The sequence below is a fragment of the Frieseomelitta varia genome, unplaced genomic scaffold (genome assembly GCF_011392965.1).
Source record: "Frieseomelitta varia isolate USP_RPSP 00005682 unplaced genomic scaffold, Fvar_1.2 scaffold_737, whole genome shotgun sequence".
Taxonomy (NCBI): Eukaryota; Metazoa; Arthropoda; class Insecta; order Hymenoptera; family Apidae; genus Frieseomelitta; species Frieseomelitta varia.
In genome coordinates this window covers 184,409-256,497 of record NW_025110520.1, presented here as the reverse complement: position 1 = coordinate 256,497, position 72,089 = coordinate 184,409, and the positions used below count along the sequence as shown (strand labels likewise).

General features: G+C 39.2%; 2 protein-coding genes across 5 annotated transcripts; one reads left to right on the top strand and one right to left on the bottom strand.

Annotated features, from left to right (window-relative positions):
* The first annotated feature begins 14,200 nt into the window (after window positions 1-14,200).
* Window positions 14,201-67,069, top strand: LOC122535566 (neo-calmodulin-like). Of its 4 annotated transcripts, XR_006308202.1 has the most exons (9): window positions 14,201-15,273; window positions 23,745-23,786; window positions 45,602-45,847; window positions 55,704-55,737; window positions 59,310-59,411; window positions 62,876-63,011; window positions 63,089-63,237; window positions 63,795-64,284; window positions 66,456-67,069. XR_006308202.1 is itself a non-coding variant. In XM_043667225.1 (8 exons), exons 1-8 carry the CDS (start codon window positions 15,187-15,189, stop codon window positions 63,824-63,826), a joined length of 828 nt encoding a protein of 275 aa, XP_043523160.1. In that variant the 5' UTR covers window positions 14,201-15,186; the 3' UTR covers window positions 63,827-66,324. The 4 variants fall into 4 exon arrangements, 3 of the variants coding, with proteins under 3 accessions (XP_043523160.1, XP_043523161.1, XP_043523162.1); XM_043667225.1 differs by lacking the exon at window positions 66,456-67,069 and having other exon boundaries at window positions 63,795-66,324; XM_043667226.1 differs by lacking the exons at window positions 23,745-23,786; window positions 66,456-67,069 and having other exon boundaries at window positions 63,795-66,324.
* On the bottom strand, window positions 31,367-39,928 carry LOC122535568 (troponin C-like). The gene is made up of 5 exons (XM_043667228.1): window positions 39,834-39,928; window positions 38,738-38,756; window positions 37,717-37,860; window positions 32,815-33,063; window positions 31,367-31,693 (listed from the first exon to the last, which is right to left on the bottom strand). Exons 1-5 carry the CDS (start codon window positions 39,834-39,836, stop codon window positions 31,665-31,667), a joined length of 444 nt encoding a protein of 147 aa, XP_043523163.1. The 5' UTR covers window positions 39,837-39,928; the 3' UTR covers window positions 31,367-31,664.
* Window positions 67,070-72,089: the final 5,020 nt, after the last annotated feature.

Genomic DNA, 72,089 nt, shown 5'->3' with positions numbered 1-72,089 from the left:
GGTGTGTAAAACGTTTTGAAATTTTAATGGCACCCAAATATCATATACGTATACTTGGATACATAGAAAATGTGTGTATTATTAATTAGCGTGATATTTATTCTTGATATTAACAAATATACACAAAATGCGATTAGAAAAATATTTTAAGCATTTAAACGATACTTGATGGACTTCATTTCTGATGTTCAAGACCATCGTTTATACTAGACACTTCTAATATTACAGTGAACATTTCCAAATGTTTTATCTGATCACGTACGATATACAAAATACATAACATTCGTCGATAATTATTGTTCGAATATTTCTATATACCAACCACTCTATATCTGCAGATCTGTCAGGATATTTTCTTCTTCAACTGCTTTATGCTATACTTTGAAAATGCTATGTCTCTGCATTGGTCAACTCTGTTCGTCCTTTTTCTAGTTACCAAACGATGTCGTAAAAATCGAGAAAATTAACAAAAATTCACTTGTAAATTTCTTGCACTCCTTCGTGACTCCTAACGCAGACAATCGTCCAAACTCTTTCCCTCCACGCTGGTAATTGGACGCGCCGAGTCTGCAATAGAATCGTCGACGTTTCGCCAGACTCTCGCTGCTTCCGTATTGCAATCCTTTCCATTACGTTCCAGTCGATTACAGGCTCTCTTTCTGCAACAAGAATGACCATACAGTTCCACTTGGCCGTCGTTCAACTGCCTCTCCCATTCGACGAACAATTTCTCTGCGAAGCATTGCTACACTCTACCTTACGGACGAGCCTATCGTTAATCGGCGCAATTATTTCGATTATTTTACCGAACGGGCCGATCCACCAGTCGCGGCGGTGTTTTTCATCGCGACAGACACTGCGAAATTACTTGGCCTGACAGTTCCAGCCTTACCTGGCGAGCCACTCGGTCGCGCGGATCCCTTCTCATTACTGTAATTACTCTCCAACGCTCGTTCAATTTCTAATCTGTTGCTCTCTCGCTTCATACGTCCGCGTTGGACGATTCAAGTATTTAAGTCTTTAGTTTTTCTTGCTTTAAAATTTCCTTGCGTAATCTCTGACGATGACGATGGAAATAACAATAAGGTGTGTCTGCGTTTTTTTTTTTTTTTTTTAAGAAGCTTAAATTAATCATGAAAATAAATTGAAAAAATTTGGAGCTTTATTAATGCACGTATGCGGTGAAGAACGTAAGTGTTGATACTCATGGTAGATAAATTGTTGTCGATGTTTTGTAAATTATTGTAACTTCGTGAAAAAGAAAAATTTATATAGCTGTTTTAATCTCATTTTTATCTCTATTTCGGCAATGTTGAGTTTGTTCATTTCAAAAATGGTTTTACATGTACAGGGTGGTAAGTGAATGATTGTTTTATTCTCGAAAATTGTTCAAATTCAAACGTCTTTAGAAACGTTGATAAATTTTTCTAGTAAGTGGATCAACAACGATCTTAAAAAGAGTGAGATTTTCTCTTTTTAACGCGAAACGATTTTTTTAAGGGGGTATTTTTTATTGAACATTAGCGTCAGATAATGAAATATAAGAATTTCTTAAATTTTCGTCGTTTAATACTTAAAGTTCTATAAAATAGTGGGAAAAAAACCGCAGAGAAAGTTTTAGGAAGTCATCGTAAAGGGGAAACTTTAGTCTTTAAAATGGCGGTGAATCTAGTCATGAGAAAAATTTTTCGACATTTTCAGACACACCGAAATGTTAGACAGTCTCGAATTTCCTCGTCGTTTAACTCCAAACGGCGAAAGAAAAAATCGTACTGCAAGATTCAAGGGATCGTTGCAAAGGAAGAGACCTAAATCTTCAAGACCGCGTTGGATCTAATTACAAAAGATACTTCTCAACATTTGAATTTTTACAATTTTCAAAACAAAACGTATCCTTACTTTCCCACCCGCTGTTGCGCGTTATAATAAAAAAAAAATCTTTGAAAAATCAAAAGTCGCGCTAATTTAAATTAAAGAAAAATCACATGTGACGTTTCATTTTAAACACATGTAACTTCACTTCGCGCAGTTTTGAAAATACTGCTCTAGTGTACCCTAAATGTTCCCTGCTACACGCCTAACACTCGGGCCGACGCGATTGTGTTAAAATGTCGAATCGTCGAACGATCTTCTCGGGAGTCCACCCTCGCAGACGAGCGAAAGAGAAACAGAAGCTCGCGTTCTGATACGCCGGGACGTTCGTAGGTAAATAGTGAGCGATGGAAACATTTTGCGAAGTGCCCTGCCCTTCTGCAGTTCGATATCGTAAGTAGGACGTGAACCTGGATGGTAGCGTGCGCGTGCGTAAGCGTGCGCACGCACACATCCACATACATACACACACACACACACACACACCGATACACGTGCACGATTTCGTGCACGTAAACTCCCGGTTGGATAAATACTGCGAAGCGGATGATGGCTTGCGAGATTCCTCCTGGCCGACACCGGTTTGACACCGGCGGAGACGTTGCCCCAAATTCGAACCGTCGCTCTTTCGTTCCTGAACACGTTCCAAGCTTTTCGTCTAAGGACGCGATCTGTCTCTATAAGCATTTGGGTGCAGGAGGTTATTTCACGATCTGTTTCATAAGTATCAAAGGAGGTTATTCTAGTGTCAATTGTTGTGGGTTATTTTTATAGAAACGCGTTAAACTGGAGAAAGCAAATTTTATAAATTGGGAATTATTTGATTAGAAAATGATAATGTTACGAGAGGCAAGTTTGTCACTAAAACTGTTGGTAAATTACGATGATATTGATTTACCCATGTCGTTGCATTATTTATGCAAATTCATATTTTCGAGAACGAAGTTGAGAAAAGAATGGAACCTCGATGGGAAATTGTTTTACGTACCAAATATTACCAAGCATTATATTTTACATGTTTTGTATATTCTCTTATATTGCCAGCGTTAACGTGCAATTTTTCACTCGAAAATTTCCAACAGATTCATAAAAATTCGCAGTCTAATCTCGTTACTGATAATGGCGCTCGTAAAGGAAGAGTAATACTTTCCTAAGTAATAATCGTTACCAAGATACGAATTTTATACATAAAATATCCAAACATGTAGTATATTTATATAGATACTTTTGGATTTATTTTTATATATATATCGTTAGTGCTCGTAGAAATTTTAAAACGCGTAAAATCCGCGTCCCATGTGATTAGTAGTAGTGTCGATCTAATCGCCGACAGGCGGATCAGGCTGACAGTGCGTAAGGAGCCATAAATGCCTCCTTCCATCGTTGCGTGATCGATACGTTCGCCTGCTTGGACCATATCATTTTATACTTCGATAGCGGCTCGATTGTTTTGATTTACGATCGTTCGAACCTGGTTCTCCACTGGGACGCGCTCGAAAAACATCCTCCCCCAATAGCGCTATCCTTTAAACGCCGCTTCCGAGGTTGCGTGACGCCAAGACTCGACCAGAGAATTGCAGTCGTTGTTCCATCGTTGCTCGACCGATTACAAAATATATATACTGGAGGCGAGGTTGATTTATGGGATCGCGAGGAGCGAAACTCGTGCTCGCGACACTGGATCGTCGCCAGACACGACGCCAATCCCACCGGACGCAGAATTTCCGTGTTACGTATCAGCGTAACCATGTAAACGAAATTCTCGTTCACCTTGGAGGAGATGAACAGCGTTTGTTCGACGAGGAGAAGCCTCGATCGAGCCAGCGCCCTTGACGTCACGTCGAACATGTTCCTTCCTACGAACGTTTCTCAAGGTTGCGATCGGAAAATTGCTATCCACGGAGAAAGCAATTCCCTTCCGAGTGTATCGAGAAGTAAGACAGTGTGTACCTGTTGCCATTGGTAATAAGCTTGCCCGCGAACGAAATTTCTGTTAGCCGTTCTCACGCCGGAACAAGAAAGAAAGGAAAGACGTCGAGCTATCAAAGTTATGTTTAAACTATCTTCGAACTCTCTCTCTCTCTCTCTATCTCTATCTCTAAACTAATCGTGACACTCGATGTTCTTTGAAGATTATTAATGGAGCAGCTATTTGCTCCAGTTTAGTTTCTGAGGGTTGGTAATCGTCGTGCAACGAGTGTCGCTTCGAAACGTTAACTGTCTGCGAAATGAAACTTAACTTGAAAAATATGTGGATGTGCAGATATGTGATTAGTGAAAATTGAGATAATATGAAGGATCTTCTTTGTACTAGAATTTTACCAAGACTGATTTTCATGAACCCTACTATCGTGGATTATTTCTAATCTTTTCCTTTGCCGTAACAAATTCTCTAATCAGTTTGGTTCGTCCATAAATTCTTGTTCGACAATCCCTATATAATGACAACTAGACTGCGGATTCTTTTTGCATTCACAGAAACGTTTGAAGTGCAAAAGTGCAAAAGTATGACACTTTTTACCGTGTCTGGTGAAGTAAAATTCCCATTTAGCTTCCATTTCTTTACTCGCATTACGCAGAAATTAAAACAAAAAGTCCCGGTAGTCTGCTGGCAACTTTCGAGACGCCTAGTTTCCCGTTTCTCGTCGCCGACAGTGCGTGACAGGCCTAATCCCCTCGATTCTCAATTCTCATATTCTCACGGCGATTCGGCGCGACTGCTAGTTTCACAATCGTGGCTGTCGCGGCACCGTATGTGAAAAGTTCTCCCCGGGAAAAAGGGATTTAGCGTGCACGTACTGGGAAGTGCCCGGGGGGAGGGGTTAGCTCACAAAAAAGAAAAAAGAAAAAAAGAAAATGCCAGGCGAGACGCGAAAAAGCGACGGAATTCTTGCCTCCGCCGTTCCCTGCCATTCAGAGCGAGATTACCAGATTTTTCTTTTTTCCCTTTCTTTTCTGTTCTTTTTTCTTTTCCTCATTTTTATCAGAAGGACGTTCTTTTTCACGGCCGACCGGTTAGCGCGGCTTCTAGCCGGATGCTGCTTTAGCCGGATCCCGTCGAGTGGAAAAACATGACGTCAGATGGGGGAATTCCGCGCGTGAAATTCTGCCCGTTTTTTTGGCTTACCGCCGCCGGCTTCATAATTGGCACCGTTAATTTAACCGGGAGAGTGGCCGATGGCTTTGGAATGGTGTTTCAGAAGGTTCGGGAGTATGCTCGTTAAAATAAGTACGTTGATTTTACAAATTTTTATTGCTCCTTCTTTGAGCAGGATATTTTAATGATAAATTACTGTTGATAAATAATTAAGTATTTATACCTTACACGAATTGTAACGAACGCCTATGTTCTTATATTATAATGACACGAATCACTAATTATCAAGCACCAATGCGTATCGTGTTGATTATGCTTGATCCAACTACTTGCTGCTGCAAGTACATAAAACACGCAATGATGCCTTTCATGCTGTTACAAAGTTGCAATTCAAAACTTTCAGATCTTGTTGCTTCTTCTGATCCCAAAATTTGGCATCGAATCTCTTGGATCATCCTCTAAATAATCTCGTAAAATGTCGTTTCGCGAAAGACACGCTAGACCATGAAACGAGAATATATTGGACGAGAGAAACAAAGCGTGGATTTTACAACAACAAAACTAGTTACACTTAAATCTCGAATCACCGTGTAGATAATCCCGTAAGCTGTCGTTTTGTGAAAGACAAGCTGGATCAAGAAACAAGAATATATTGGATGAGAGAAATGAAGGATGAATTTCGCACCAAGTCTGGTTTATCTAAAATTGTAAAAGAGGAAACGAAGACCAATTTCGTCACAATTTAATTAATTCTTTTGTTTGTTTAATTCTTTTTACTTGACCTGATATTGAAGTACATGTTGGATCAAGAAACAAGAATATATTGGATGACAGAAAAGAAGAATAGACTTTGCACGGAGTCTGGTTTATTTGAAACTATAAATGAAAAAGACTGATTTCGTCATAATTTAAACTCACGTTTGTTTAATTCTTTTTACTTGGCCTGATATTGGATCAAGACACGAGAATATTGTAGTTACGCTTGAAATCTCTTTATTAAAAAGAGTGCTTCTTCTGGTTTATTTGTCATCGAGTCTCTGGAACCAACGTGTAGATAATGTCACATGTGGGAGGCACGTTAGATCTAGAAACAAGTATATATTAGATGAAGGAAACGAAGAGCTGTTCGTACAACACCGTGACTAATTTATTTAAACCCACGTTCATTCTCAAATCTTCTTGGAAACCAGGAAACGAAGAAATTCCATTCACGTTTGGAACCTAATTCAATTCTTCCTGCTTGACCCGCGCTGGATCGAGCAAAAGCAAAGCGAACGTGTGATAAATTTTGCAATGCCAAAATTAGTTACACTCGGAGCCACACATTTGTTAAAGTCATTCTGCTTCAGTCAGTCCTAAAATTGAACAGTGTCTCTCTAGAGCCTAGTATCAGCGAAACTTGCCGAGTGAAAGAACCTTTAATAGATGTCCAGTTACATTTATAAAAAAAAAAAAGAAAGAAAGAGAAATAAAGGAGCAGCAAAATTAATCGTTAGAGGTTTCTTGAAACCACTCGAACTCTTTGCTTCAGTCGTAAAATTTGGCAGCGAATCGCTCGAACCGCCCCGTAGATAAATCATGTAAGAGATGCCGTTTCGCGGGGATCAAGAAGCAGAAGGGATACATGCAAGACGAAGGAAACGAAGAGCAGAAGGGAAGATGAAACGCGGTAGGTGCTGGATTGAAGAGGGTGCAGGATAAAGGAGGATGCAGAGCCGAGGATGGAAAACAGAGGTCGGAGGACGTAGGGGGTGGCGGTGGGCGCAGCATGGGAGTGATCAATACTACCTCCACACCAACTTCCCGCGGGAGTAACAAAGATGGGCCAGGATGTACCAGGAGGGTACGATTTTCGGGGAAGGATTCTCTTCGACGGGCTCCGTTTCCCACGGAAGTCGACTCTCAACCGCGAGAAGTTAATGAATAAACGTCGAGAAAGTTGTTAACCGGTGTACATAATTCCAGCAGCGTTTCCGTGGAGGACACGGCATCCTCGGCTCTCGATAATCATCCCTGCGTTTAGACGCTTTAATGAGCTCCAACTACGTGCTTCAACATCGATGCCTCGAAGCTCTCCACAAATATTTCCCCCGCTGCGTTATGCACAGTCTTCTGGTGTCTGCGTATTTTGGGAATATTGAAAATCTGCAAAAGATTCACGATACGCGAGAAATTTAATGTTAAATTCGGTTATTCAGCTCGTCTTTTGCGTTTCTTGGTACGTAGATACAACGTGCGAAAAGTTATGCAAGTTACGCGGAGTAGAGTATATTTATTATAAAATGATATTTGATTTAGAGATTAACAAATTTCTACGTAGTTACATTTATGAAACACGTAGTGCGCAAAAGTGTGCAAAGTATCTAACGACGTTCATGTTTGCTAATTTTTATTTCAAAAGGACTCTAGCGATACTCGTCCTATCGTTGTTCGATAAATTCAGCGTCAAGTAACCAAAGATACTCCAAAGACGTCTCTCAAGTGCAAGGGACTATCCAATTTATTCCACATGCATTCGAAACTCGAAACTCGAGGGCGAAGTACCGAGAATTCCGTCCGGGTCGGTAATTTCTAGGAAGCGTGAATTTGACGAAACGTTGAGCCACCTCTCTCGGGTGTTCGTTTCCACCGAAAAATCTACTCCGAAGCTGGAGAACTCGGTCGGTCGAGCAACGAAGCCAAGGATCCCGGTCGTTGGCGAGGAAATTTGAACGAGACTCTACGCCAAGCACCAGCCAGTGGCGAAAGTTGAACACTCCTGTCCTGTAATTTGACTCCTAGCTGGCGGTAGCAGGTCGCGGATCGAAGTCAGGGACACACGAGGTGGCCACGTCGGGCCACGCAGAAAGCTAGCGAATGATAGAGCCAAGAGCGATGAGGAAGAAGGGCAGAGGGTGGACGCCGATATAGAACCGGGCGATCCGTTCGCTCGTGCGTGACTTGGGGCTGTTAACCTAAACAACGTGCCACGCCATCGATAGCCCACTGACTCCATTTCTCTGCATACCGGACTACGTACGCTACGTGTGGACACACACACACACACACACACACACACACACACACGCCTCGTTGTTACGTCGGGCCAGACACACGGACGCCCCGGCAAACAAACCATGATACACCCATCTCGAACACCGACCAGTTCGACTTCTATTTTTATGACGATGGCTGTTTGCAGCGAAAGAAGGATAATGGATGGAGGACGATGTTCGAGTGTATAAATGCAGAATGGGAAGGTAACGTTCCCAGCCGCGCGTTTATCCGATGCCACACCCTTCCGATCTCGGTCACCATTCGCGTCTCTCACCCTGGGTAGACCACCGGGTTTCTCTTTTCCACTGGGTGATCCTCTTACTGGTCGGTTTTGAAGCGCTGGGACAGGATGATGTATTGGGAGAGTGAAAGTACACGCGGAGTTGATTGAGAGTAGGATATATGTATATATTTGGAGATTATAGGACGGTGGCGATAAGTCACGTTTTTCTTCTCTTTCTTTCCTCTGCTTTCGACTTTTTACAGTGAATTTAATCCACTTTTGATATTATGTAATATCACTCGTCAGCTCGTGACAAATTATTACGATGGCATCGTTCATCGTTGATCATCGTTGTTGAGTTTTTTGCTTGTGTGTAGATTTTATATTGTATTTTTAATTGATTTTTAGGTTTTCTTGAATATTTAAAATAGCGTGCATAGATTTTTATACGGTTACGGGGAATGCGAGAATACACAGAACGCACGTAACAAGCGAAAATATAATAGTCGGTGATATCTTGAATGCTTTATGAATCTTATGTTAATTTATTTATGTTTTTCAGTATCGTGTTTCAAGCATTTATGTACAGAATGACACAAACTTCTATTTAAATTTAGTTTCTTTATTTTCACAGCATCTTCGTACCAATTTATCGAAGGGATCACCGTTCGAGCATTGAATTTTTTACTTTCTTCTCGAATTACATCCCTCGGCTGTCGGTCTTATTTAACGCGGTTCTCAGTCCCGAACGTATGCGCACGACACTGACAGACGTTAATCCAGTTTCCCGTGGCTTCCCGTTCGATTGACGTTGCATCGGTAACTCGTTTAATCGAGTTTTAAGCTTCCGCCGGGGGGTGAGGCTGGACGCACAGGTCTGAAACGAGCAAATCGTGACACGAGTAGCAGCTAATTGTAAATTCGGTATGTATGTACCGTTCCAACGAGATAACAACACGGGAATACGTTCTCATTAGAAGCACATTGAGGCGGTCCGTGTACGTTCCGTTTCATCCCACAGGACAAACTGTCGAAACTCTTCGAACGATGAATCAAAAGTTTCACCCCTGTCGGTGAAAAGATCGCATATTGTCGTGTTTCCACCGCGAAAACAGCGTTAAATTATCCATGAAAGCATGCGAATATTTAATAACACGTTAACGTGTGTTTGACATTTTAATAATCTCGTCTCTAACGAGACGAGACTGTCGCGATTTCGTTTATAATTTTTTAAAATTCATCTTAAAATTGATATATAAGTTGTTCAACATTCGCCGGACATGTTTCATATCACGATCGAATTTTTAATGTTTGAAACCAATTCTAAAACGTGCACGAACGTTAAATTTTAAAATGCAAACTTAGAATGTATTTATTTGGCAGAGTTATACGACGAAAGTGCTCGAGAATTAACAAGTAATTACCTTCTATGAACATAACATGTGCGTGCAAGAAACATTTTGAAATTAACACGCATAATTAATACGTAGTTTAATGTATAATTGATACGTGATTAATAATCTTCGTGATGTATCTCAACTATAAAATTCACAAATCGACTGCGTTATACATGCAGTTCCAATTGATCTCACGCTTGGTAATCGTTACAATTAATAATTCGATTTAATTGATTTTCCTTGTTGTTGTCGATGTTTTATTGTATTTTGTTAAACCTCGTCGGATCCACTTGACAAAATTCATATTTAGCTACCAAATTCACTCTTCCTAATTCGAATACTTTCGTCGGCCTTCGCTCTATATCCTTGTTTCACTCGCCGCAAAACTAGGCCAAGACGTTAGATTAATCTCTCTCCTTGGGCGTGTCCGTCCCTTTAAAACCAACCGAGTTTTTCGTCCGTCTGAAAACGGGACTGCTCCTCCTCGAGAGATCCGCATAATCTTCCAACCTTGCTGCAGCCCGACCCTCCGCGCACCCCCGAACTCCCAGAGTTCGTTATCGACGATTCGATTTCGCGGCTGATCGCTCGCATTTATCGTCGATCGGTGGAATTTTTCTGCGGACGTCATCCGGCAGATAGCCGACTCTCCGGCTTAGAAGCAAAAATCGGCAATGGATCGGAAGGGAAATAGACGTCGCCGAATGAGATACATTCGTCCAATTCGTCTGCACGCGCGAGGCGAGAGGCGAGACGAAATCCGATATTTTAATTTCGAGAGGGAAATAATTCTCCCGGTCCGGGTCGATACACGCATCCGATTAAAATCGAAGTTCGCCTCACCCGAGAAAGAGAGAGAGAGAAAGAGAGAGAGAGACCGTTAGCCCTTGGACAACCAGAAATTGCAATTTTTCACTGAAACTGATCCTCGAGAAATCTCATTGGAGTTTCAATGGGCCGCTCTTATCGGCGTTATTACTCCGTCGTTCGAAAACTATCGTTTACCTCGCTTTGAAATCGAATCTCTTCCTCGTCCATTTCGACAAGCCTCGCCGAAAGAGAAACGACGGGGGAAGATTTGGCAGTGAAACAACACGCAGGTGAACTAACGGGAGAATATCGTCGAATGTTTCTTCTCTTATTTTTTTTTTTTGGAAGTGTTCGTTCAACCTTCTGTTTAACGTTGTGCAACTTGCAAGTTGTATAGGGCAGCTCACGAAAATGTTCGAACGTGTTAAAATATGTATTTTGGCATTTTATTAACATTGCAACGAGACGCGATCGTTATGATTACACTTGGTAACAAATTTGGGATTAATTTGGAAATATTTGCACTTGGTAGAAAATTAATATATAATATGAATTACATCGAAGCTTGGTAATATAATGAACAATAGAATTGGTGATATAAGTTCTTTAGAATTTAAATAATTCTGTTCATTGGATTTGCCTCGAATTTGGCCATGTTCGTAAAATTTCAAAATTCATAAATTCGTAAAGTTTCCGACTGCATTACACCGGCGATTTCATCGATAAAACGCTGCTGTAAATATTGGATCTATAAAGTTCCTCTCTGGAAAAATTATGAATTTTTCGGCCGTTTCGGGCGATATTCAATCGCCGCGATACCACCGAAGTTTTATTTCTACAAAAAAAAAAACCGGAGCTTTCTTCTTTATGGAGCAAGCTTTGTACATTATCGATAGCGACGCGTCATTCAGAACAGAAATCCGATCAGATACGATTCGCGGAAACACGTTTCGCGCGTGTCTGATTTTAGATTACAATGGTCCAATCGATAGTGGACATAATTTATTTAACCGTTACACGTGAACCGAGTAACCGTGACTACGAATTAAACGTACATTGTGTCCGAGATCTCGTCAAAAACTCGTCGAGGTTGTTTCGTCCACGTAGAGAATTCGGTAAATCCACCGGTGTGTTCACACACACGTGGACTCGATTAAGTAGATGAAGACGTGCGTGTGCGGCCATGCCTTGAAAGGGCCAACGCGTGGATAGCATTTCTGTCGTATGAAATTTTTTCAACGCGTTGCACTATCGTTATAATCGTAAAAGACTACTCTCAGCTCTCCGGTTCGTTATCTGAACGCCGTTCGACTCTGTTGCTCGTCATTAACCGACATATCATCGCGTAATATCTTCCGGAGAATGTGCATTGCTTCGCGGTGATACAGAATCTCGTTATCCAACGCGGTGGAGAAGGTTGAACGAAGAGGTTTTTGTAAAAATAAGTCTATAGTTTAATTTATGCAACGACAGAATGATAAGAGTGTTAGTCACTGCTATGTAAGAAGTAAGTTTTATAAATATAGTGTGCGTGTTGCACGGAATATTTATTAGGTAAATGTCGAGTGTATTCTGATACATATATACACACACGCATATATAAATGAAATTTCCTCTAATGTGGAAAGGGATCTGTGCCCTGATTTATGGTTGAGTGAAAATTAAGCGGGCAGTCTTCACCGTGGTCCCACAATTTCATGATTTAATTAGAGACAGCTCTGTGGTATAATCGCAGCCACATTTTCAGTAATTGTGCAGTGTAACGAATATTTTGTTGAATTATATTGGAACGTGTTAACCTTTGGATAGCGGTGACGGGATTATTTATATAAATAATCAATTGACGCGATTCATCATTTTACCTTGCATTAATTTAATTAGTTTCAGTTCACTTTGTGAGAAGACTGCGGATTTTACTGTCGTTTATAAATTAGATTGCTGTATTGTTCCTGGTCAGGCCGATGGTTCCATAATCCTTTCTTCTTATTAGAAAATATGGGAAATTTAATTATTTAGGAATTATTCAGAGAATTATTCGTATCGTTCGTTGGTCAGTATGTGAAACATCGCCTCACAATCCAATTTTCTTATCACTGGTACAAACTGTTGTTAATTAGAATGGACTTTTATTACGAACATCCTCCGGTAATTATACTGTTTATTGCTTATTGTGGAATATTGTAGACAATTCTACTTCTTGTCTCTACTAATCTCTACTCTCTACTAATCTGATCTTCTTTCTAGAAAGCATAGGAAACTCGTTCGAAACTTAAAACCGTATATACTTAAAATTCTACGTCCATAGCTAGAGAACTTAATTATTCAAAGGACTGAACTATTGCTACTCTGCTATTGTCGCGGAGATTGAATTATTCGGCACTCTCACAAAGAGCGGCATCACGGTTTGAATGGAGTCTTTTCGAGGAAAATGCTCGAAAGCACGCGCAAGATTTACGCAAGTAGCCGAAGCTACGTTTTTCCACTGGGAATTCTCATGCTTCTTTCGCGTAAAACCCGCGAGAGCACACGGTGTGAAAAGGTTTCGTTCGAGCTCTCCTCGATTTTCTTTCTTCTCCTTTTTTCTTATTTTTCTTTTTTTTTTTATACTTTTACGTCTCCCTGCGAAATCTATCGAGGCGTTAGCCGAGCGAATTTAATTAGAAAAGTTTCACTGTCCAAGGCGGTCACAAACACGGCTCTATTCTACTTTCTCTCGTTTCTCGTCATCTTTAACGAGGCTCGTCTGCTCCTCTTCAAAACTCGGCTCGCCGTTTTTTCCTTGTTCGCCGCGCACCTCCATCCCCGTAGAAACGAACAGTCAAACAGAGTGGAAGGACCATTGTTGCACGCGATGGGATTTAAAAAAAGGACTTTACAGAATTTTATTAATCTACTACAATCCAAATTTTCAGTGTATTGAGAAAGTTCTCTGCACTTTCAAATTGAAAATCGAAAGAGAAAGACGTGATAATCTTGGATTTCACGTGAATGGAGTTTTAAAATCCAATACCTTGCGTTAATTAATTATACATTGTTAATATTCTCTTTTAATTAAGTTTGATTATTTAAGGGTTTTCTTGGCGAGATATTCATAATTATTCCTTGTTTAAAAGCTCATATTTTTCGACTGAGACTTCTCTTTCTGAGATTTCTCTTTTTAGCTACGTTAGACAACCATTTTATTCATTAAATTTCATTATATTTTATTCGTATCAACGTATGGCGTTAAACAAACACGAAAATCAACATAATTCTACTTTTTCAAGTATTATATAATCAAAAATTTTAGCGTAAATCACACGATACGATCGTTTAGTCGCTTTGAGAGCTAATCAAATTAAATAAAAAACGAATCTACTCCTAGAATGGATAATTAATTTTAACGAGTGAATTTAATTTTAATTTCCTTCGCTATTTATACAAATTTTCATCAATTTTCTTCACTATTTGTACAAATAAAGCTTCCACAAGCTTGTATCCCTGTCGTCTGGTCTTCGAGGCCAACGTCCACTGGCAACAAATCCAAGAGAAAGTCAACTCGCTTTCAGTAGTAATTCGCAGTTATTTCGGACGGATTGTAGCGCGGAAATAACCCGCTGAAACGACGCTCACGCTCAGCTTCGTGTTCAATTATTAAAACGACCAACCGGTTTGTTTCGTTCCCTCCATTTACCGAAAAGCACACCGGTTTTCGACGATCGATCGCGACACGACGTACCTCCCGTTTTCTCTCCGCGAAACGAACCTACGTTTCTTCATTCTAGATCCATGGCCATAATTATAGCAACTAATGACAGATCGATCGAGCCATGAGGACGCGTCAGTTGCGGCTCGTGTCGCCTGGAATGTAGTCGTTTAGAAGGCCAACGACTATACGCGCACGAAGAAAGAAAGAAACACGGAAGGGAGAAAGAGAAAGAAAGAGAGAGAGAAAGAGAAAAGGACAGAGGAACGTTGGTGCATACTTATCGAAAGAACGTCGTGAACCGAGAAGAATCCACCGGAAATAACGGTGACGTGGCGACAGGCAAATGTCCTCGTCGAGCTTCCGCGAGAGCCCGTCGACGAGCTACTCACGAGAAGCGGCAGGAAACAGAGATACCGACGGCGACGCCAGACGTCGCTCCACCGCAGTGTCAATTTCACGATAAAACTGGAGAAACCGGGAGACCCAAACTAGTCAATCCGCGATTTACTCGATTTATCCCCCCTTCCCTTTTTGGCTGTGTTTATCCTTAACAAACAAAAAAAAAAATATATATATATATATATACATACATCGTAATCGATAGTGTTCAGATCGTACGATCCCTCGTAAATATCTACGCCTTCTCGGAATGTCCGGTCGCGTGTGAATCGAATTCTCCTCGCAAGGAGAAAGAGTCAACGACGAGGGAGACCGGAGAGGAGACGACGTCAATATTAGTTGTATAGTCTAGTGATACAAAAGAAAAGAGAAAGGAAGAGTCGTCTTAGATATATTACCGCACGTAGTGCAAACGTAGCGAGTTCGAAGTTCGTACGATTTCGCGTCGTAATCGCAAATCCAACGATAATCCGTGTGATCGACGAAAAAGAAAGCAATAATTTAAAAAGGAAATCAATATTCGTAAGTAACGCGATTAACGCGATCGGTTTTTGCCTGGTGTGTTCCGCTGGTGTGTTTCGCCGCGTGTGCATCGACCGAGCACGCGTCACGTGTCTCGTTATATCGAAGCTGCTGAAGGAACGAGGGACAGTGCATCGGCAGAATGGCGTTCGCTGCGGCGAGAATGATCCTGAAGGACAAGCGACGGAAGGCCAGCAAGGAAGATTTCGCGCCAAGAAACAGGAGCAAGGTAATGTCGACGTGATCTTATTTGCAAAATTCGGCTAATTCGGCCATTGATCGATGATGGATGTCAGCTCTAGCTCCAGAGGACATGTTTCACGCACACACAGAATATTTTATGATTTTTTCATTTTTCTTTTTTTCGTTTTTTTTTTTTGTTTTTTAATGATTCGGGAGACTCGGAAGTGAGAAAGTTTTTTCACGACAAATAATGAGATTTCTCTGGCTAGTTTTATTTGGTACAATACCCACAATCTACAGACAGTGACGAAGGTTTTTGTACATTTGTCAAATTTCAGACAACGATTTGAAACATTTTTAATTTGTTTGTTGGTTGGTATAAATTCTGAACAATGACGATGATTTTTTTATAAATAAATTGAAAAGAGAAATTATGAAATCTATTACACAATTATCATTGGAGTTAACAGTTAGAATAACTTTCATTCGTTTTGCAATGTACATGTTACAATGTGATAATTACTTACAAATTCTTCATGTTCCTTTAAACAAATTTAAGAAACGCAACATTTTAGAATCTGGTCTAATTTTGAACCAACAAATTGAATTAGGTTCCGCAAAATGTTCAAAATCATTGTTTGAAATTTCCATTTGAATGTTCTATTCAAATATTTGAAATATTCGACAGATGTACATACGTAGACTTCCGTGGCTGGCTGTATTTGTAGAAATGACGTTGACGATGTTATCAAGACCCGACACGTGTCCGCGTATTATCTGAAGATCGACTTTAGATCGGGGTTTAGACTGACTCATAAAAGTATTTTAACTCTTAACACGAAAGAACTTTTATGAATTACGTCTGTTACATCAAACTTCTTGAAATTTTATTAACACCGTAACGAGGCTCGATAATCGTGATTACTTTAGTAATATCTGAAAGTATTTTTAATAATATGTAATATAATATTATTGCAATTCATTTTAAATCATATTAATCCATGGATAAAATGATTTTAGAATCACAGAGAAATTACAAAAATATTTTCGTGATTCACAGTAAATAGCTTGCACTCTGATGTCTCGTTTTAATGCTAATAAAATTTACAAAACTACACGTATTCGTGAAAGATTTTTACATACGTTCAAATATTTTTATAAGCATCAGTATGTTAAATTTCTTTTAGTCTACAAATTAATACCAGATTAGTTGCTGTCTCTGTAAATTATTTTTAATTATTTTAACAACAACGTAAAGGGAACGTAAAGTCTACGTACTATGTCATAAATCAAGAAGAGAAAGAAACGAGCAACGAAGCGTCCGCATGAATCTTATCGCCTGCGCTGGCAGCCAGTGGATTACGTAAATACAATTGACGATGCGCGAGAAAGTAGGCTGTTGGAAACAGAAAATCGAAAAAGTGCGACGAAAATAAAAAGAAAAGAACAAAGAAGAATTACAAGCGTAGGATGCGTGCTAATGAAGTAGATCGCGTGTTAAATTCGTGCTATTTGACGCGATGTTAAAAACATTTCTTCCCAATTCTTCGTTTCTCTGCGCTGTTTGTGTAGTTTTCGATGAAACGATATGCGAAATAGTGACACGAAGATTAATCCTTTCGCTCTGGGGAACGCAAATATTCGTACTCGAAAAGTACATGAAGAACGTGATCAAAAAATATAAGAGAATGCATGCATGTACACTTTTGTTCATAAATATTGGAACATCTTCTCCTAGTTTCATAATCAGATATTTATGAAAGTTTGCAAAATTAATATAAAATTTGTTAACATCATTTGGACGAATTGTAGTAATGCAGTAAATTCTAATGATCGTATGCTCAAGTCTGTTGAAAATTTCAGTCTGTATTTCAAAATTGTTCGTAACACCAAGACTGATAAGAACGAGTATTAGAAAATTCAAAGTTGAATATATAACGTGTTCTTCAAACAGTAATTTTTAACAATTTTAATAATCTCCTGACCGTCGATCAAAATTTCTACTCAAAATGTTAAAAGTGTACGTGTCTAGCCATAAATTACTGATGAGATCGATTACAAAATAACCAACTGCATCAACTTTATCAAATTTCGATGCAAAGTTTAGCGAACGAGAAACACAGTGACGCGTCCAACAACACTTTCTATTAACACTTTCTATATTCACATTTCGTTACAAGTATGCCAGAACGAAAGGATTGAAACGAGTCTCGAAAAAAAAATTGAACTTGGTTCGATTGGTGAAAAAATTGCGAATGAATCGGAAAAAGAGAAAGGGAGAAAAAGAAGGTCATCGTACATTATCGCCTTTGGCACGTAGACACGGCCAAATGGCGGTTTCCATCTAATCGTTCAAAGTTCAACCGCAACCGATGGGCATCGAGCAGAGACAGAGCCAGCCAGAGGAACGATAAGAAAGTTCGTTACCAGGTTGTGTCCTACCGAGCACCGGAAATTAAATCCGCCTTCACCGGACGACGAACTTTCCTAAACCCCGTTGTTCGAACGTCCCTTCCCTCGAATATACTCCCGGCTCTTTTTCCGCTTCCTGTTCCCGACGCTAATTAAGAGCTTATCGACGATTGGCCATGTCATGCCAATCACTTATTTCGACTCGTTCGAAAGCCAGGAATCGATGAACGGGACCACTCGATCGTCGCGCGCGAAATCGAGGCGATTTTCGCAGTTACTTTTCCTCATTTCATGTTCATCAAGAATTTCAATTACTCAGAATCGAAGAATTTTACTTTTCTTTTATTTTTGGATGAAGGATTCAATCACTCTAAACTGGACATAAGAATTTCAATTATTCAAAATTTATTTATTTATTTTCTCCGACAGTTCAAAAATATTGTTCGACGATATTCAGGATTTCAGATTTTCAGTTTCCTTTTTTTTTTTTTGAGAATTTAATTACTCAGGAATTTTTATCTTCTCGCTTTTCATCGACTCGGAATTTCTGTAGCAATCTGTTTTCTTTCGCGAAGCAAGTATTTCGTTGAATTAGTTTACTTAAAAATAGCCTGAACATCCTGAGACCCATTTTTTTTTTAGATCCAATAATAGAACTTTGCGTGTCCACGAACGAAACATTCGCTTGTCTCTACCTTATCGCGCTTCTTTCTACGCAATTTTTCGGTAGATTACATCGTGTCTTTCTGAACATACTAACCCTTAAAGCCGCCAACAACGTGTAAACCAGGCTAACGTCTGCCATTTTATCGTGCCACGTTTACGTTAACCAGGTCGTTTTGTTCGCAGTAACTTACTGTCGTTTGCGTTATCGGTGCTTCCACTGACTCTATACGCGCGTTCCATTTTCTGTCAAACCGTGGGACAACCGGTTGAGGGGCGATTTTGCATGCAAAACGCGAGCGAGTCGAAACGAAAGAACGAAATATTTTAAAACAGAATTAAATAACCAATGAAAATACGTGAAAAATAAGGGGAATTTCTCCCTTTAAGACCTCATTTTCAAGAAAGTAGAGTTTGAATATGTTTATCCACCGTTTTCATCATTTTCTATAATCATCGCTTCGCTATTAAATTTTGTCAATACGTAATTAGAAAAGTACCAAAGGTACCAATCTTGTGAGTAAACGGAAGTTCCAGTTTACGCGTTAGACAAACGCTCGACCAATTTTTCCGAGAATAAAGCACCTTGTGGACTGAAATTGTGATTTCACGCTCTTCATACGCGAGCAACCCGCGATTATAAATTTTCAAACTCGATCTCGCCGAGACTGAAGCCTCGGTTCAACTCGTTCGGTGTAAATATTTCGCAGCCTGCGTGAATCTTCTCGTTTTCGAGATTCGTTCACGCGAGGACTCGAGGGCGAGGATTCGATTATTTAATAGCGCTTCGCGGACGATGCGTTTATTCGCGGGCGGCTCGAACGTGGCGCGTATACGCGTATCGCGCGGCGACAAATTGCTCCCCAGTTGCGTAATTGTTTTGCGAATTTTCGCCCGGCTCGTTGGGCGAAAATATATATTCAGCGTGTCCGTCGCGCAACTCCCACGGCGAGCATCCAATTAGCGAACGTTTACGGCTGACTGGAATTTTAATGATCTATGGACGTCGCCGTGGCGGCGCGCCATGGTTTTTCAACGAGAAAAGCTACCAGGCCACTCTGCCAGCTTTGCTCTCGCCTCGGTCCAGCAATTAACCGCGTTTCGCGTTTCGCGCGCGCTGCTTTCTCGTGAATAATTAAGAAATCAAAGCTGAAAGGTATTAACTTTGGCGACGGGGGAGCCGCGCCACGGAAATCACGTTTATGAAGATCGACGCGCGAGAGCTTCCAAAAAAAAGAAAAATCTTGTTGGAGGACGAACTGTTCTATCGAGGCGAACGCGAGCGCTATTGGAAATCGATGGCGTCGTTGCTCGTGTATTTTTTTTTTTTTTTTTTCATCCACCGGCTGTGGTTTACACATTTTCGAAAAAAATGCTCGTCGCAGGTGTGACTGAATCCTCGCGTTCGCGCAAGGAATCGTGACACATTTTCGGAATGAAGGCTTAAATTCCTTTTGGCGCAACCGCGCGAACAACGAGATGCAAAATCATCGACATTTCAAACTGTTTTAACATCGTCGAAAAGAAATCCTGTAACAATCCACTTGTCCCCGTTTTGAAGCGCAAAGTCTCCAATTTTACAATCCTGCATTCGTTTATTTTAAAAATGTTTTTACATCGTGTGAAGTGTGGAAAGTTCTCGAAGATTGTCCGAATTTAAATGTCTCTAAAAGTGTTGGAAAATTTTTTTCGTGACTGGATCTACGCTCTTAAAGATCTAAAATTTGTACGACATTTTATTAAGCTTTGAACATTATAGTCGGACGACGAAATGTCGAGAATTTTTGATTTTTCGTCGTTTAATATTCAAAGTTCGATAGAATGATGAAAGACATGTGGTACAGAGAACTTTAAGGGCTTGTTGTAAAGAGGAGACTTCAATTTTCAAGATCACAGTGATTTCAGTCACGGAAACGAACAGGATTTGTATAGTATTTCGCATTTTTCGCGTAACTTTTTAATAGAATATCAAACGACTTACGTACGTTCATACAAAATTCTTTTATCTTTTAAAAAGTATGGCTAGCAATAATAAATGTAATATGCTTCTTGACCGTTTGATTTCGACATGATGTTATCAATCAGTACATTTTGCTTTTCCGATAATTAAGCAAATATTAATCGCGTAATATTCAGAAAATTTCAAAGCGTTTGGGGAAATGGCCAGCAGACTCTCCTCTTTCAGTCAAAACTTTTGATCGAGCAACTTGAAAGAGAAGTTCGAGTACTGAGATTCAATCGTCAACATTCGAATCTAACTCGCGTTCAAGCATCGGTTTATTTTTTCGAAATTCGTCCGCTTGAACCGTTAATGTGAGTGGAAATCTATTAGAAATTAATTAGATATCAATGCAGAAATCAGTGAGTAATTATGAAGATAAATGCGAAATCTTCATACGAGTTTTATATTTTAGGCAAAGAGGAACAGGATAATTTTTTTTCGAACAAAAGTTAAGATATTCAATGAAAGTGAGAAAAATGTGATACGAAATTCAATTATTGAAACTATCCGCAGTCCGAGGTGGATTAATGTTGATTCGCTTCAACAAAAGTACCATTTATTTTCATTCCACTCTCAATTAATCATTTATAAAACATTCTGGCACACGCGAAACTGTTGATAAATTTCATTATCGCGCGGGAGTAAAGAACCTTTCAAATTCAAACTCTGTTTTGTCGCTGTAAAGTGAAATATTGGGGCCGCTCGCGATAATAATGGCCCAACCTCTGCTAAACGAGCACGCGATAAAGCTTATCGGTAAATAGAAGAAAAAAAGAAATACTAAAAAAAAAAAAAAAAAAAAGAAAAAGACGAAGAAGGCCGGGGAAAAATGGAACGATGATCTCTGCGTCGGGGTTAATCAACGTGCAAAAGGGACGAAACGTTCAAAATCCGATTGCCATTTCCGTTTCGCTAGGACAGATACGGTAGATTAATTACGTTTCGGCGATCCAATTAATTCGTCCGGACAGAACACTATTTTAAAAGTGGGTACATCCCGGGAACGCGAAGGTTTTCATATCGAGAAATGCAATCGGGGCCTCTATAAAACCGGCAAATTAAGCCTTCCGCCGGTCGGCGGGTACCGCCTCGTTACCTTTGACAAAACGAAACCACGGTCCAATTAGAACGACAATGCTAGGCTCTCGAGTAACCGAGTACACGTCGCGAGCAGCAACGAAACTTTTGCTTTTCCTTTCTGCCCTCTCCGTTTCCCCGCCTCCCCCCTTCTTTTTTCCCTTCCTCTCTTTCTTTCTATAGAGAGACTGCTCTTCAAGAATTGCTTGCGGTAAGTGCGTGCGTGTCACACACGACCTAAATTCGCGGCGTGTGTGGATAGATTGTCGCGAAGCAAGTACAGAATTCCAAGTCGCAATTGGGACAAGTATCGTCTTTGATTTTAAGAAACAGATTCTTGGCTAATGGAAAATTGAGTAAGTCGAGAGAAAATGTTATGGCATAAATATAAAATCTGTAGATGTGTTTTACGTTTGTTATAACACGAAGATATAAGACAAAGTTAAATAGCGATCGACATGTCTATTCATCGCTCAGAGTAAACTGTTGCTTGTTCGATGGAAAATTTGGCAAAGTTTGACGAAAATAGTAAAAGTGTTGGGGAAAGATCAAATTAATATTAAAGAATTCCGAGTGTACTTCAAAACACATTTAACACATTTAAAGATTAATGTGTATTATTTTCCAATTTGTTTCAAACTTTATTCTCAAAATTGGAAATAACGAACGAAAGTTCGCGTATAATTTTATACCAAATCGTGTTTCACATTTACTCCGATGCCATTGCATTTAGTCGGATACTCATTGTTAGAGTTATGAATAAGACACGAGAGTTACAATTATCAGAATCGGAGTATCGGTGGCGCGAGAACTAACGTGTTGAGCCAAGTGGCTCGTAAACGTCGAGGAAACCGACGCAGGAAGAAACTGTCGTGCGCGACAGTTCGGACAAGTTTGAGATTCATGCGGACGATCCGGTGGCTGTCGTGGCGAGAAAGCTGCGAGTCCAACCCGGACACAATGAAAAGTTCAACGTTGCACAAGTTTCGCAGGAACGAATCAACACGAATCACTTCCACTCTCTTCTACTTTGTCATGAGTGACGCTGTCCTTTCTTTCTTTCGCTTCTCCTTTGAACGCTTTGATTGTACAGAAAAAAAAAGAGGAAAAAGGAAAAGAGAGAAACCGAGCTACGTATGATTGTGAGAAACACGAAAACTGGCCTCGTAATTGTTCAAACACTTGAGAAACCCACGCTATGCTGTCGTGTATGTTCAGTGTGCACTGCTGTTAATACGCTGTACTACCACGAATACCGTGTTTTTTTTTTTTTTTTTTTTTGCGAATACGACAAGTATCCACGTTGTATACCTCATTATATACCTACTGCCATTAGGGAAGATCTCACGAGGATAATTTTATTTGAGACTACGATATTAACTTTGTGCTTTGTAACATCGTGTCGTACTTGTGGATCGTGACTGTGATAAATTGTACTTGTACGAAAGTCATTGTGAATCATTGGTAGAAAAATAATTTGTGCCAATTTGTGCCGGTTTAATTACCAAACGATTGTTTAGTCATTTGGTTTCGTTATTAAATTTTGATTACAACATGATCGTTACGTTATAACGTAATTACACGTTTGTAATGGTATAATAATTCTCGCAGATGAAAATCACATATGGTTTTAAAGTATATTTGTATACAATCTCTAATGTGTATCGATGCAATTTAAAAATGATGCGATCTGCGTCGATCACTTCGTTGGAAAATAATATGATTTCATTTTGAAGAAAAACCTATGTGATCGATTGCAGAAGAAGAAATTGATTGCACTAGAATGTGTCTCCCTCGGGACCATTCGATTCTTCTTTCACAGTGATAGATTATACTTTATTTGTGACTTCACAATGGATTATCTAAGCACATTATAACTATTATTACAAAATGCAAATTTTGACGTATTGCCAAGAAACTGAGTATAATATTAATATTTATTTACACAATGTTAAAAGATATACGAAATAATTGCAAATAATCGCCATCTGTCAAAGCCCCGTTAACAATTACACTATCAAATAATTAAAAATTTAGATAAATCTCGAGGAGATCTTCCCCGCTGGCACACCAACATTTCTCGTAATTCGTAACAACTTTCTCTTTTTCCTCCCTCTAGTTTAGGTGTATCGCAGAACAAATTATACGATCCGACTCAACAGATATCAGCACAGTCGTACTCTCTGTCTTACCCCACTCCTATTCTCTATTCTCTGTCTATACTGTGTCCGTGTTTTTATATGTAACCACCTACTACTACTATTCTATGTTGTCTACTATTCTATACCATGTCTCTATTTTGTTACTTTTTTCCAACTGCAGTGTGTGGTGATTGGTGACCTGTACTGTACTTGTGTTTACAGGCCCGCAGCGCCAGTACAAGTAGCTTTAGAAGCCTGAGCCAGGTACATACCAAAAATGACATAATCCACATATATAGCTGAGAAATTAGTTAATACTTTAGCTACTTTAGCCGGACGTTTTAGCTAGATACTTAGAATCTAGACGTTTGATTAATTAATTAATTCGTTAATTGCTCGTACGTAGATGCGTAGAGCACGCGCGGATCTCTCTCGTGTTTCAGCCTCTCCGACGAGAGGACACGACGATCCGCGCGTTCTACTGTTACGTTCTACCATTACGATTGTCGTCAGAATTGTTAGCATCGAGAGTATAGACGATTTTCGCTATGAAATTAATTGATTGACGATCGACGAGACGACGGTTTATTGTAATATTGAACAGTACCATGTGGATTTCATCTCGCTGAGAAATAATCAGCGGTGATACACGAGCGGTCGTGTACGATGTACCTGTACGTGCATGCTGACGGTTTTGTCCTCCTACACGCAGAAATGCAAGAATAATGAACGAAGCATGCCACTCACACGCACGTCCTTTGTTTGTATACGTACGATCGCTGACGAAAGTGTTGGAATATTTATTGCAGCCTCTTTCTGGAGCACGTCGCGTGTGTCTGTCTGTCATGTAAGATATTTTGAAAATTAATACCGCAGTCAGTCAAAAATTCGCGGAGTGTTTCTGAGTTGTACAGCGGTACAACCGATGGGTCGTTTCGTATGCAGAAGTAAGAATAAGAGAAGAAAGAATAAAGTACACTCGAGTGTCTAGTTTCGAATTGAGCGAGGAGAGAATGATCGACTCGAGGATACTTCGCCTGTGAAACTAAGCCGACGCCTCGTTTTCAAGAAAATGAAATTTAATAATTTATCAAGTACACGTGCACACGTGTAAACATCATGTTTCTTGGAAACAAATGAAATAGAAGAATTTTGCTCTATATCTTTGCGACGAGTAACCTTCAATCGATTATTCGCTACTTTCTAAATTGTTTATCTTTTAAATATCGTTATTTTATATTTAATTCAAGCTGTACCTGACAAATTTTGAAACTCAGTTTTCTCGAAAATGAAAACGTTATTCTCTCTTCCTAATTTATTTGTACGTGTGAAATTATCCTCTGTCGTGCCACAGTTTCAGAAACACCTTGTATATAAAAACCACAAGGTATTGTAAGATTAATTGCAAACTCTACCATCTCTCATTACAGTTTCAACGAGACTTCAAAATATTTTACACGACATTTATAATGCATTTATAAAAATTCCTCTGTGACGAATATTCGAATACTTTCGTGATACTCCTCACTGAACACTGAACACCACTCATTGTCAATAGAATGTGCATGTCTTCCCCGCCTGCCTTACCTTAGGTCACTAATCTACTCGTGCATTTCCTCTTGATCTGTCTTTTTCTTTCACCTTCTTCTTCTTCTTCTTCTTCTTTTTCTTCTTCTTCTTCTTCTTCTACTTGACACAAATTGCGCGCAGACGTTTGTAAAAGGACCAACGTAAGTATACACGTACACACAGAAAGGAAAAGGATAGAAGCTGGATTAATGTAAGGATATGTGCCGATCAGTGACGTTCGAATTGCAAGTGGAATTGGTTGTTTCTCGTCGGACGTGAGTTTTAACTTTTGAGACTTCAAGTCGCCCTGCTGGAATCGAACCGGCGACACCGAAGACAGTGTGTGTCATAAACAACGACACAATATATCCGGAAATATAGTCGTTGTTTGAAGCTTGAAACGTTTGATTGCCACGTCCGTCTAGAACGATTGAAGCAAAGAATTAGTTATACATATAAAATAAGTCAAAAACGTCATATTTAATTATGTTGTTAAAAAATATGTTTCAATCAATTTTTTCTATTACTTTTAAATAGATCTAAATAATAATCAAATGTATAATGAATTTTTCATCCCAATTTCCATTCAAGTACTGTTTTAAATCGTTATGTTTCTTCATCGATCAAGTATCACCACGTTCGATTCAATAAATAACTCTCGAAGCAGATGTGACAACACTTTCCATATTCTTTTATTTTAATTCTCATCACTAGCAGTGGAAAATCTGCCTGAATCGGTACGACAGGATGTGTGACACGAAGAATGGTAATGGAGCATAGGATGACCCGAAATCGTGGCCGAAAAAATACATTGCATGCAATGTCTATTCATATGCCTCGTCTGTCGCTATATTATATCGGACAATCAAAATTAGTCGTAATATTCCTCTTGGAAAAATATACGAAGAAATTTATTCGATCCAAAAAGCAAAGGATACTTCATACCTTTGCTTGTAGGAATGTTTATTAATACACCGATACTTTACACCTTCTTTGTCGTACAAAGTATTAATCAATTTTCCAATTCTGAAACGAACGTAACGATCGTCTTCAAAACTTCTGAGCGAGGATGCGAGGCTTTAACCAATGCGTCCGACACACCTTTGAAGCCTTTTCCTCGTCTCGGTAATTTATTCTCATCTCGACTTTCAATCATCATTCCGTTTTGCATATTAATCGCGCGAAATCGGTTCTACCGGACTGCAACGCGAGCGACGCGGGGCGTGGTGTTCACGGCTGCGTTTTTCTGATCCTCGCCAGAGACACTCGGTCTCTTTCGATGGAAAAAAGAGATCGAATATTCCCAACAATGGGAAGAATATCGACGAACCTCTCGGAGGAAACGAGGATATTTCGTTACGGCCATGTCCTCGACATTTGTCGCCGCGTTTTCACGGCTGGCCGAATCCCGTGAGAAGATAAAAATCTCGATCTTTCTATAAAACGTGCAATGTCGAGCAATCCTCGCGAGAGAGAATCTCTTTCGGAAAGACAAACGGGCCGGAAAAAAGCGGCCGGTATCGTAGATTAAGAGAAGAAAATCAGGTGAATGGCATCTTGGGCTCCTCTCTCGCGGCGAGCACCCTTCTCCATGAGTAGTCGTCTCTCGGTGTATAAAAGCAATAAGAGCCGCGGCGAGAGCCTTTGAATGTAGCGAGCGAAGGCGGTAGATTCGAGTTGAGGATGGTTCGGGGTTGAGAAGGCACCAGGGCGATCGATACCACGAGCTGCACCCTCGTCGTCGGTCGGTGTTGTCGTGGCCGTTGCTCAATTATTAATCGTCCTCAGACCATCGTTTCCAGGCTACTCTGTCGTAGGTGCAGTGACACGTACCAAGGTCAGGATTCTCCATGTTTATTCAGTCGTTTCCCTCGTCTCTTCGTCTCTCTCTCTTTCTCCCCCCCCCCTCTCTCTCTCTCTCTGTTCATTGTACAAGCCTTTACGCTTTACCTCCGACGTTGTCGGAAATTCGAACGAAGGTATTCGAAGTGTTTGCTCATCGTAGAGAATTCACGGAAGTGTATATAAATCGAGTGTTTAAGAGGGAACGAGGATTAGGACAGGCAGCAATTTGTTTATGTTCGATGGAAAGTAACGACGGTCCCATTGAATAATAAAATCGCACGTAGAAGCTGCAAGAAATTAATTTATAGCGCCAACATCTGTCTTAAGTAATAATGTAATAATATATCTTAGAAATCGTGCATATTGAATATTGATGATCGTTGATACAATCTGATTTCTATAAAATATATGCATTTCCCACAATAATAATAATAACATCGTAATATGACAGAAAGTCCTGTCAGCTCATTAATTTGTAATTTACAATTCCTACGGGATATGTCCTTCCTCCAAATACCTCGTAGCTTCGGCGAACGATACGATTACACGTTCGTTTCAAACGTCGTTATTATAATCACGACAGTCAGTTCCCCTGTCGATGTATTGCTAATGAAATTTCAGAACGTGTAATCACATTGTGCGCGTAATGTTAATAAAACGTTTCCGTAAACTGTTCGAATACTTTCGCAGACTACCGTACATCGCCGTAACGTCGCAGCTAAACGTCCCTCCCCTGAAATGTTAAACCGCGTTTCTGCAAATGCACTCGACGGTTGCTCTACTTTTCCCTGTAATTTCAACAGACGAAATCGTGCAACCATGAGCTGGCACCTGGCTGCGTATCGTGCCCTGGGGGGGGAACTATATCGGACAACCCGTCACTCTCGATGACACTATGCCAATCTGTCCGTACGATTTAATCGACTGCTACTCTTCGCGCATCGACGCATTGCTCATCCGTGAACAACCGGGCCTGCAAAAATTCCCTTTCGAAGCGATGTGTTCGGCGAGCATTCACGTGGAAAACTCGTATAAAACAGCGAAAATAGAGAAAGAAAGAGAGAGAGAGAGAGAGAGAGAGAGAGAGAGAGAGAGAGAGAAGGGGATGGAGTGTAAAACAACGTTGCGATTGTGCAGGAACGCAATCCAGGTCGCAATTATTGTAACTGCTCTTCAGGGTTATAGCACAGCCCCTTTCCTTTCGTTGCCTCGTGTAACGAGTTTTAACGCCTTCTCGCGGTGAAAGGGGTTTTTCGAACGAGTTTCGCGCGTTTGCAAGCCATCAACTGCGCGAGTTAACCTCGTGAAAAGCGCACGCTGGAAAGTTTCAGCCAGCTGGCTCGGTGGGATTGTCGAGATATTAATTACTTGAGAATCGGATCATTAAATAAAATTTGGAGGGATAAAATTCAAATTTATTTATCAAATATTATTTGGAGCCTCGAATGAGAAGAATTTTGGACCACCTTATGATCTTTCGATAATCGTAATTCGATCATTAAGATATCGAATAATTGAACGATTTGTTCCAAGGCAAAGGTATGCTCTGCTCTTCTCGTCTTAGTTCCTCGAGAACAATGATCCTTCCAAAATCTTCTTCACGTTCTTGACTTACTTTCCTTCCCAATCTAGGATTAGCACGCTCGAAGAATTTTTTAAATTCAATCTTCTGGAGATATTCTCTCTCGTTCCACGCTGTAGAAATGCTTCGCATAGTAACTCGCTATAACTCTTCGAAAGTATTTTTAAAACTAGTCCTCTAACGTATATCGCGAAAAACGTTTTGAAACTTCGTTCAATTCGAAACATTCAGATGTTCAAGCTCAAGCGTGATGATACGCACGAAGGTTACAAAAGTATTTGAAAGGAATCGATCTTTCGCGATATGAATTTAACAGGAAAGAACGCCTCTCGCAACGATAAATATTCCAAATGAGAGAGTGTTAATAGAGCGTTCTTCGGATAACGAAGATTCGAACGAGAGGGTTTCTGCATGAGTGTGTTTCTACGCGACCTATCAATCCTCTGGATCGCCTACGGGTTATAGGTTTTCAAGGACGGTCGCAGCCGGCCCCAATTATTGATCCTTCGGAAGCGGTTTCCGGGTCTCGCTCGCGAATACTCGGACAAAACTTGAGTGGGTGAAACGGCCGGGGCCAGACCCGGAGTCCTCACTGCAGCGAGAGAGGAGCGAGAGAAACTGAGTGAGTACAAGAGGAAGGAAGGCAGTCGAAGGGAGCAAAAGCTGAAAGCGGAGCATGGCTGACGATGGGAGGGGGTGGCGATGGGTGTTTCTGCACGTTCTCGCCGGATCCTCCACTATTCTCTCGGTCTCTCTCTTCGTTTTCTTCAATCTTTCAGATTTCGAAATCGATCAACTGGAATCGCTCCGTTGAGAGACGAGGCCATCTTCGTTTATCTTCATTGACTCAGCTTGATAAATCACTTCTTTTCGAACCTGGTGACGATTTTTTAACGACGAATGAAAGAAATTTCTTCCTCCGATTTCACGTTTCCAATTTTTTGCTTACTAGAATGAACTATTGAAATTCAAGGAACGTGACTGTTAGCAATAATCGAGGGAATCTGACGATGAATTTGTCAATTAAACAAAGTTTTTCGACAAACTGTATCAGTTATATAACGAACTTTATCAGCAGTGACTACCAAAATTCTATATCTACGTAATCTACGTGATACATCGATAAAAATTCATCTCGCGAAAATTTCTGTGACTTTGTATTCTGTAAGATGGAATACATAAATTCTATTTGCGAAATTGCCTCTTAATAGGAAACTTCTGGTAGTCACACAGTATTCCTCGATTACTAGAACTAGTTCTACAAGAACAAGTTTGAAAGCTTTTTTTTTTTTTTAGTGAAGTAAACTCTTGTCGAGTGAACCGAGTTATTCCTGCGTAATATATTCATTATAGTAGTCTTTCGCCTATCAATCATTCAATCTTCTAGTATTCTATAAGCATTTTATTTACCAAAGTCCAATTGATTCACAGTTCCTACTCTTTGGCTCAGGCAAGAATAAAAATTGTTAAATCAATCGTGAGGTCCACCACTTCGACACAAAAATGAATGAAAACGAACTCTCCAATCGAAAATGTTCTACCAATAAATTATATTTTATGATTACCTCGAATTTCCAAGCTGGGAGGGGAAGAAAATGAAGGGAAGCAGGTCCAACAGCTAGATAGTCGTTTTCGCCACGGCGAAATCCCATCCCTATTGTCTTATAACCTCGATAACCAGGCTGATACGTGCACAAGAGCGACGTTGTAAAGTATAGAGATCTCGAACCTTGCCGCGAGTCGATGCCCGAGTTGATCGAATGAGTGGCCTTCGCGGAATTCGAACACGAGTGCCTCCTGCACGCTCAGCGATTTGCTCGTCGGAGATCCTTGATTAATATCCCATGCAAGCTCGCCGGTTTTCGAAGCGACAGGGAATTATTAGTCGCCACGTCGGGGTCCAACCACGTAACAGATGTCGTTATCTCTAAAATTCAGAAACGCCGTCACCGTTGCGACGAGCGTGTTACTCTTTGAAAGATAGTTGCTACGATCCTCGAGATTTTCGTATTCTTCAACTTTATTCTCATTATTGGGGAATTTTCATATCTCGATTTTATTCTCATTTTGAGAGGACTTTGAAACGTTTCGAGAAGAATCTCAACGTTTAGAAGAAAGTTTCAACGCTCGAGCTGATGATTTGGAAATTGATTGAGAAATACTGTGTATACTAACCACTATCGCTCGTTTCAAGTGTAATACGGGATGCGAAGTTCTGAGCACCTTCGTGAGCCACAGCTATAAAAATTCAATATAAAACGTGGAGTCTGTTAAAGAGCCGTTTGATCGTAAAGTTTCAAATGGCTGCAAAAATTCGACACTGTGGAAATAAAATACGAAACTTGTAAAAGGAAAAAAAGAAAAAAACAGAAAAACGTTTGATTGGAAGATTCGTATGTACATGTATACGAATATATAAAATTTCGAGCACTTTCGTGAATCATCGTGGCCGAAAAAATTTGAGAGAACCGTGAGAACGAAGTTTGCCAAATAGAATTTAAAATGAATTAATAAATAAATAAAACAGACCATTTAAAGTTTACTTCGTTAAGAAACAAGCCACTGCAAAATGATTGTTCATGAAAGTTCATTCGTTTCGTACGCGCGAAATTTATTCTCCTGCAAGCATTGCTTAAAAAAGGATCGATTCCGAAAATAACGATGCATTCGCGTGGAACCGCTGATTTATCACGAAAACTGAAAAGAATGATGGCCGCGCGCCGATTTCTGCGTACTGCCGTAACTTACGTCGTGATCACGTCACGCCGAGTATCAAACAACTCGAGCAACGTGTCCCATCGTTGGTCTTCGATCGGTGCGGAATAAAAAAAAAAAATGATCTCCTCGATACGATCGGCAAAGATAACGTTTAATCGAACGCTTCATGATTTTTGTACACTGTGAGCGAACAGACACGGCAGGGAAAAAAGAAACAATGCTCCCTCGTGGATCCTTTGTTGCATCTTTTGCTCGCTTTGCACCGAAATGTAGTAAATGCGTTGACGACTTTCTCCCGTGGAATTTCAATTTCAATTTCAAGAGAGAGAGAGAGAAAGAGCGAGTTCTTCGTCCACGATTAATGGAAGTGTCGTAGGAAGAAAATGCAGGCGTTCCTCTCACGCGAGACGGTGCATCCGTGGTCGAGCTTAATCACCGGTCATCATCTCCATAAACTCTGCAAAACAGAAATTAACAAGGTGTGAATTTTCACGATACGAGAATTTTACTTTCCATTCGCGAGAACGAAATTGATTATTTCGTTTGTCAAATGGAAAATGAAATAACGATCTTTCGATTCGATTTCATCAACCGCGTTTGTTTCAAATTTAATGCACGATAATAAAATATACGATATCCGTTCTGATATTTTTAATGCACGAGACGGGTCTCGGAATTTTTGTTCAGCTGCGAGATATCCAAAAATTTATTCATTAGATGTGCCATGAGAATTACTCAGAAAGCGCGTTCGCGTGAAAATTCGCGAATTCATCCTTTTACAAGTTTCATCACCGACGGTTAGTATAGTCGACTAAGGTGGCGTAATCCGAAATATTATTGTTGGACGATCCTTTTCATTTCGTCAAAGAGAGAGAGAGGAAGAGAGAGAGAGCGCACGATAGGAGAATATTTCTCCTGGAAGGCAAGTAGGTCGTATCCTTGCCCCTTTATTCGGAGGTTCTTCGGAGTTTTTTGAAAGAAGCTTTGGAAGGCCGGTATTAAGACGTTCGGAGGTTTAATCAAGCCCTCGTACGAGCCACCGTAACGAGCTCTATAGACGCGAGAAGCTAGCAGAAAAGTTCGTGTTGCCAATATCGTACACCATTCGCTCGAATCGCTCTTGGTAACGTTTGCCGAAAATATCATTAAGCGCGTCGTTGCAAAGCTTAGAATCACTATCTCTAATTATTTGTATCATCGAACACCTTCTATCAGTTTCGTCATTACTTTTATGCGACGTTTAATTAATGTGTAACATATAAATGTGACGTACAATAATGTTCAATTATAATTTTTTAATACCATCGGATTTTCTTTCATTACGAACAATTCCAAACTATAACGCGAAAACATCGCTTCTTGTATTCACATGATATTCTCTGCTAATTGCAAATTGATCCAAAATTAAGACTGGACGCTCTCAATAATGTTTAATAGCTCTCGTTTTTTTTCTTTTTTTCGAACATTAGAGAATTCTCTGAGGTAATTCTAACTTCCAACTTCTCTTTAAACTATTGACTTTTACGAGTATTTCTTCGTTTTACGTGTAATTACAATAGTCACTGTACGAATGCTCACCATCGAAGTCGACCGTGCCGGAGCCGTCGGTGTCAATTTCAGCGATCATGCCGTCCATTTGATCGGGTGTTATCTGATCATCCAGGGCGGCGAGAATCTCCCTGAGAGAGCTCGTTGGAATGTAGCCGTTGCCCTCCTTGTCGTAAAGCCTGAAAGCCTCTTTCAGCTCCTTCTGCAGGGCCTCGTCGTCCTCCTCTTGGAAGTGGCAAGCCACCCGATAGAACGAGTCGAAATTTAATTTGCCGTTGCCTGAAAGCCGACCCAGACCACAATTAAAAAACAAAAAAAGACAGGAAAAAAGAAAGGGGGGAGAGAGAAGGAGAGATAAAACAAAAATTCATCTCTAGATACCGCCCTCCCTTTCTCGCGGCAATTCATTCGACGTAGTGTAAACAAGCTGCTCGCAACCTTCTTCCCGATTTCCCCGTCCCGCGGTCGCTTTTTGTCGGCCGGGTGGAAAAATATCCGAGACGATATACTTGGTAGCCTTCCAAACGCTCTCCGACCGAATAAATTTGAAATTTATATCGACCATCGCGGGATATAATTCTCATCGGTTGGACGTGGTTCGCGAACGTGTGTCCTCGGTGGTGGATGAGAGGGTGAAATTTTCGTTTTCGAACGAAGAATGCAACGGGGGAAGCTTCTGTTTTATGGGGGTGGACGGAAGTTTGGGCAAACTTTCACTTTGTGCAGACTTCACGTAGCAGAGTTACGCGGAGTAGATCAGTCTTTCTTGTTACAAGATATTGGAAAGTGTGAGATTTTTTTTCGTTCTTTGAATTTTTTAGTATTCGAATGTTGTATGCGTTACAGAATGGAATTGGAGGATTCGTAAAATTATAGAACCCACGTGAAATGTCTGAATGATGTTCGAAATTATTTGAAAAGAAATTGGAAAGAGAAACGAATAATATAATATTCACCATTATTTTCCTTCAATTGTTACATACTAGAACAACAGAAGAAAAATTTCCTCGACGAATCTCTATTTAATTAAACAAGTTATCCTCTCCTTTGTTAAACTGATGCTCAAAAATTCATACAGAGTTCTACTCGTAATACCCAGAATTCTGTCCCTCGAAATTAGCGACTGGCCTCTCCCTTTTAAATTGATGTTTAAAAATTCATACGAATTTTATTCTACACGTGAAATCTGCTTGCAACTTCACCTGGATTCTGTCGCTGAAAACTGGCGGTCGTCCGGACGACACGATGCCTTAACACAGAATGGAAACGGGTACGGGCAGATATGTCTCGGCACGACGTGTGTGTCGATATCTGCATAATAATGCGTGTTGATAAAGCCAGGTCGCCGGGCGCAATGTCAGCCAGCGGCGTTGTCTCGATTTCCAAGGCAATTCGACGGGCTTACGGTAATTTCTGGCATTCGGTTCGGTGTCACGGTTCGACGTCATGGTTAAGTGCTTCTCGTTCGAGCGTTGTAGAGGCGGACACGGTGGCTAGAGCAGTTTCGATCGCGGCTTTTCTTCGACAACGTCGATGCTTGCCCGACCTTCCTAATTCGACCTCGCATTCTGTCTGCACGAAATACAATTAACGCGCGACCGTTCAATTTTTACAAATATTTGCCTTCTCCTCCTTTTTTTTTTTTTTTGGATGTTTTATTTGTTTGTTGTAAGAGTACACTCGTTAGTAATCGAAACTACTGGCAGGTGTTGGTACTTTTAAATCGTTGAGATTTAAATAATAAAAGCTCTCAGCTTTCAAAAAATTAAACTGCTTAAGAATTAAACTGCGTATTACCGGTCGTCAAGACTGAGGTTTCAACCATTAGTTTCATTTCATTTCATTATTAATCATTATTACGCGCAGGACGTAAAATATGAAGTGAAATTGAATACTCGAAATTACCATATTGTTTGAGAGTTGGTAACATTCTTTCGCATTATTTCTCTCGCAAAAGAATGAAACTACATTAAACAAAGTCTTCATTTGTCGAACTAAAAGTCGAGACAAATCCAGCCATCTAATCATTTTGTTGACAAAAAACGAAGTACTCAAATATTCCTTCAATTTCGTTTCTTCCACAAGGAAAGAAAGAATTTTTTTAAGCGTCACTGTAAATAGTTGTTAGTATCCGCAACTTTTTTAAAAACGAACAATGTCGATTTAACTACTTAGAACACTACGCTGTGAACTATCGAGTACTCCTTATGAAATATAGAGGGAAATTTACATAAACGCAGCGTCTAATCACAAAGAGCGTTTATACGAGTTTCGCGTTCTCGTTCTCACCTAACTTTACATCTATATAAAGACCAGGATGACCTAATACCAGAAACTAATAATTCCTAAAATATTTAACAATTTTCTAATAACTTGTCTTTCCATAAGTACACTTATGAACGAGCGTATAACTCGTTCTCAAATGTCAGGATAGTAGGTGCTTTTAAATTAGTACATAGAATCGAGCATGTAATAATTGTTGATGATCAAACGTAACAAATGTTTTAATGTTTGCAATGTTCGTGGAATACGTGAAACAAGTATTTTGCACGTGAATTATGACGAATGAAGATGAAAAAGTACAATATTGAGATACTAAATACAATTTAAGAAACGAGATTTTCGAAATATATGAAAATGTTCAGGCGGAGAACAATTATGTCGCTCTTCCTGATTTATGTGACAACGTACTGTATCTAATTATTACGAATTTTACCCTCGACTATCTTTGAGAACGTATATAAGGTGAAAAATGATCGAAAATTGTCAATTTTTTTTGTCAAACTTTAAACCCTTGTAACTTCATAAGAAAAAATTCAAACAAATTCTAAGAAATTATTATAAAAAGAAAATCTACTGCAATCTTCAAGACCTAAAGTAGATTTATTTATAAAAAAAAAATTCCAATATTTACAAAGACGTTCAAATTTGCAAAATGTTTTAGAGTGTAAACGTGCAGTACCTTTGCACGTTCATTTTTTCAAATTACGTGGCGATAAAATGAGAAAAAAAAAGAACAAGAATGTGTAAGCAGAAAATTCGTTTCGAATCCGATTAATTACTTTACTAGCCAATCCATCGGAGAGCGTGAGAGTTAAGTTTCTCCTGGATACGAACGCGTGGGTGAGAATTCTTCGAGGAACGCACCATCCAGACTCTGAATCGCGATTTGTTCCAACAGTGACACGATGTGTAACGTGAAATATACGAAAATGTGGACTGGAGAAGGTCTCGACCCAATTCTTGTTCTACGGTGAGAAAGGAGCCTACGACGAGACTCCGTGGAAGGATATCTTAGAAATCCTCTTCCTTTTGAGAGAGAAACTAGTCAAAGGGAGTCTTAACATCGATGTGATACGATATCCGATCGTTTCAATAAGCCTACTGGCTCATGAAATAGGGGACGAATTATCTTTTATCTGATCTAATTTCTAATTTCACTTCAACCGTCAAAGTAATCAAAATGATCATCTCGGGTAGCATTTTTCGAAAGTGCTTTCAACAAGATAAAAGCGTGTACGTTATTCCTTACGATTTTCAAATTACTTTCATTACTCGTATGCTTCATTGCTTGAATTTAAATTTCATAATTTCAGTCGTCGGTTGTACCGTTCGTCGAGTTCTAATTTTAATTTTAATCCAACGTGTAATTTCGTTCACCAGATTGACCCAATCCAATTTATATCTGATTTAAATACAATTTATATGTAATTCTAATTTCCAGTTTGCGTCTGGCTGAATCTAGTGCCTAATTTCTTTCGATTATTTCAAACTCTCTCTCTCTTTCTCGCCGAGACCGTAGCGCCAAGCAATCACGTAGAAAACGCCAGGACGAAAATAGGAAGGCTAGGAACTATAGGCAGAAAGCTATTAAAATTGATTGGTAAAACTTAAACGCTGCGTGAAACGAACACCGACAGTCGCCGGGGCGACGTTGGGGAAAAGTTTCCAACGCGTTCGCGTTATTCAGCTTTCGTTACCTCTATACACGTGCTTCCCCGTGTCTCAGCCATTATATCATGAATTATTTGGCCCCGTTCGGTCGAACGGAGGCATCGATCCGGCCGCCGTGCAACCGACGTCGCGTTCCAAAAAATTTGCTATAAAACTCGCGAAAAGTTCAGTGGAATCGGAATTCCGAACGCTGCCGTTCTCGTCACACTGCAGGATTTTCTGTCGCCGAGAAATTGGCCGTTAAATCGTAAATCGTGGCATACGTACAGTTTCGCGGCCGCGAACTTTCATTAAACTTACATTAAATTTCCGATCGTTTCGAAAAAGAAAATTGGCGACATTTAAGCTGCTTCAATCTCGCAACGTGAGAAGCAATAGTACAGCGATGAATCTGGGCTCGCTTTAAAGCCCGAAGCTTCCGTCTTCACATTCCGAATCACACGAATGTACTATAAATTTGAACGTCCCTCGATGGATTTGAAGATCGAAGCTCTGCAACGATCCCCTGAAACCTGCCGTGGAATTTCTTTCCGACAAATTACTGAACTTTGGACTTCGACAAAGTCTTCGAGTTTCTGCAATTTTTGTCAATAACTTGGCGAAGAAAAAAAAATCATACAGAAAACTTTAGAGGATTATCGCGTATGTAGAAATTCAAATGTTCTTAAAAATTCTTTTTCAGAGTAATTTTTATTCAGTGGTAGAAGCTTCAAAACGAGAAGCGGAAGCTTTAAAACGAGACCAACTCGATTGCTGTACGACCTTTTTTACGAGGTTGTAACAGTCTGAGATATAAGGGAATGTTTCATCGTTGGCACTACAGTTGTGATCTTTTTATCGTCTTCCTATTCGACTAGTGTTTCGACTAGTTTTTCAAAAAATTACCATAAAACTCGAGTAAAATCCGACGGAGAAATCGGAATTTCCAAAGAATATTCCGTCGTCTTTCGGAATCTTATCCTAAAAATTGTTGTGTACCTTCCTCGTCTTCCTGTTTGAGTAGCACTTCGAGCTCGTGGTCGTCGAAAGTGTGCCCCAGGGTGTTGAGGATTGTCCTTACTTTTTCCTTCTCGATCCGGCCAGACTTGGTTGAATCGAACATGGAGAAGGCTCTCCTGAGCACTGTAAAACACAAACGGATCGCAATAAATCGCTTCTGTATCGCTAGTCGTTCATTCGTCCACGTTATCTCGTAAACGATTCACGAAAATATTACGAAATGATTATTACGTACGAAACATTTCGAATTCGTTTGAAATTCTACCGACACAGTCACGAGAATCGTTTCTTACTACAATGACGATAAAATACCAAAAAATGTTTCTCTTACAAAATAAGAGAAGGTCATCCAGTATATTCACGAAGTTCCGCAAAAATCAACAAAAAAAAAAAAAAACCCAGAAGATCACTCTCTTATATTCCAGAAGATTCCAAACCCAAGCAAGCACGTTACATCCATTTATTCATCTTCATTTATTTATACAGCGTGGCCGGCGTACATACGCCGGTGTATTAAAATAACGAGGCCAAGTCAATCGGTAGTTTATTTCGCGATACAGATGCTCTCCGGGGTTGCGCAATCGGAAACCGTCCGCGTGAGAATGCGTGGCGTAGGCGGGGAACGAGAAAAAACGAGAGTGGTGGCGTTTCTTTTTTTTCTCTCTCTCTCTCTCTTTTTCTTGAGAAATCTCGCGAACGACCACGCGTTCTTCAAATCGTCGCCGCGACAAATCGATTCGGTTTTGGCAGCGGCTGGCAATCCGGCCGGGCCACGTTCCGGCGACAAATCTTAACGAGCAACCGGGTGGAGAAACCGGCCCTTTGAAGTCGCGACGTGTAAAATACACGCCAGCCTGCGACCTAGATCTTCGACATTCTCGACCTCTTTTCTCGACCAAATAAAACCATACTTGTTGACGCGCAACGTCCGGCGACGCTGGTTACGCGAGCGGAATTCCGTTTTCGTCCCCCTTTCCTTCTCGGCTGCGAATCGACTTACTTTTCACCTGCTCGTCATCCTGAAAACAGAAAGAAGAAGAAGCAATTTCGATGGAGTTCGAGGATGCTCGAAATGAAGGACACTTTTGACCCCTTAGTCGTTAGTTAATGAGCTTAATTTTATAACAATTGAGAGGATGATAAGAGAATCATGTATTCTCTGCAAAATCAAAATTCGTCACGCTAGTACAAAGGACAATATTTTGTCCAAACCTTCGTGCCATTTGGAATTCAATGGAACCTTCAACTTTGAAATTTTATGCTACCTGCAGAATTTAATACAGCAAAATTTTCTTTTTCTTTTCCGCAGAATTTAGTCTGTCATTTTAATCGGCAGATTGCTTCTTCGAGTGGAAGAATTAACTATCTAGAATTAGTACGTAAGATTTCGACAGTCAACGTTTGTATAGTCTGTATGTCTGTACGCAATAAATAAATATTTTTCTGTATGTTCAATCTCCATCGATTGTTTTAGTTTAACAACGTTTACGTATATTTTTTAGCACAGATGGAAACTCGTCTTCAGAAATAATTTTTTTACTAGTGAACAGAGGAAGGGGACGCTTCGATAGACAATTTTATATTATTGTACTTGGTTAATTCAGAGTCAACTGCAAACGATATATGAACGAAAAGTTGCGAATTTTTACGAAATTCTGTTTATTCTATTTTCAAATGTTCATCGAGTATTAAGAATCGTAATTACTGACTAACTGAAGTTGTAAATTACGCGAGGATAATTTTCTCTAAGTCCAGAGGTGTGAAACGTTCACCACGTGCGTGTCGCCGAGCTCTGTTCACTCGAGAAACCCGGGAAACCAAAGTGTTCAAACCGAATTTCGACAGAGTTCCTCGCTGGAGATTTAATTCTCCATCAATTACTTCCGTTATGGAAAATCGATCGGAGAATCGCTGGCGTTACGCCAACCTGCACGATTTTCTGCCGTCTCTCTCTCTCTCTCTCTCTCTCTCTCTCTCTCTCTCTCTCTCTCTCTCTCGATTAATGCAACGAAAAGCATTCGACGTGTATGTATAACAAACGTCACGCGACTTTCGCGACTTCTCGTCTCTCACTTGTTAATTGCAAATTGACTAACCATTTCCCAACGCTTCGAGCAAGTTGAACGCACGCGTCGTGTTTCCTCGTTCTTCGCCACTAATGGCCTATCCGCGCTGGATATCTTTTATAAGCTCAGCCAGAACGCGTGGAAGGGGAGGCGCGGAATTTCTCTCATCCCTTCCTGCGAACTGTCGAAAATTCTCACAGCTTCTCCCGCGGCGCGGACGGACGACGCCAATTCTCCCTGCTATAATACTGCGATTCGTTGTGTAAACGATTAACTAACGCCATTGAAGCCGTCGTTTCAAGGGCGCTTCGTGTGCGAGCAACCTGGACGATTCGTCCTTCGAATCTTCGATAACGATGAATCTAAATCTGCGTCCTAAATAACTTTACTTTACTTTGTGAGAAGAAATTGACAATTTGTTTGGCATTTTTTTCTTTTTCTCTTGCAAGAGAAAACTTAGAACGAGACGTTATGAACGCGTTATGAAAATTTTTCTTCCGTGACAAAATTGATAAATTTTCAATTTTCTTGGCGCGCGAGGCGCCTAAATGATGAGAAAAGATTTTAAATTTTACGCTGTCAAGTGGTCAAATAATGATCCTTTTCTCTACAGAGGCAAGGATTTCTTTTCTATTGGCAATCTATAGTCAATAGTAATGGAAGGGTGAGAGTCAAGAGCAATGAAAATAGAAATAAAAATCGAAGATCTCGCCATCTTCTCATAATGACTAGAGTGTGAAACTGATATCAGAGATGATCGTTTCAAGTGCGAGGAACAGGTAAAAATTGCCAATGCAAAGACGAACGCAAAGTCGTTTGAATTTTCGAAAGATGCACCGACGCGAATGAATGAAACTTCAATGAACAATCTCAGAATCGACGGTTCTGAATATTAACGAAGGAACGAAGTGGTTAAACGCAGGTTCGTCGACCGTGTTCGCCCAATTACTCCGTAAGGTAGACACCGGTGTAAATATAGAGCGACTCAATTGGTATTGGACATTCCGAAAATATCGCCGGTTTATTCAAATAATAATTCAACGGAGAGATGGCACGCCACGCGTAGGTGGCACTGACAAGATAATTATAGCGTTTGCCGTCTACCGCGTTCTTACGAAAAGCGCTATACATCAGTGAGGGGCGTGCGCTTTGAGCCGAAAAAAAGACGCAGCAAGAATTCGCTGCACTTTGCTGCCGTTTGCCATGCTCCACGTGCGATAATTGTTACGCAATCTTTGCATGAAAACTGATCAATCTCAAGTTTTTTTTTTTTTTTTTTATTTAACTTCATTATAAGATTCAGTTTTTAGGAAACGAATAGAAACTATTTTTAAAAGTCGACACGAGTGACGGTGAAATTAAAGAACAATGTTTGTAACGTTATTATTCTGTTTGTGTTTTGTAATACATTATAGAGTTGATCGATATGGCTTCTGAAATTACGCGTATACATTTGACGGATGTTTTTATAATTTAATTTAATTACGTGCGTTGCATAGAATATTTCGAAAGTCTATCGACATTTTGTTAACAGAGACACAGATTGGAGCCAATCTGAGAATGCATTTAGAAGATGCAAGATACTTGTTAATTAACATACGTTTACATTAAAACGTGTAATAAATATTAAAGTGTTGTGTTTTATGAATACAATGGACAATTGATCAAATGATTTTATACACTTGTTCTAAATATCTTGTAATTTCTATATATATATATATTTGTTTCAAACTTGAATAATAATCGTCGCAGCCGTTAATAAAAACGTTGGAATATTTTACGTAACACGCGCGTGATGTGTTCGTAAAAAAAATTCCTACGAGCGCTCGAATATTTTCGAGAGCAACTGTATGGACTTCCACCGAGTGGAATTTTAATTATCTCCCGGCCGATGTAGTCGAACGTAGGTCGGCTACAATTTCGTTTATTGCCCAATTTCGTTCGATCGCGCGGAGGAATTGTCTCCTTTTCTCTCGACAAGAGCGAGCCCGCGTGTTCGCCGCGGGATATTAAATTTCTTGGTAACCGGTGAAAAAGAATCGACGATCGCGCCGGACCGATGGAATGGTAAGCGGTAGTATCATAGTCTCTGGAATGTTTTGAAATAGCAGCGCATCCCCACTTCTTCAGCCGCTGTGTTTCTCGGCCGCCTCCTCACGGCCATGTTTGCGGTCCACGAAAATTTTATTGCTTCTCCCCTCGGGAACTTTTTGGCAGGCCTTGCCCAGCCATATAGAAAACAATCGTATAACAGTAAATTTCAATAATATCCGCGTGGCGCGATATACATCGGGCATCCCCTGCTTTCTATTGCACGTAATAAATTTTTTTTCGAAACCGAGTGTTTCGACGTTGGTAATCTCGGGCAATCGTGTCTTTGATTTATAGTTCATTCGTATTATTGCTGTTGTTCGTATATAATAATGTTAACGAGATAATTGCGGTGTATCTCGTATGCATCGTATTAAAGTGAACGTCGCGGTTGCAAGAAACATAAATTTCATCTATTTGATAGACGCGTATTTAATTAAATTTAAATATCGTGCAAATTTTACGTATCGTGATAAATTGCATTAACTGACTGGCCGATTGATTATTTTTTGACTAAAGAATATTACAAGTGAGTGTTAATATGAGAGAAAGTACGAAGAACAATACTGATACTCCAAGTAATTCTTCCTACTATTTTCCCGTAATTCTAGTATTCTTCTCATAAATATTGTTCGATTGTTATGATCTACAAATTCCTTATGAGGTTTAAGTCCACGGTGGCCAATTTATCAATGTTTCATTCAGAATTTTATTGACAATAATTCTACTTACGAAATAATGAGTCAGAAGTGCCTCTCAAAATCATTAAATCCAAGTTTAAGTTCAGAAATCAAAAAATCCAGTCGCGAGACCAGCTTCACTGGCTCTTATTCGCCTGTTTGACAGCTTCCTCCGAAGATTTTCAACCGAAATTGCACATCGACGATCCATTTCCACCCCGTACGTGTTTACCAATCGTCGCTGGCTCGATTGTTACGCTGGCATTCTTTATTTCACGGACGTAAAACGAAGACATTTTCCGATCGAGACGTCGCGATAAAACGAGTAACGCGTCAATCGATTAATTCTCCGTGCGCTGGGAAAGATAGCAAGGGAAGGGAAGCGAAGCGAGGCAAGAAGCTTGAAAGCTTCGAGACTCGTCGAGCGACTGAAATCTCGGAAATTACCATGGATCGTTCTGCTACAGCGTGTCATTAGCAGGGAGCCCGAGAACAATAGAGGCGGGATGCACCTCGACCTCGAAACGTTGACTCGACGCTTACGCCGGATTTTTCGCCAGTAATTAAGGATATTGTTCGTCCTGCGACCTTAGATTTCTATCTCGCCAAGGGAAAAGAGAACGAATTTTTTATTTCAGAGGTGGACGCTTCATTTTTTCCAAAGGTCTCGTTTCTCGTTAGCGCCACGCTCGCGTTTCTTTCTTTCTTCCCTTTTTTTTCTCTCTCTCTTCTATATCTCTCTTGGTTACTCTCTTGGTTGAACGTATTGGAAAATCCTTCTTCTTTTTTTTTTTTTTTTGGATTGAAACGTTTCGAAATAGAGATTTGTTCGCAGATTAAACGATTAATTGTAGAACGTGGACAGAAGGTTAGGATAACTCTACTGATGGGTAGGGAGAAGGTCATGAGAAGTTCTTTTCGAGCGAAATGATTTTTAATACTATACAATGGAAAGTTTTTACTGTACAGTTCATCTGAAACGTATAATTTTGAAGCAGTGTGGATTAAAATCGACAGAATTGATTTTATAAATCAAGTATTGACCGACTGAGTTACGCTAAAGTTGATATTGGAAAAATAAAATAATATTTTGTACGACAAAGTAAACAACTGCGATATAAAATATGTACTCAGTTTTATTATTCACGATACACACTGAATATGAAGTGCATATGAAACGTCCATTAGTTACATGTAAATCAGTAGTTCACATCAAAGTTTAATTCCTAAAACCTTTTAAAGTTTCATATCTCGTTCTCCATTTTGTCGGAGGCTTCAATTAAATATTAAACAACAGTTTGATGATTTATTAAAATACCTTTTACTGCTCATTATCGTCTCCAAATTTCAAATTTAAAAGGAATTATAAGGAAATCACCGATTCAAGGCAATTTTGAGTTAAACAACTGTAAAAAGCCGTGTGAATCACATTTGTCTCTAAACAGAGACCCTCCTTCGAATCTAGTATCGTCTTCTCGATCAATAATTCGAGAAACTCTCTGCTACCTGACACACAATCTAACTTTGACGGATATGCAGATTTCAGCGATCGCTTCTCGCGAACGAACTCTATCTGGGGGAGAGAAAAAAAAATATTTTTTTCTATACGGGCAGCAGACTTGATCGCAATAGGTAGATAAGGGGATGCAGGACATTGGAAAGATAACTTTGTGAACGGAACAAAAGAGATCCGTAAACGGTGATGGCCCAGTTTCGCTTTTGGCTGTAATGGCTGAGCTACGCTCGGTAAACAACATTATTTTGCAATTCCTAATGCTCACTTTGTCTACATCCTACCGGGGCTCGTAAATTTCACGGGGAACGTTCCCCGTGAGTAAACGGCAATCGTTAACGACCTCCTTCAAGAACGTCCCAGCCCAGACTCGGAGCCCTCGCGAATGTTCATTCTCCTATTTAGGGAGAGATTGTTGCGCGTGAAACGGACAATCTAAGAGACACGTGAAAATTATTCAGAATTGACTGAGAGACCAGTGTTAAATGACGCTCGTCAGACAAAAAGCTTACGATAAAAAAGCTCTTATTGAAAGAGGTCGAACAAAATGTGATCGATATCTTGCTCGCTAGTATAAATTCATGCATTCTCTATAAAAAACAACTGTACATTACGAAAATGAAATTCCAACGACACAAATATATTAAATGTTTAGCCGAATTTAGTCGAATTAGAAACTAGAAACAGATTCGCATAGTGAAAAATGGTTACACGTTTTAACAGATGAATAACGTCGAACGAAATGCAAGTGTGTTTATTAACAAACGTGAGAGACATTTTAGAAACGATTTAACCCTTTGCGCTGTAACTATTTTCCTAGTTTGTTCTCGAACTCTGATTCAATTTTTGAGCTAATCTGTTTTAGCGACTGCATGAAGCGCCGCGTCAGAGGTGACTCCAGAGTTCTAAAAAGAGATGGTTTTATCCAGAGGCCAGGGGTGACCTCACGTTGCGAAGGGTTAATCATGAACGATGAATTAATTAAAATTCCAACAAACTAAACTAATTAAAGCGAACGCTTCTTTTTCTATTTTAAATATTTGAAGACTTCGCGCGTATGCTACCGTCGAGAGCGCGACAACGAGGGAATTTTCACATCTCGCAGAACATTCTCGCAATTGTTCTCGATTGCAGTTCGGTTGAATATCGATGTGAGAGTTGTTCACACGTCCGAGCAATTAAACTCGCCGGAGAGAAATTAGATAAACGCGAGGAGGCGAAATTTCCCTGAATTGCGAAGCTTCCAAGCCGAGGGAAAAAAAGAAGAAAGAGAAGCTTTCAACATGACTTCGTTCCCGCTGCTAATTTCATTCGCGTCCAATAAAGAGAGAGAGAGAGAGAGAGAGAGAGAGAGAGAGAAAAGAAAGAAAAACAATTCGAACGATGCTGGAAATTCCACTGATTCATTTACCTGGCAAGGAAAGCGCGACAGACCGTATATACATATATATTCTTTTTTTCCCTTATCGATCACGAACGAATCTAACGCTTTTTCTTTTTATTTTCGATGACAGGCTCGCAACAAACCGGCAGATGGAGTAGGCCACGTGAATCAGAAGGGCTCGACAGGTCAGAAAGCGCCGCTGACTGCCGGACAGAAGGTGCCGCCCGGTGCGAAAGTTGCAGCGAAACCAGCTCAGAAACCCACTGCTCAGAAGGGACAGGTGAAAGTCACGCCTAAAGCCGCTTCCGTCAAGACTGGCAAGAACAAAAAGAAGGGACAGAGGCAGCAGTACGATCTCATCGTCACCATCAATTTGGTGAGTAAGAGTAATTCCCTCTTGTTTCATTTCTCGACGAATTTCTTAAGTTCCAGAACGTCGAGTTTCACCTACAATGGTGATTTCTCAGTGAAAAGGAACCTTGTACATTCGACTGTAATATCATTTTGATGAATTGAACATTAACGAGAATAACTTCATTGAAAAATAACAAGAATAATTTCGCTGAAATTATTTACTTTGATCATTTGTATTTCTTTAAAAGAAAAAAATTTAGCGAGATCTTTTATCTCTAAGTACAATCTTTCTTTAATTCTCACGAGTTTTCCTCGTCCAATAAGAAATAAAATATTGATCGATTATTATAAGAAGCATTATAGTTTGGATATTATTTATTTATATTACGTGTATTACGAGCATATCCATGTCAGTACATTTTCACTTTCAAATTCCGTTAAATTAATTATACTTGTAGGCAACAATTAATTTTGTTGTTTTAATTAATTTACTTATATCTGTTCAAATAATTATTTCTATTATTAAAATAAGAAAGTTTCTAACGCTACGTATAAACAGGCATAGTGAGGCCATTCAAATGATATTTTCAAATGATATTTCCACAAATAACTTTACATTAAAATAGTTATGAAACAATTTAACAGCCCCTAACACAATTAAGCACACACTGCAGTAGAAACAGACAGTCGCCTATCAGACGCGTCTCTGACCTATACTTCTTCATTAAACGACAGCACGAGTCGATAGATGCCTTTATTTTATATTTAAACAATCATTTAAATAAACGTTGACTTAAATAACATTCAATATTGTACACAGTTAACGCGTTATGCTGCAGTAGAAACGAACACTCGTGATCAGAATCGGCGCGCTCTACTCTAATACCGACAAACCGCGGTTAAACGTATCTTTAATTTAGATCATTCTGAACTCTATACGTAGCTTTGTATTTGAACAATCATTTAAATAAAAACAAAACTAAATGACATCAATACTGTGCACGATTAGATACATATAATATATACCAGAGTAGAAACGTACAGTCGTGGTCAGACGTACCGCGCTCTATTCTAATACCGACTAAACCGCGGACAGTAGAAACGGACAGTCGCCTGGCAGACTCGTGTCTCTCGTCTAGACCATCCTTCAGATGGTAGCACGGGTCGAACAATGAGGACGTTATGAGAGCGTACATCTTTATTACATTATGCCGCAAGTCTCACATCTCAATCTTCGTTTTATTTATAATCGGATAGAATCGAAGAAGAGGCAGCTCGATCATTCGCAACGCGGGCGCGTGTCGTAAGCGAAGGTTAATTCGCGTGACGCAAGAGAGGCGATCTGTGTTTTCCATTATCTAAATTGCGTTCGTGTATATTGTTGTTTTTCAAACGTCGCCGCGCCGGGCGCGTTTTGCACGAAATTAAGCTCTGTAAAAATAACCACGTTGTTGCGGCTGCATTTGAGGAAAATTTGCACGTGGCTCACGCGACGAAGCAGGTCAGGGAGTCCGTGGTTTTTCGTCGCGACACTCCAGAAATAGTTGCAGACGCTTTTATCATTTCTCTCCTCTTTCTCTCTCTCTCTCTCTCTCTTTCTCTTTCTGAAGCAACTAATAATTTCATTGCTACTTTTATTATTAATCCTCGTCCGTCCTTTGTTTTTCCAATTTGATTTGACCCTTGATATGAAATTGACACAGCGGGAAAATATCTACAATGAAGACGCAAATAGTTACATTTGCAAGTTCTTTTATTCTAAAAATTTCTATGTTCGATGGCGTGTCAAATTCATACGAATCTCACTCTCACGTGTAAGCCATCAATGAGTTAATTTTCAGTTTCTTTAGTTTCTTCTAAACTATCGTTAACCTATAAGTTTCTATACATATCTTTGAAAAGATCGTGCTTTGGATAGATAACTGTGGTTTAATTAGGACACGTGACTTCTACGGACTTGAAAACGAATTTTCAATTCTGACATGGCATATTTTGTTATCAGAAACGCATGTTCTAGCATATAATATAAATATCGAAAATATTGGTTGCATCTTATACATAATATACTAGAATATATACGACATTTTGCAAGATCAAATGTATCAAATTGACACAAGGGACGAAATCGTTAAAGAAAGTTATTTATCATTGAAGAAAAGAAATATAGTTAATAAACGACAATATGTGACAATATTTCGAGTTCAAGAAACTTGACTCTCGTTGCCAGATGAGGCACAGTACCGACTCGGTTGTGCTAGATCGTCCAAAGTTAGAATATTCGCGACAGTGGTCATAATTACAGTTGATGTCCGTTTAAATCATGCGCGTTCATTCGTAACATTAGCGTGTCTTACTATTGCCAATCAGAAGTACTGGAGATCCTTCTAGTTGAGCAGCTGTTGAATGAACAGGTGCGAAGCGAATCTGTGAATAAAGGTGGTTCTGTTCCTTCGTACCACGGACAGTAGATTCTACCCTATCTTCGACAGCAATACAACTATTTGAAAAACTTTACGTGAACTCATCAGAAAAATGATTTATATAATTTATAATTTATTATAAATATTAAAATAATATATAAAAATAATAAAATTAAATAAAAGTATAATTTATTATAATTATTATTAATTATAATTTATAATTTATGTATACATTGGAGTTTGTGCAATATGCTGTAGGTCGACACTAATTTGAATATTAAAGTAATTTGAATATTCCGAATTTATGTATAATTGAAAGAAAAGGAAGAAGAATTTATTGCAACGTGTTATTTCTTGACAATGAAATTTTACCATCTTGAAGGTTAACATTAATATTCATGTAACTTCAAAATGCTGTAAATTTTGATCAAATTTGCTTGATTTTTAATAACTTTTAGTGCACGAGACGAGTTTTCTTTTCGACCATCGAAATGAATTTTATAGCTTCTTGAAAGTAGACGATTCTTTTCGTTGTCTTGTTTATTTATTCAATCACGTTTGAGAATATTGTATAATGTTGTCCAATGTCCGTTCATTCTGCTCTTTAGCTATGATTTTTCATTAATAACCGATTTTTCATATTCAACCGATTGATTTGAACACTATCTAAAATTTCGCTCGATTGAGCTTGTATCAAGTTCTATTCGAACCGCGTTTTTCGACGTAGCATCGTAGTCGTTTGGCAAAGTGAGCCACTCGCCGTTAACGAGACACGACGGAAGAGAAAGAGAGACGGGGAGACGAAGTAAATATGGAGAAGACTGCCAACCAATGGTCGGGGACCGCTGACAAGTTAAAAACAGCCGAAGGTTACTCAAAAACCTAATGCGCGAATAATGCGACCGTAGAAAGTCGCGAGTGTGTCAGTTTCGTAGCTCGTCGCCGCGGATGAATGTTGAGATCGCGGTCCTATGATTTCCCCTTCCCAGCGGCTGATTTATCGCGCGTAGTATGATTTAACGCCGGTATATTTCAAAGGTAGTCACGGCCGCTACCGTGAAATTTACGTTCGCGTGAATCGCGCGTGACATCGACGCTCGAGTAGAGTGGGAGAGTCAGAATGAACTCGAGAGGAGACGAAGGACTTACCACCGCCGCCGACGAAACGACGTGATTTGCCACCGCTCGGCCAGTCCATAAATATTATTTGTGTCCGGGCGTGTGTGATCTCGCCGGTTCGATTGACGAACGCGCGAGTCGAGGACTGACGCGAGTCGCGAACGTGAGACGAGAGAAGTATTTATTCGCGCGACGAAAAGAAGGAAGCAGAGAGAGAGAGAGAAAAAAAAGGAAGGAAAGAAGGAGACGAGCTTGGAATTAAAAGGCTCGGGTGAAATTAAAGAGAAGTAGGCGACGAAGTTTCTGAAGAGGCGAAACATCGCTCACGGGCCAACTCGCCGGGGACAAATGTAAATTTAAAAGGTGCCTTGTACAGAGAGCCAGGCTGCAGTCGTGTTAATCAGTAGAATTAGTGCGCGCTCGGTCGTCCCTGGCATGACGGACACGGAGAAAAAGTACACCAGCGCCTATGGAAGGCTGCGAAGATTGACGAGCACTATAGACGGCCAGATCCGACAGATCAGTGTGAGTAGAGGGCAGTCGGAATATATGCAGAGATACGATTTTTAATTTCTGGATTTGTTTTGTATTTTGATGTTGCTCTTAAAAGCGTTTCTATGTTTTTTTTTTTTTTTTTTTTTTTGGACAGTTTTTCGTTCTTTTTTCATTTCTGGTGACACTGGGAAATTTGTAAAAGAATTTTGAATGTTGGAATATTCTTAAACTTAGTTGACTTCTGTTGGATAATCATAACATTTTGATTGCCTGTACGAGGGTTAATATGGAATTGACACAAGAAGTAATGGACACTAGTAGCAATTGATCTTTCGAGAAACTGATCCAGACTTCATTACATAAATGCACAATTAACTTTCAATTTTCAAGGAAGAAATAACTTACTATCACAAATTTATATACTACGAGGTTCTGAATTTATGGAATACTTTTTTCTATTTTTTCAAATTACATCAGTGTAGCTTCTAAAAGTTCACACTTTGCTTAACAAGATTAATTTCTTGACAAGTTATTCCAAGTAAACTGTAGATATTTCTATAAAATATTCTACTCTTGCATATATAATGAACAAAATAGAAATTGAAATTAATTTTAATCTTTGAGTATTTCATGTACTTTTGCCTATTGCGAACTGGAAAGGAAATTACAATAATAAGTACAAATTTACTATCACTGATATCACAAAGAATACCAACATATTTACCAAATCGTCATCATTCGTAATTTCCTTCACATCGAATTCCCATCCCATCAGTTTCTCGTCTTTCGACGCGTCGCAGTTACGGCGCCAGTGCAAATTCGCATCTAGCGAGCCGGCATTAGCCGCGTGTTTGACTCGCCGGCATAGAAATTCAAAGGGATCAGGTAAATATATAAATGCAGACACGTACACTCGTAAAACTCAGCCGACTTTCGGGCTGAGTTTATGCGAGCCGGTCCTCGCGACTGCTGGAAAAGGACGTGACCCAGTTGAATACCAACTCTATCCACTCTCGTAGAGGAGCTGCGAAGCATCGGGGCGAGAGCTTTCGACTGTGAGACACGTCCGTTTCGACCGACTCCGCTGTCTCTTTCTCACAGGAGCTTACGATTACACTCGGGCGATATCCATAGACGTAATCCGCCCGGCTACGTCGTCGAAATCGTTTCTCGAATACCGAATCGTAGGGTATGAACCTCTGGTTCGTCTTGGAATTCTCGATTAATGCAAAAACCGCGCGATCGCGTGCAAGCTCGAGAGTATTCGAACGCTTGTCGCGGAAGAGTTCTCACGTGTTACACTGAACGTTTCGAAATGTCATCGAGGCGATCGGTATGATTGTATTGAAAAATTTCTATTTGAAAATGTGTCGGAAAATGTATTTTTTTTTTTTTTTTTTACAAGAGAGGAATGGGCAACTCACGCGTATAATAAAACGAATATGGTTCTATTAAATAGGGTGATTGGACGTTTAAATATTTTTGGAATTTCTACGAAATATATAATCTAATATGCATTAAATATCCAATAATTTTTATACATATTTGTAGATTCGTTTGAAACCTGGCCAATATAATCTCGCGAATTTCTACCCATTCATAGAAATATTTAATGCACAATATTCTGACAGTAATAAATTCAAAATTTGTTTCATTTACCAAACATAATAATTAATATTCTACTTCATGTATATTCTAGAATCGATCTCTGAACTTTAGTCTAGTGATTTTCAGACAACCTCAACTCTCCTAAAATAAATGGAAAATATCTAAATAATTGAACAATAATTGTTATAAATTCGAGTGAACAAATACGCTAATTCCTCTGCGCCATATTCATCGGATCTATAGATCGTCGAAGATTGTATCCTTATAAAATTTGTACTTGTAACTCACAAGTGTAGTACTGGAGGAGAAAGCTGAACCGCAACTCGAGAAGTATAACGCGAATAGTTGCGGAGATGAATATTTTCGACGCATTTGCTACGTGCCTTGATATATAATCGCTTTACGGTGTGCTCGAGACAACAAATCCCCCGACGACTGTGGTCGCTACGATCGTCTTAGAAATAGTTTCCTCGAACCGAGCGCTAATGAAGCTCGCTATAAGCAGTACGGGTTAGTTAAGCTCGGTCGTGAGTTAGGTATCGAGTGATCTATAGCTACGCCCACACCGCGGCGGTGTGGCAATTTTCACTGAAATAAACGGTTGTTTATTCGAGATATCCCATGCACAATTGCACAACGAAAGTATTCGAACGTTTATAGGATCTCGGCGTGTTGATTACCGCCGATTTTTAAGCAAAGGATTTAAAGAAAATTGTTTTAAATTATTAAATATTTAATATTATAAAATATATAGAGAGCTGTAGTTTATATCTTTCCATATTATGTGCATTATATGGAAATTTTGCACTTCGAGATTTTCTAGTAACGAGTAGAGGTGCGCGAGAACCCGAAATAGTAATATTTGCATACTTAGTTTTAAATTCATGGTGACAATGTGTGCATTCCGACTTTGTATCATCTTTTTCTTAAAAATGTTCCCAAACAGAGTCTTTCTTACCTTCTTCCTTTACACGATATCTTCTGCACTGCTTCCTGCTACCACAACTTTATTTTCACTATCACTGACATTTTTTTTTTTAAAGATTTTTAATCTTTATTAAATTCACACAGATTTTGAAATATACGTCTGAACTTCCCGAATGTCTCAGCGAGACTGCTCAACAGCGTACATAATATCCAAGTACTAAGCACGCAGTCACACGTTTGTATACATCAGGTCACACGATTCTTAGAATCCGTGTTTCCAATAACTTGACTGGCAGAACAAATTGAACTGTGTATTTACATATTTTGTAGGCTGTTATACAGCACTGCAGAATAGTTCGAGAAACGGTAGCTGGGTTCTCGAAATTTTTGGGAATCTCGACTTTTTCGGGAAACCCGATTCCTTCGGAAATCTCGAAATTTTCGGGAACCCGACCCGACCCGACTCGACTCGACCTGTTCCTGACTCGTCCCGACCATCGGGTTTCCGATAGTTTCGGGTTCTCGACTAGTCACATCTAGTAACGAGATCCCACTGTCAGAATTATATTACGTGCAGGCCAAGCTCGATAGAAATTTAACAGTATTTGTATGTACAAGTAAAAATTACAAGATATTTAATACGACGATTATCATGTACATTTTACTCTCGCAAAAGTATTTAAACGACCAATTATCCATTATATTAACAAGCTTTTGTACTGATTTTATTAAATCTATATTTAAATAAACATCTTGTTATTTGTATATACATCTTCAGATTGCTCTGGAATTTTGCCGATATCGTCACGATAGTTATCTCTTATCAAATTTTTTAGATTAGATTTCTCAAATTTATATTTTTCAAATTTATAGATTAGATTTCTCAAATTTATATTTTTCAAATTTATAGATTAGATTTCTCAAATTTATATTTTTCAAATTTATAGATTAGATTTCTCAAATTTATATTTTTCAAATTTATAGATTAGATTTCTCAAATTTATATTTTTCAAATTTATAGATTAGATTTCTCAAATTTATATTTTTCAAATTTATAGATTAGATTTCTCAAATTTATATTTTTCAAATTTATTAAGAGTTTAAAAAAAATGGAACCTTGGATAAAGAATTATTTATATATACCAAATACTCCGGATATTTTTTCATATTAGTATCATTATTAATAAAATTGCTTCGTGGTCTAGTAATCATAATCGGTGACTCTTTTCTCGCGTCACCATTGAAGAAGGTAGTTACGAGTGGCGTTGAAAGACAATTGGCCAAAAGTCTGAATGGATAACTCTCTCGCCATCTTCCTCGTTGCGAGTCTTATCGGCTAAAGAATCGAATCGACTATCTGTCAGATTAAAAAGAAACATTCGACGTTCCATTTGCGTTGCGGATTTCGCTAATCTCGCTTTGACGGATTTTATTTTCACTTGGACAAGAATTTCGATCTAAACGAGCATTCCTCGTCGCTCGACGATTTTTCACCGGATTGAAAAATTGAACGAACGTTTTCACGAGAGGGCTCTTGAAGTAACTGAATTGACTGAAACTACTTCATTAAAATGTGCGAACTCGAGTGATGAAAGAACGAATAGGTAGAATCGTACGGTGAATAAATGTATAATGAAACAAATGTACAGATTCGACGAATGTAAAAATCAAATTGACACGGGAGAAAACTATTAAATTCTTCTGAAAAAAAAACATTATTGCAATCTTTATGATTGAACAAAATAGAACGTAAAGGAGACAATTCAAAGAAACATTCCTCTTAACCGCTAATGAAAACAGAAGCTTGATTTGAATAAAAAAGAAGAAACATAAAGATTATAGAAATCTTCTAGTTTCTTCTAAAAAAAAAACTTTCTACAATCGTTAATAATAATTCTCTATAATTGTATAAAATGCAACGTGAGGGAGACGACTCGAAGAAACGTTCTCTCAACTACTATTAATAAGGAGAAAACTTGACTTGAGTAAAAGAAAAATGTTCACAAGAAAGATTCAATGAATGTAAAAATCAACGTAATCTTCCAACCTCTTCTGAGAACTTTTTTACACTCGCTACCCGAATTTTCTCTAATCGAATGAAATACAACGCGTAGGAAGCACAGGATCCGAGGAAATGTTTCTCTTGACCATCGATCGAACTATTAGTCTCTGTCAAGGTGTCTTACATCGGCGAATTCGTTCACAGTAGAATGAACGTGCGAACATTGATAGCGGTCCGCGGAATTGCTGTTAAGTCAATGTTCCCCTAATCGTGTTAGCGGCATATGTGTTCCTTTAATCCAATTAATGTCTATTAATGCTGATTTAACAACGTCGGGCACAGTCGCCTGTAGAAGGTGGATAAGCCGATGTGGCGTTATCGCGAGAGTTGGGACAGCACTGTTAATTGTGCGAATTATGCGTACCCGCATCAACGTCTATCAATGTTGATCAAACGTTCGACGAAAGGCGGACAGAGGTTCATTGATTAACTTGGGTACCATGGACAAGGGTCTCTGTGTTTCTTGAGCGATCTAACGAGTTGAGTTTTGATTAGTGTCACGGTGGATTAGTACGATAGGTATAGCAAATGTTTGCTAGTGCAGTAGTCTGTTTGTGATATATGTCAGAAAAGAAAAATGACAAAATTGAAGCTGATGGTTTATTAGAAAGAATGGAAAACTGAAAACAGGTCGAAATTCGGCGATGATAAAGGAATATCTTACCCTCAAAACCTTAATGCACTTTACACACACACATAGACACAAATATACTCTTATATTTTAGGTCTTAAGATTAGGTCTTAGTTTAGTAATAAAATATTAAAGAACTCCAACTGAATTAGAAATAAAATACAATGAAATAGAGAAATAATTTTGATAAGTTTAATTAAAAATTAATCGAACGGCACTCTGTAAATCGGTTTTGTCGGGTCGCGAAAGAATTGATCAGTCGGTAATTACCAAATTTCGTCAAATTAATGAGATTTCGGTCGGAATTGGCATCGTTCTGCAAACGAGGTCACCGGTGCGCATTAAGTTTTGATGCGACGCCACCGTGACGTTTAAAACAGAATAATGTTTCAATTAATGCTAGACTTATCGGAATGATCAAATTGGCCAATTTATAATTTCACAAGTTTCAGGAAGTTTGATGTACAAATAAAAGCTTGTGTTGCAAACTTGTTCTTTCTTCATACTTTTTCCTATCCTCCAATCCCTTTGATGGAAGTTTTACACTTTGATCGTGTCGATAGTTCTAGCGTTAACACCAATCCAACTTGTCTTACGTCTTTCTCTTTTTTTTCAGTCTGAATATGGGCTCACGGAGGATCAAGTGGCCGGTAAGTGGATCTCGAAAATCAAGTTCACCATTTACACGCTCCTCCTCCCCCGTTTCGTGTAATAAAACAATTTTAACGATCCGTTCTCCTCGGAACAACAGACGGGAACGCGTCAGACATTTTCTCGTTCCCTCAACATTGCGCTTCGAAAAGTTTCTGACTGAGAGTTCAAGTGTCTACGAACGTACGTTAACGAGTTAGAACGAACTTTTTCGCGACACGTGGCAACGCGCTTGTCAGGTACTTGACAGGATGATTTTCGTGACACGAAACGTTACGTCGCAAACTGTTTCCTCCCCGTACGTGTAAAATAATTTCTGCTCCTCGAATATTTTTAATTTTGTTTCTTCGTGTCTGTCCATTAATCTCCGCTGAAGTATTTTAACATCCACGTTCGTATATTCATTTGATATATTTATTTGCTTCATAATTATATTTATTTATAAAATACATATAAGTATATAGACACGTTTAAATATCTTTGTCTTGAAAATAATTTCTTTTCATTTTTATAGTCCAATTGTACAAGTACTTTTGTCTCCTTTTTGTATTTTAATCATTGAGATGAATTAAATTCAGAAACCTTCGCAGAATTGTCATTCATCTTCAGTTACTCCACTCTTACTCGCGTCAATTAAAACTGTCCATCTCGACAACATCCATTAATTGAATTTGTTCATTTCGACCACAATCAGAATTATAGTAAAAAAATTCTACTTGAAGTACAGTTACTCAAAGTATCCTACTACTTACAGAAGCTCTTATTTCGTGCGTCGTTTTGAAATTCTGTCACTGTAATAATACACGACTGTCACGGTCAAATTAATGCACTTTGAAACAAATCTAAAAATATTCAATTTATAATAGCCATTTAATACAAATTCATACATGTATTTACGATCGCGCAAATCTGTTCAAGTATTCTCACTACTTATAATCGTGTATAAAATATGAGCAAGGTACAATCGTGCAATTTGCGAAAGTAACTTTACGTAAGTGACATGTCCTGTCACTTCGCGCTGCTACACGTACGTACGTACGTGTTGCACGAAGTATCGTGTGTCCCTGCCTGACGTGACTGCGATCATCGGCCATGCGAAGTTGATTCCTTCAACGAGCAGGAAGCTTTCCGAAGCTTTTTTTCTCGCGATGGCACGCGAACGAGATATGTACGTACATATCTCTGTAATCGGGCCGGGAAAACGGCCGGTAAGGTGAAATTGCCCACTCGTTTATGCACATTAATACATCGTCCGGTGTTTACGTGGTGATAAACGCAAAGTGAATGCAGACCGATCTATACGACAAACGATAAGATCGGAACGACTTCGTCTACTTTAGTCTCTTTAGTCGCCTATTGTGCGCAACTGTTGTATAATCCGTCGGCACTTTTATACCTAAATTCCTCTCCCCTCGCGTGACTTATCGCGTCGTTGAGAGAGAAGTTGTACTTTCTGATCGACAATTTGCCAATTTCATCGTGGCCTTTCTAACGCTTCGTTCTTTTGGTACGATTCTACGTGGAACCGTGAGTCGAAGGTGAAGAATAAAACCATCGTGCCAATTCTTTTCATATTCATCTTCGAAGCAATTGACAATTAATAGTTGCGTAATTAATGATTGCACACGATAATTTATTAAACCCAATTTTCGTGGAAAGTCCTCGAGTAGAAAACTCTTATTCTCCAATTTCGTTTTATTTTTATATATAGAAATGTCTCCTGTCAAGATACTTGATACTCCTGTATATATATATTTTTTTATATAGGATCACCTTTTTTGTTAATTACACTCTGTTCGACCATACTTATTTCTCCTGGAAAATCTTCGTTCCACCATGGAATTTCACACTTTTTTCAAAGATTAACTCGAACGCTACTAAACAAAACGAAAAAGAAGAAACACCATCTAAACAAGAGCCATCGAGGCACTGATTGATAATACGCATCAATATCCGTGAGAATCGAGAACGCCTTTTCAAATCTGTTCGTTGGTCTCTCAGCTTTCATCTCTCTCATGCCCTGTCGAATGCTTTTTCTGATTTTCGCCAAGGGAATCCGAAACCTTGGATTCAACCGGAGCTGTTGTCATTTTTACGATAGAAAGTACTGTATTTGTGTATTTAGGCGACTCTCTTGATGAATGAACGCTGGAAAGGAACGGGACAGTAAATAGAGAAAAAGTCTGGGATGAAAGGTAGACGATGAACAATGCCGATGGAAGCGTTGTCTCGTACAGACGTGCTGACGAATCGGACGAGACTGCTTTAATGAACGCACGGTCTCGTAAACTATTCTTCGTGATCCTCTCTGTCGAGTGTGGGATTTTTGCTGGGACGGTGCAACGGTACTCTCGGACGTTCGGGAAATTTATTAACGGTGCATCTCTCACAAGAAGCTGGCCGTTTGCCCGACTTTACATAATTTTCTACGACTTGTACACTTCTGCATACACTTTTGCTCTCAAGAGTTTGTTTTATTACGCACATATTCTTAACATTAGAACCACCAAACTGGTCAAAAATTTGTAACTTTTGTCGGATATTTTATAGACACGGAGCAATAGCGTATTTTTAGAGATTCAAATGATTTTTTGTAAGATATATAAATGAAAGCTCCAATGTTTCGAACTGTTTTTTATTTTGAAGCCCCTGACGGAAATTTTGTGCTTTTAATCGGTAGTTCTAGTGATAATTATCCTTCTTTTATCATTATCTTTATTTGCCTTTTATTTTATTATTTCACATACTTTAGTATCGTTCCATCTACTTACGTTATTTCAGTTTTTTATTAATTAATTTTTTTATTTTAAAAATATTTGAATGTTCGGTACTCATTGTAGACAATCAGATTTTTAAACTGCGCGTGCACTTTAGAACAGAAACAATGCGTCAAGCACTTGTTCAATTGCAAAACCAAAAAGTCACAGTTTTATATCATTTGTGTCATTTAATTTCTCTGGTTTTCCGAGACAATCTCAAAAAGTTTCAAGACTTTTGAGCCAGAGTGTGCTTACACATACATTCTCAACAGTACGACACCAAAAGCGATCGTTGTGTGTATCGTTTTATTGCCAAACCGCCAAAGTTTTTCCTCGCTGCGTTGTTATTTACGGCTCGGTTGGACGACCCCTGGAATTTCTACAGAAATCACCGCATCGAAAACACAGGAGCAGAGAGAGAGAGAGAGAGAGAGAGAGAGAGAGAGAGAGAGAGAGAGAAATTATTTTCGTGTTTACGGGAGCGAATCCAACGGGAGCATTCCAATCCCGAAATCGATGGAAAAACAAAAACGAAACACGTATAGTGTTCGATTCAATTTGATCGGGCTCAATTTTATTGGAGAGAAGATACAACACGTTCAAGTGATGATACTTGATCTCTCTGGTAGTTTCAGCATCATACCTTAATGCGTAAGAGTTAACCTTTTTTGCACGATACCGATAGAATCGAAGGTTTTCGCGAATCATCGTTCGCACGAAATGAAAAGGAAAACGGTTGTTATAAACTGTTGTATGTATTGGAATTATTGGAAATTCGTTGGTTTCTCAAAACGAGCAACTTGTCGTTTCAGAATTCAAAGAGGCGTTCATGCTTTTCGACAAAGACGAAGATGGCACCATCACGATGGCGGAACTTGGCGTGGTCATGCGATCACTGGGACAGCGACCGTCTGGTAAGCGAACGTTCAGAGTTACATCGTTTGAAAAAGAAAAGAAGAAAAAAAAAAATTAGAAATATCCGGTGTACGATGCGTGTTGCCCACGTGTACCAAGGTAGACACGATCTGGCTAGAAGCCACGAACTGACGAAAAGCTAGCCGCTCGCGGCCAAAAGATATAACGGTAATCTAAACCGCCAACTCAACCGCTACATTGTCTATTAGCTACCAACGCAAGGAGATCGTTCATGAAATTCTACAATTGTTTTTATTCTGACCAGAGACTGAAAACCGAAATATTTTGAGGTTTAGGTATTATACCGGTAAACTGAAACTGAAATATTGTGAGGGTTTAGGTATTATACCTGTATTTGGGAAATCAGTTTTAATACCGGTATATACCGGTATGGTACCACTTTACTGACGAAAACCCATTTTTCTATGTACAGTGACTCTTATTAATATTCGGACATCATGCTATTCAAAATATTGTTGTGGATTTCGATTGTTTATAATAGTAAATTTGGATTAATTTTTTAATAATATAATNATGGTAATGGTTAAAAACGAGTATACGAGAGAAAAGTAAACATTTTGTTCTTGATTTGCTCGAATAATTAACATATTATTTATACAATCGTCATGTAAATTGTAACGATGCGGCGATAAAATATATTTTAAAGACGAAAAAAGGCGTTCGACGCTTACTTGTGTTGATGGAACTGCTAAAATTCCGGCTGTTAGGAAAACTCAGTTCCCATCTCGGACATCCCTAATTGGCCGAGTCGTTTTTGGATTTTAACCGATTAGGTTTTTTCAAGAAATTGCGCCGCCTACTCCTTGCGTTCGTAAGTACTTTTTCCGAGAGTGGGACTGCAATTTCGCGATTTTCCTAATTTATGGTGGTATAGCATATCTGGGCGGGCCCTTGGAAACCTAGGGTTTACGACGCTTCGCGGAAATGCTATTGTGGCCGAATTACTAAAAACTTCGAGTGCAGATGTCTGGTCTTTATGCACTGTAAGAAATAAACTTGGCCTTCACTATTCAATAGCATAGGTGACATGTGAGTCGTAAATTCTCCTAACTGCACGTCTGAGAAAACGACTTTCTCCGACATCTGCTAGCCGCTAATATAAATAAAATAAAATAAAAAACTAATAAAAAAGCTAATAAAAATAAATAAAGTGTATAAGCGTCGTCAAATTTACTATACAGCTTTATGAAAACATTTAATCATTGTCTCCTTTTCCTTTTCTAATATATTACTATTTTATTTACCGGTATTATACCGGATTCATACCGGTATTATACCGAAACACATCTACCGACTTAACATCGTTATACCGGTATTCACACTATTTCGGTTTCATCAAACCGAAATCGAATAGTAACCTAAAAATACCGGTATTTTTCCGGTATCCGTAACACCGATTCGGTCTCTGATTCTGACATTGTGAATCACGGTTTGGAAATTGCAAGCAAGGTTCATCGGTTCGTTTCGTTTCGTATTGTTTGCATTGTGTGAAACTATGAAATGAACGATTCTGAAACTTTTATTAAATTAATGTATATATTAATGTATATATGTGGGATGGGCAAATTTTGGGAAAAGGTCCACTTTCTCCAGTGCCCAACAATTATAGCCAGATGTCCTTAGGCCTGGGACTTGGGAATGTTTATAGCTAGCCCTCCAGGCCTACCATTTAAGATATTAAGGATATGGATGCGTTTGTGTGTATGTGTGCATGACGAATTTTTGTGCAGATGAAGAAAAAAGTGAATTTTGAGCAGTCAGAAAGAACAGAGTGAGTTTCGAGCAGTCAGAGAGAATACAGTGAGTTAAGAGTTGCGAGTCTAGCAAGTTTAACAATTAAGAGAGAACAGGGTAAAAAAAATCATTTCAAATCATCATTAAACGAAATTTCTTATTTTTTAACCTTATTAAACAACCATCTTTTACCAAAATTACTACAAATGGGGGTCTCAAGTCGGGTTTCTTACATATATAAAGTTACGGACAATTTAAGCACATAATAATAGTACTATTTTGACTAAATTTAATTCATATCTATTTCCATTGCCTGTCCACTCAATTTTGTCCGTAATTGTATATTTATTATTAGTCTTGTTATTTTAATTTCACTCTCGTACATTATACGTTTGTACTCAGAATAATTTTGTTCTGTACACGTTAACGATTCTTTTTAAATATTCTCCCTTGTTGTTTATTGTATATTAGAACAGCTTGAAAAGCTAGAATATTTCACACAAGGAATGAGTATACAAATTTTTAAACGCAGTATAGCATTGAGTTAAATTATCGAAAGTAAGCTAGCATCTAGAACCATACTGTTTCAATGAATTCCACAAAGAATGAGAGAAATATATGACTCGACGAATGATTCAACCAACGAACGAAACAGACGAGCCTGTAAACAAATGAAACAAATGAAAATTTCAAGTGAAAATAAATGAACGTGCATCTAATGACAAACTGAATAGCGCTGAATGCTTGATAAGCGTTAACCAGATGGTTGAGTAACGCGGTTCTTAAACACTTCTCTCGGTTGTACGATTGCGAAGGCCGGGGCGGCTCGAAAGTTTCACGCGGAACGCAAACTTCGCCCCGAAAGCGGTTCTTGCTAGATTAATATCCCAGGCGGCAGTTTGAAGGTTTTCTAAGACAGGCGGGAGAGTTAAACGGGGTAGAATTCCTGAAAACTAGGCTGTGACAAGAGCTTAGGGGGGGAAATTACTTTTCGGGCCGATTCTCTAAAGCTCGGCGAGAGACTACGACGGCGTTAGGCGCACCTGCAAACGCTGGTAATTAACTACACGTCGAGTTCTTCTGTTCTTCTCTCCCCTCGTCGTTCCTCGCCGCGTCCACGCAGCGGGAAATTAAATGTCTCTCTCTCTCTCCGCGAAACGACGATGAATGCATTACACGCGGGGATTAGAAAGAGGACATCGAGAAAATCGCATGTCGCGTTCAAATGACAATTAAAAGGCTAGCTAACGAAAGAGAGAGAGAGAGAGAGAATGATTCTTATTCGTGTTTGTCTCTCCCTCTGAGAGAACGAATGAACACTCCGGCATTTTTCATTGTTCCACGTGTGTCTAATATATGCATGAAACGTCCATCGTGGAATTTGTTCAACGAGTTTATTTCAGTTCATGGCATTATCGTTTAATGTTTAAATTGTAACTTACTGAATGAAAAGGAAAGGTATGTTTCGTGTTCAGAACTGCGCGATGGATATTAAATTAAATCAAGGAGCAGTTGCTAGGAGATTTTATGAAATGTTGATTAAAATTGAAGTTTCAGAAACGGTAGAGGATACGGTGAAAATAAAAGATCAAATGTATAAAATATGATTATTATGACATATTTGGTAGATCAAATGAATCTCTATTTAAATTCCAAAGGTCTTTTCCCCTTCCGTAAAAAGTATATATTAGTCAATTTCGGGTTTCAGAGACGGAATTACGAGACATGGTGAACGAGGTGGATCAAGATGGCAACGGTACCATTGAGTTCAACGAGTTCTTGCAGATGATGTCAAAGAAGATGAAGGGTGCCGACGGTGAGGACGAATTGCGCGAAGCGTTCAGGTACTTCGATGTTCCAAACGATTGAAAATAATTTCCTTAAGAGTATGAACGTCAAAGGTGGAACTTCTGTTCTCTAGAGTGTTCGACAAGAACAACGACGGTCTGATCTCGTCGAAAGAGTTGCGACACGTGATGACGAATCTCGGGGAGAAGCTGTCGGAGGAAGAAGTGGACGATATGATCAAGGAAGCGGATTTGGATGGCGACGGAATGGTGAACTACGAAGGTAATTTATTCATTCGTAAAAATGTCTGCCACTCCTGGTAATTACATGACATTTCTCTCTAGTAAACGTAATAAAATAGATCTATTCTGTTAATTACAATTTAATTTGCGAATTAATCAACGAAACTTGTAGCCTGTGGACGTGAGTAGATTTTGCTCTTCCGCTCAAGAACTTTGATATTTCACGTGGATTGTGAATTTTCAGTTGTGCAGACTTTTTGGTAAAATTGTCATACGTTAGAAACGTGTAGTTTTGTTTTTTTTTTTAATTTGCAACTGTTACAACACGTAGTTCGTCAATTATTTTTTTCAACTTTGGAAGAAACGTAAGTGTTCTGTTCGGAGCGATCTTCACAGAACAAAATTTCTTCTGGTAAATTCTTCCGGCAAGCAAGGATATCAGGAGTTGTAATCTTCGTCTCTAACTGAATGATTATTCGAAAATTTCAGTAGTCATAAGAACTAATCTTAGCGATAAAATATTCGTAATTAATGGCAATGTACATATCATCAGCGAAATCGTATCGCCCGCAACGACACACGACAATATTTCCACAGAATTCGTGACAATCCTGACGTCGAAGAATTAGTTTGGTGGTCACGGATCGGACAAGAAGCTATCCAGCTGCCGGAAGTCTTCGTCGAAGAACAAAATCAAGCCCGTGAAGTTCCTCTCCCGAGCCGTAGCAGGACGTTCATTCACTCCAACCCTACCGACTGCAAAAACTCGTAGAGATTACAACAACGTACTAAAGGGAAACTAGCTGAGAAATCTTCGAAGAAGCTCGCGAAGCGAAGAAAGATGGAACAACCGCGCTGTTACTTATCTTCGATTCGACGAAGAAGACGAGCTGAACCGAGTTCAAGTTGAATAGAATTTACGTGTGGTTCTCGCAGCTTTTTTCCCCGCGCGGAGGTAAGTCGGTAAAATCGGGAAAATTGAGAAACTTGTCTGGTGAGCGGTGGAGTGACGAGCGATGGAGTGGCGTATTGGAAAGTTTTAGAAAGGAAGAATGAAGAGAGAGAAAAAGAAAGAGAGAGAGAGAGAGTGAATGAGGAGGGTGACTTCCGCAGTTGCACACGCATACACCCATACACACCTCGCTCCTTCGAATTAATTTTACAACTAATAAGCTAGCGGAACGACATTATACGTGAGAAAACCGAGTGAGGTGCCCGCTCCCGAAACAATCAACTGAGCTTCGTTTAGCGTTTACCTACCTATACTACCTATACTCTCTATTAATGCTATACAACGTCGTTATTGATATCGTTAGGTAATCAAATCGATCCTTCTGCATCCAATTTTCACCGATCTCTCATTCACGCGATGCTACTGGCATGACGATCTCGTTCAAGCGCTAACGACAGGCCTAAAATTGCACTCTAGGGACGCGCGCGACGTCGACGCGACAGATCGTGTGGCATCGGAAAGTACAAACAGTGTCCAGAAATTGTCTCGCTGAGGTTCGTCAAGAAGAGGCCACAGCTTTGTTAGAGACGTAGTTGACGATATTAGCTCGATCGAGATCGCTTTGACGACGCAACGTAATGGTAATCAACCGATTAACAGCCAAGCGATTATTCGATCTTTACACTTTAGAAAATTTTTATTCGAATCTTAGAAGTCGAGCGCGCGATAACAATAAGATACTAAAGCGAATCTCGTTGGAATTTCTTCTTTCATAAGGAAAGGAAATTTTTATTACATTAAAAATTACATGTTAGTTAATTTCAAATTGAAAGAACCTTATCAACGGCGAGTCAAATGGATCCTTGGAATTCATTTTTATAAGAGAGTAGAACATTTTCATTATATTGTTAATGTTCAATATTGAAAGATAACCAACTCGTTGGAATTTTGTCAGAAAAGACATTTATCGCATTGAATAATTAAATATTAATAGTGCCGAATTGAAAGATAAAATTTTGAAATTCCGCACTAACTTAGGTTGGCCCTTAATGGGTTGATTATCGATGCGTTGGGAAGCAGTAAAAATTGCCGGATACCGAGGACCCGCAGTGAAACGATCGAGAATGCTTGTCATCCCTTTTTTTTCACTTCTCTGTCGTTCGATCGGTATTGTTCCTCCAAAATTTGGTAGACTCGCTTCGTAAACGAGACGAATCCTCCCGGCTCGTTGTCGAGTCGTACTTGAAACATTTAACCGTCGTTAACAACCGTGGCCGTGGGACTCGACGCGAGAGATAGCGTCTGATCAAACGATCTGTCTTCAAATTTAGATGAGTGTCGCTGGCAAAGTAGATCTATAGTGATATAACGATGATACCTGCCCTCGTGGCAGAGTTTTTAGACGCATGTTCACGGCGGTCGTGCGAACAATACGATCGTTGGAAAGCAAGAATCAAAGCAAACAGTAGCGGATCTTTCCCTTAAATGTACCAATTTAGCCAGTCGTGTATAGCGATCTCCGCAGTTTTAGTTTCACCGAGTTCGTTTTATACAGGACGATTTTCTTTCCTCTTTCTAAGGCAGCTCTTCCCCTCGAGGAGAGCTGAAAATCTCGTGGGTGTTACCAAGAATCTCTTGTTGTTAGTCCCGAATTTATAGATCCTCTTGTCCATTGTCCGTGCTCTCCTGTACCGAATACACCGTCCACCTGAAGAAGAGAAAAAGAAAAAAAAAATAAAAGAAAAAAGAAAGAAGAAACACCTTGACATTCTCACTCCGTACACACACAGGCCAACTGTACTACGTCGTGCACCTTTTAGATCCTTAAGATAAGAAAGCCACAGCCGTAGCTCGCGATAGATGATAGTTAATTAGCGCGTAGTTGGAAGTACGTACACGTAATAAAATGATGCATTATACACATACCTATTATATATACCTATACATGGTGTTACTACCGGAAAATACTTGAAGTAACGTTATTATGGATATTCATATATATATTATATATTTAGTATATACTTATACATACATACGTACATATGTTATATATACATATACACGTTAGCGACCGTACGTCGGTGGTATACTGGCATTGATATTTTTATGGTTTTAAAAAAAAAAAAGAAAATACTACAACAACAACAACAAGAACAAGTATTAGTGTCAGAGAGAGAGAGAGAGAAAGAGAGAACGAACGAGCGAAAATGTGAGAATGAGTGAGAGAAATGAGGAGTGAAAGAGAGTGAGAGAAAGCAAGAAAAATATCGGTTGGTTGGTCGAAGCGCGGTATAAAAAAGAGAGAGAGAGAAATATATAAAAAGCGCGTGTACATAAAACGAAACATTCAGGCAGAAGTGATTACGAGAGATGATTACGGGATAAAGATGAATAGAGAGGAGCTCTTAGAATCGCGTTTTACAAGGTGATTCGTTTTATCCTTAAATGAGACGTCGACGGATGGAATGCGAAGATATTACTATTGTTATCGTTGGTAATGTTGGTCACACGAAGCGGTGATTTCACAAACGTACTTACACGACATACTTACACAGATAGAGATAGACAATAAATTCTGTTGTTTAGTTAGGCGACACGCATATATAGTTACATTGCGTTGTACGACTCGACCGCTGAATGGGTAAGTGACGAAATTGCGTAATAAAATTGCGACGAGACTTAGAAAAGGGAAGGGTTAGATGCCCGGAGAAACGAACGTACTTACCCAGTTATGCGATCGTTCTTTTTGGCTGTCTCACGCTTTTGTCATACGGTAGGAGAGTTTCAATATCGTGAAAAAGGAGCTGCAAATATTTTTGACTTCTTCGATCATTGGCACAGATATTGCGGGCTTTTGTGCATTTATAGGAAATTCGAAGATGCATAAGCTGCATAATATGTGCAAAAAATATATGAAATATTCAAAGTAGAATATATTTAATAAATGATATAAATTTTATTATTTAATGAATATTTCTTCAATCGTGTTCGTAAATGCATAAAAGCCCAGAGTTTACTTATTAATTTATCTACTATATTCTTATATTTTTTGGCTCTTCAATTTTCCTCTACTGTCGATGGAAATTAAATTCTGAGATAAATTAATGTCTAACAATCATTAATTATATTTACCAGAAATATCGGTATGTCGTTGTGCATTAGTGCACTGTGTTTGAAAGTGTTAAATTACTTGTGCATCATCGACATAGTGACTCTTCGTTTCTTAATATATTCTTTCCTCAATATATATTATAATTATCATTTTTATTTCTTTCTCGAAGCTCGTCGAACTCCGATACTTTGGTTCAGAATTATTCTTTTCGTTCGACGATAGAAGGATAAAGTTTACGTTGACAGCCGTGTGACATCAGCGTGACGCAAAGCTACGCACAATGTATGATAATTGAAAGAAAGAGCCGCGGGCTATGCAAACTTGCGAAAGAAGGATATAAAAGGAACTGTAACATGCAAACATAAAGACAAAACGCTTCGACAGTTAAAACATAAAGAGAAAAAAAGAGGAGCTCGATAAATCGACACAACACATAGTAATGTATAACGTCCCGAAGACAATATCTTTAACGATTTTATTAAAGGAAGCTATTCGAGATTTACCTCGAGAGAAGGCCTACGTTTTGCCACGTGTGTCCGCGAGGAGATAGATTCGTAGAAAGATGCTCGAGAAAGAGAGAGAGAGAGAGAGAAGCAACAGAGCGAAGGTGAAATGTTAAAGAAATGAGGTGTTTTGTGACGCAGGAATTACGAGAAAGGTGCTGTTTATCTTAGACACCGTCGATCTTCTTTTATGTTGTATCACTCGTCTAGATCACACTGCACATTTTGTTCCAATTATTTCGCGAACATTCAGAATCCTCCTTTTAACTTAAACGTACAAATCGTACGATATTTTCCTTGAAAGATTGCGACGAATGGGCCGGTTCATTTGGATTTACGACATGCACGGAATTTCACATGCACCCCATGAGTTATTATTTCCAATTTCTTTCTTTCCCCCTCCCCCGTCTTTAACCCGGGATTACCCACCTGGGAGTCTAGTGCAGGTACATCCCAGCACTAGACTCTCACGTGGGTAATCCCGGGTTAAAGAGAAAATTATCGTTAAGAGTAAACGTTAAACACAAGTACAAGGAATCGTCAATATCTCTGTATATATCTCTTTCCCGAGAGAGTGATTGCCGAATCAGAGACCTCGGGATCGCCGCATTGATTGACGTGCAGTGAGACACAAACGGGACAAAAGGGTGGCTCGCGATTGTGTATGGGAGTATTTTCGATTCGCAAGGCGACACTTAAACGCACACACTTGTCACGCGCGCTGTAATAGGGTACCTCTCTCATTAAGACAGATCACTCGCGATCTCGCGGGGTCTCTGATCGTCTGCACATTTTTTCCCTCCCCAATCACTTGCGTACTTGTCCCGCCATAGCTCCCTGTGGCAATAAATATCCCGATCTCTCCCCCCCCCCCCCTCCTACTCGGAAGACGCGTTAATTCCGTTTTGCAGATCGCACGATGCAGGAAGTCCTATTCGATCGAACCCTTGAAAGCTATTTTCGATGCAAGTCACGGCAGAAATTTCATCCTGTCTCATCTCTTCCTTTTGCATTCTAAAATTCAACAGAGGCAGCAACAAAAATTTATTATCTATTCAATATTAGGCGAAAGATAGAGATATTCTTGTTTGCAATTGGTTATAAATGGAGAGTGGATTTTTATCTTGTTGTCTAGTTTAGATATTGCGTGTTATGTACATTCTGTTAATTTCTGCACTCTCTCAAACTTTCTGAAGTTAATACTACAAAAATTAAACATTGGTGGAAAATTATTTCACGTAAGTGTTGTATAAAACGCTACGCCTACGTTTGGTCATATTTTACACGTTCAGATTTCCTATAAACACACAAAAATCCGCAATCTACTCGTAAATAACATTGCATTTATCACGAAACGATAACATTAAAAGGATATGTTAATATAGGGTGAAATTTCGCCTGTGTTTTTATGGATCAAAGTAATTCTTTCACGCGGGAGTGGCGACAAGTATATTATAGCAAACCCAGCCCCCTACCGAAAAGTATTTTTATAGAATACTCTTCGAGCCAGATACATTACGACATCGCGTTATATTGTATTCTGTATATTACATCACCGTATACGTGCGTGTACAAATTGTATATCATATTGTATCATCCTACTCTGCTGGCAGATTTCATTGTAGTTATTACAAACGTCACGAGTGACGAGCCGAAAAAAAAAAAAAGAAAACGTTTGTATTCGTCGCAAGACGGCAGTTATCTGTTAAATTGATTATGTGAATCGTCCTCAAGAGGAGTAACGCAAGTCTTCCTTTTAATCTGCACTGTTCGAGGTTCGAGGTGGTTCGTACGATTTAATTAAACGCGGCGTACCTGCTGATTGCGTGTGTTACTTTTACGCGAAATGATTTCCAGACAGTGTCGCTCAATGTTGATATTTTTGCGCGTGTTTCTCAACACACAGCCCACTCCCCCTTCTCCCGGAAACGAGTCGAAACAAGTTGATTCGCCTAATCGTCGCTTGCGTCTGTAGATCAGATTTGGCGGCACGTTAGAAAAATACTCGAAGACTAGTCTTAACTGAAGTACGTTTCGTTTCGACAAATGCGAATTTCGAAAAGATGTCCAGACCAAGTGTAAAAGCGAGAGCTTTGTTTTGTACTCGATAACTCTGTTCTACTTTTTTTTTTCTCAAGGAAATTCCGACAAGTTCACCCCTCACTTGTTTCATTCGTATCGATCCTGTACGGTACTAATAGAACTTTGAGAATGACGCGAGGCAACGCGAGATGTTCGAGATAGATACGCTCGTGTATTGCAACTTCTATTGTGAACTCGTGTCTATGTTTTAGACGGGGTGGGTTTCGCTCGCTGAGTAAACAGACCCAGCGAGCGGAGCTAACAACCGTGACAATTTCATAGATGTTTGATGACCCCAGCCGAAGTTCAAATTGTTGCTATTCGAGAGCTGCATAGGATCATCATTTCGTTCTGAAACGTCAAAATTCTGCAAATTAATTCCGTCTCTTCTCTTCCTCCAAGTCCTATGCACTTCTTCGAGTTCTCCGCTTCGGTTGATTCCTGTTGTTCGAAAGTTCGCTAACCAAAAAAGAAAAAGGAAAAAAGTTATCTCAAAATGTTGTTGCTGATACTCTCGCAGTACATGATTAAACAATGTCCGTAATCGAACTTTTCGTAAGGGAACGCGTACTTTTCACGAACGAATCTCAAAAACCCGGAGTCACATCCGAAGAACGGATCAAGGACCGCGTAAAAACAGGGGAAACGAAAAATTAGTTGATATCAAACGAGTTGAATGATGCAAGGGTAATCAAATAAATATATGTACGTTGCTAGGTACGAGAACAAAAGTGAAGAAACCTCATTAACGTAGATGTATAATAATTGTAATCGTTAAATAAGTGTATAACTATGTTGTACTAGTTACGAGATCGTCTCGTGTCTTGATAAGCGACAGTCATTCTGCTACGACGAGATTTTGTTACGACGAGACGGTCTCTCCGATCGGTTGTTCGTTAGTATAATCAAATGTATCTACTGTTTTCTCATCCATTGGCTGACGTGAGAGTGCCCGCGCTTCGCGAACGAGATCGAGAACTAATGATTCTGAAGAACTTAATGATTTCGAGAAGCGTTTGGATACCGATTGCATCGTTTGAAGCCCGGAAGATTCACGATTCGTTGATCAGAGGATTTCGTGATCGAGAAGATTCGGAATTGCACGATCGATGTTACGCTTTTCCTTGGTTCGGAGTTCGTTACGTGCCATCGTTTAAAGGGTACATACAGAGAAGAAAGGCCAAGAGTAAACGGCATCAATCAAATTGTCGGGGCTAGTGTCAGAGACTTCCGAATGATAGTCAGTCATCGCATCGCGAATCCTTTGATTTGGCAAGATTATATTTGCGTACGAAATGCGTGCAAAGCCTTAACATCTTTACGCGTTAATTCCGAGACACCTGAGGAGCTCGGAAGAAAAAGCGGAAAGGAATTCATTTTGCGCTCAACTTTCAGTTTACAAAATTATGGTTAATAAAAATTTTACTTCGTGAAAAGAAGGATGAGAAGATCTTGAATAGAATTTCCTCAGGTGTCCGAATGCTACACGCATTGTAATTCTTCCCTCGTACACTTGCTATTGCTATCGCATGTTTTCTCTTCGGTTCGCCTAACCGTAAAAGCGATCTAACATAGTAGCGTTACAGCTAGGCAATACAAATAATATCGTTGAAACTACGACCCAAACGCAATGATGGTCATGAATAATTATTGTAATAAGAAAACGTCTTTCATTACTTTATTAAAACGATCGCCAGTACAAGTCGTGTTAGTTAAACGAATATACAATGTGTATATCCAAATGTAGAGGCAAGTTTTGAAGGGAGACCCGTTCGATAGGTCTTTGGTTTTTCGTGGGGTGCAAAATAACTTCTAAGGGATAGAGGATAACGGCGTGTGAAGGTGTGCGGATAAGCTGCGTTAACATGTAATAAGAGAGACAAATTATCTTTGAGATGTATTAAAGAAAAAAGAAAAAAAATAATCATAGCGTAAAAGAAAAAAACAAACTAAGTGAAGCGAGGTTACACCAGAGATATCGCACTGTGAACGAGAATATTTATATTTTTACTTGAGAAAATGTTATAATAACGTTTGTAATGTCTAATTCCCATCCGGTAAAAGAATGTTTATAACGTTATTTTTCTAGAGTATATATCAAAATACTTATTATTATGTTATGACGAAACGTGCTCTCAAGCAAGAGGCAAGCGAGATCTATTGTAGATACAATACGTATATTTATTCGTTGTAAGTATTGCGTTCGCTTCGATTAATTCATTATCTTTACAATTTTCTCTATA

Coding starts and splice junctions, on each gene's coding strand:
- LOC122535566 (XM_043667225.1), top strand. CDS start 15,187: ATGGCGTTCGCTGCGGCGAGAATGATCCTGAAGGACAAGCGACGGAAG. Junction 23,787..45,601: donor GCTTTAGAAGCCTGAGCCAG/GTACATACCAAA, acceptor TTTCGATGACAG/GCTCGCAACAAACCGGCAGA. Junction 45,848..55,703: donor TCATCGTCACCATCAATTTG/GTGAGTAAGAGT, acceptor CTTTTTTTTCAG/TCTGAATATGGGCTCACGGA.
- LOC122535568 (XM_043667228.1), bottom strand. Junction 33,064..37,716: donor CAAACAGGAAGACGAGGAAG/GTACACAACAAT, acceptor GTCGGCTTTCAG/GCAACGGCAAATTAAATTTC. Junction 31,694..32,814: donor CGGCACGGTCGACTTCGATG/GTGAGCATTCGT, acceptor TCTGTTTTGCAG/AGTTTATGGAGATGATGACC.